General features: G+C 41.2%; 3 protein-coding genes across 4 annotated transcripts; 1 reads left to right on the forward strand and 2 right to left on the reverse strand.

Moving 5' to 3' along the window:
• Positions 1-10777: 10777 nt before the first annotated feature.
• On the reverse strand, positions 10778-24946 carry DHX33 (DEAH-box helicase 33). Its single transcript, XM_072136124.1, has 12 exons — positions 24573-24946; positions 22133-22293; positions 18696-18923; positions 17785-17955; positions 17002-17187; positions 16235-16346; positions 15421-15580; positions 15091-15179; positions 14088-14215; positions 13298-13501; positions 12250-12336; positions 10778-11348 (listed from the first exon to the last, which is right to left on the reverse strand). The coding sequence occupies exons 1-12, from the start codon at positions 24775-24777 to the stop codon at positions 11040-11042; spliced, it is 2040 nt and encodes a 679-aa protein (XP_071992225.1). The 5' UTR covers positions 24778-24946; the 3' UTR covers positions 10778-11039.
• A 13466-nt stretch (positions 24947-38412) lies between these two features.
• Positions 38413-49714, reverse strand: DERL2 (derlin 2). The gene is made up of 7 exons (XM_072136126.1): positions 49409-49714; positions 46478-46543; positions 44788-44861; positions 44175-44268; positions 42322-42517; positions 39469-39559; positions 38413-39198 (listed from the first exon to the last, which is right to left on the reverse strand). Exons 1-7 carry the CDS (start codon positions 49499-49501, stop codon positions 39093-39095), a joined length of 720 nt encoding a protein of 239 aa, XP_071992227.1. The 5' UTR covers positions 49502-49714; the 3' UTR covers positions 38413-39092.
• MIS12 (MIS12 kinetochore complex component) lies at positions 49706-60168 on the forward strand. Of its 2 annotated transcripts, none has more exons than XM_072136128.1 (2): positions 49706-49826; positions 59480-60168. In XM_072136128.1, the coding sequence occupies exon 2, from the start codon at positions 59493-59495 to the stop codon at positions 60132-60134; it is 642 nt and encodes a 213-aa protein (XP_071992229.1). In that variant the 5' UTR covers positions 49706-49826; positions 59480-59492; the 3' UTR covers positions 60135-60168. The 2 variants fall into 2 exon arrangements, with proteins under 2 accessions (XP_071992229.1, XP_071992228.1); XM_072136127.1 differs by lacking the exon at positions 49706-49826 and adding an exon at positions 49834-50004.
• Positions 60169-72089: the final 11921 nt, after the last annotated feature.

Raw genomic sequence — 72089 nt, forward strand, 5'->3', positions numbered from 1 at the left:
CTCTGCCCCTCCACTCACCTAGCCCCCGCAGCCATCTCTGCCCCTCCACTCACCTAGCCCCCGCAGCCATCTCTGCCCCCCCACTCACCTAGCCCCCGCAGCCATCTCTGCCCCTCCACTCACCTAGCCCCCGCAGCCATCTCTGCCCCTCCACTCACCTAGCCCCCGCAGCCATCTCTGCCCCTCCACTCACCTAGCCCCCGCAGCCATCTCTGCCCCTCCACTCACCTAGCCCCCGCAGCCATCTCTGCCCCCCCACTCACCTAGCCCCTGCAGCCATCTCTGCCCCCCCACTCACCTAGCCCCCGCAGCCATCTCTGCCCCATCTCACCTAGCCCCCGCAGCCATCTCTGCCCCATCTCACCTAGCCCCTGCAGCCATCTCTGCCCCCCCACTCACCTAGCCCCTGCAGCCATCTCTGCCCCCCCACTCACCTAGCCCCCGCAGCCATCTCTGCCCCCCCACTCACCTAGCCCCCGCAGCCATCTCTGCCCCCCCACTCACCTAGCCCCTGCAGCCATCTCTGCCCCTCCACTCACCTAGTCCCCGCAGCCATCTTCACTCTTCTCATCATCCACACGCTGCTATCGTTTTACCACACACCATAGCTAACTGAACTGTCCCCACCTTTGTATGTGCAGCCAGCATAACCCCACCTCAGCATTCAGGATAAATACCTGCTATAAGGCACAGACTCGATCAGCCATTACACAGCTAAAATGAGGCTGAGAGGGAGAGACACAGCTCCACAGAAGCATTTGGCGCCACCAAGTGGTCACGTGGTTGCAGTACATCACGTGGTTCAGTGACGTCACAGGGTCCCTCTGAGTTATAGGATTTAGCCGCTACCGTGTTATATTGCCAGCCTTGTGTTCATGAAGAAAAGTGATGAAACCAGCGGCAAGACAGAATGTTTTTCCATCGAGTACATGAATTCATGTCTGGGCTTTGACTTGGCCATTCTAACACCTGGATACACTTATTTGTGAACCATTCCATTGTAGATTTTGTTTTCAATAATTTTTATTGAAATTTTTGAAAAATATGAAGCAATTAACACTGTATGTCAAATATTTAGCATTCATAAATAAACTTTTCATAACATACATTGTACGCTCAATCATATACTTTGTTCTTGCAGGATTAATGTGAGTCAGTTATACATATAGTTTTACTAACAACAAAAAGGGGAAGGAGAAAGTGAAATGGGAGGATAAGGAGCCCAGGCCTGGGGGTGAGAGTCAGATGAGAGACAAAAAGAAAAAAACTATTTCACATATTATTCTGTGGAAGAATACGTAACCCAATCCTGCCTTACCTTTGTAAAAAAAATGCTTCCTTTGGCTACATTCACACTACAGTATGGGGGACTTTTATACGGCTGATATACGTCCCCCATAGACGGCAATGGGCGCACGGCGCCCTACGGGAGCGGTATGGTGCAGCACACGTGCGGCACCGTACCGCTCCGTACCCGGGAAAAAGATAGGACCTGTCCTATCTTTACCCGTAATACGGCGCCGTGCGCCATGTATCCCTATGGAGAGGGGCGGGGGTGAGCAAAGCTCACCTCCTCCTCCTCTCCCCGTGCACTGCTGTTGCCCGGTACGGGTGGGCAACGGCAGTGTGAATGTAAAATTATTACCAAAAAAGAAACGGAGTTGTAACGTTCGTTAACCCCTTATCACCGACACTAGTTTTCAGCTCAATGACCAGACTCGATTTTTCAAATCTGACATGTCTCACGATAATTGGTTATAACTTCGGAACGCTTTAACATATCCTGGTGATTTTGAGAATGTTTTCTCGTGACACATTGTACTTCATGTTAGTTATAAAATTTAAGTGATAAGTTTAGCATTTCGTTCTGAAAAAAAGTGAAAATTTGGCAAAAGTTTGTAAAACTTCTTCATTTTCCAAGTTTGAAATGTTCTGGTTTCCAGACAAGATGTAAAACTACCCAAAAAGTTTGATAATTAACATTTACAGAATATCTGCTTTATGTTGGGATGATAATTTATGCTTCCGGTCATTTTTCTAGGATGTTATGAGGCATAGAACTTTAGGTGCGATTTTTCTTATTTTCATGAAAATTGCCAAAACTCACATTTTGAGGGACAACTCTGCTTTCAAGTGACTTTGAGAGGCCTAAATAATAGTAACACCCCATAAATTACCCCACTATAGAAAGTTCACCCCTCAACGTATGTGAAACAACTTCTATTAAGTCTATTAACCCTTTAAGTGTTTCACATGGGTTAAAAAATATGGACCTGCGATTTAGAAACTATTGAATTTTTTTGGAAAATACATTCATTTAGGCTAAAACTGAAATTTTCTGAATAAATTAAATGATGAAACGCACTGCAACGCTTGATGCCCAATTCCTCCCGAGTGTACTGATGCCCCATATGTGGTAGTAAACTGCTGTACGGGCGCACGGCCAAGTATAGAATGAATGGAGGCGCCATTCACAGCAGATTTGTATTGTCACATTGTACGACCTATAAATTTTTATTCTTTTTGGTAATACAAACATATGAGGGCTTATTTTTTATGGGATGAGATACAATGTATAGATAATTTATTTTGGGAGTCTAAAGCTTATTCTTGAGATTTTATTAACTATTTCAAGGGGGACACAAACAAAATCATCAATTTTTATTTTGGATTGTTAGCATTTTTTTCCCCCCGCTCACCGTAATGTAAAAATAATATTTTATCTTTATTCTCTGGTTCACTACGATTGTGGTGATACCTCATTTATATAGTTTTTCTTATTTTTGCTTAATTTTCCCGAGCAAAACCAATATTGGAGAAAATCGCATTGTTTTTACTATTGACAACTTTTCAGGGCCATAACTTCTGTATTTTTATGTTGTCAGACCTGGTTGAGGGCTTATTTTTTGCAAAAAGAGTTGTTCTTTTCAGTCGTATCATATTAGGGAACGTAACTTTTTTTGATCACTTTTTAGAACATTTTTTGTGATGGTGTTTGATGAAAAATTGTATATTATGGGAAGTTTTCCGAGTTTTTTTTTTACGTAGTTCACCGAGCGGGTTCAATATTGATTTAGATTTATTGTACAGATTAATACGGACGCGGTGATACCAAATATGTATGTTTTTGTGTTTTATTTACTGTATATGCATTTTATGTGTTACTGGGGAGATTATCGGACTTATTTAATTATATTATAAAAAGTTTTAATTTTTTTTTTTCTTAACTTTTTTACATTTTCTACTTCTTGGCTTGAATAAGCGATCATCCGATCGCTTATTCAAGCCTTTACAGTGCAATACACTTGTATTGCAGTGTACAGTGTAAGTAACTGAGCATGCTGCGCATGCTCAGTTACTTACAGCCGGGTCCTGCCAGGAAGGCAGGACCCGGCGAGAAGAGGAGCTCGGGACCCGGGGCAGCGGCAGGAGGGATCGGATCCCCCGGTAAGCACACCGGGGGGGTCCGATCCACGGGGGACACACTTGCACGCTGCGGTCATGCTTGACAGCGGCGTGTAAGGGGTTAAACACCCGGGATCTGAGTTTTTCCGATCCCGGGTGTTAGTGCCGGGTCTGGGCTGTGATATCACAGCCCGACACCGGCACTATACTGACCCGATGTCCCGAAATCTTCTTCTGACGCGGCGCCGTAGAAAGGCGTCGCGTCAGAAGAAGTACCCTTAATGACCGCCGTAGAATCCCGATAGGGAGGTCATTAAGGGGTTAAAATCAATACATATAAATCTTTATTCTTCAACAGGAGACAACACAAAATTGTACTGTCATTTAAGATGATATAATTAACAAGTTTTGTGCAAAGGAAATCCAACACAAAAGGTCCAGTGAGACAAAAAACCTCATGACCACATGCCAGGGTACATTCTACAATAAATGCATCAGTAAAAGATAGCAGACAAGTGTCCTACCCATTGTGTGTCGTCTGTGGCTGCCTCCTGGCAGTGTGAATTTAGCCTTATCATGTAACATCCATTGTAGAATTTTCATTATGTTTGGGATCATTGTCTTGTTGGAAGATAAATCTCTGTCCCAGTCTCAGGTCTTTTGAAGACTCCAATATGTTTACTTTCAGAATGGACCTGTATTTGGCTCCATCCATCCTCCCATGAATTTCAACCATCTTCCCTGTCCCTGCTGAAGAAAAGCTGGCCCAATCCATGATGCTGCCACCACCATGTGTAACAGCGGGGACGGTGAGTTAAGGGTGATGAGCAGTGTTGCTTTTACACCAAACATATCGTTTGGCATTGTTTCCAAAAAGTTTTATTTTGGATTCATCTGACCACCTTCTTCCACATGTTTGGAGAGTCTCCCAGGTGGCTTGTGGCAAACTTTAAACAAGACTTTTTATGGATATCTTTGAGACATGGCTTTCTTCTTGCCACTCTTCCATAAAGGCCAGATTTGCGCAGTGTACGACTGATTGTTGTCCTATGGATAGACTCTTCCACCTCAGCTGTAGATCTCTGCAGTTCTTCCAGAATGATCATGTGCCTATTGGCTTCATCTCTGATGAGTCTTCTCCTTGTTTGAGATGAAGGTTTAGAGGGACGGCTGGGTCTTGGTAGATTTCCCAGATGACAAAACAACATCCATCAATATAGACAGTTTTTTTTACCAAAAAATATATTTATTAATTTTTAATAACATATATTTATATACTTAACTAGAATGATCCAAAATTACAACACTTTATACAATTATAAAATATCAATAAACAAATCCTTCCTTTCCGCATCCACCCAATCTGGGATGGGTAGGTGCCCTTTTCCCAACAATCTACCCAATCTCATACCTCAACCACTTCTCCATTTCTTTCCAATTTTATCTCATTTTCCTTGGGCATTATACCAGATATGTCTATCTTAACTATCTATATTAATTATATACAGCCTCTTTACACCCCATAGATTAATTATATACAGGCTCCTCACCCCATGGGCTATATGCAGCCCCCTCACTCCCCATGGATTATATGCAGCCTCCCTCCCCTCATGGATTAATTCTAAACACCCCCCTCCACCCCATGGAATAATTATAAACAGCCCGAGCCCCCCTCACCACCCATAGATAAATTATATGCAGCCCCCTCCTCAGCCCCATGGATTATATGCTTGGCCCAGACAGTTTCCCAGGTATGCAGCCTGCTGGTGCCAGCCCTGTCTCTAACCACATAATTTAACAGGTTAAAACACTCTGTTGGAGCTCGTTCTGACTGTTTGTGTTGCACAGATATCTTACAAGTGACACCCTATGATGTACTATTATGGCATGGAGCTCTCATGCAGCGCAGCCTCTAGTTTTATTATATAAAAACCCTCCACTCATCTCATATCAAACATTTCCCTTATTGAACCGGTCCGTATGCAAACTCACTGTTTTACTCACTTGCTCCAAATCTAACTCCAAGGCTGTATTCTCTGTGCCATGGCTGCCAGTGCCTCCATGCTTCACTAAGTGCTGCCAGTGCCAATTGCGTTTAAAAAAAGCAATAAAAAGCCCCAGTTCTGCTCTGTGTTGGTATCCGCCAAGCAACCTCTCTAGGGCAAAAGAGAATGAGCTGCTCTGTGCATGCTGCACCTCCACCCTTCACAGCAATCTGGCGCAAGTACCCATGGTCGATGTCAGCACACTGAGCCCAGACAAGTGGCTGTGATAAGAGCTAGTGCTGTGGCCCCTCTGGCATCTAGGACCCTGGCACTTGTCCGGGTATGCCAGGACAAACTTTTATTATCCTCTATCCTCAGTTTAGCTAACAAAAAAATTATCCCCAACGTCTACCTGTCCAGAAATTTATATTTTGTCAAAGTAATAATAATTCTTTATTTATATAGCCCCTATAGATTACGCAGCGCTGCACAAAGCATGCCAAATTGGGCCTCACAATCTAAATAACCTAGCAGTATGTTTTTGGAGTGTGGGAGAAATCCTGAGGACCAGGAGGAAACCCACGCAAACACGGAGAGAACATACAAACTCTTTACAGATGTTGACCTGGATGGGATTTCAATTTCCAAAGCGTTCCCCATGACAGCCACCTGGAGATTTACCAAATGAGATGGTAAAATTAGGGTGGGATTACTGCTTGGAGAACTTTTCTGCCGTATAATAAGTCCAAAGAACCTGAAAGGTCCTGACGATAATGCTTGATAAAGGTACAGGAAGAGGAACAGGGGTTAACTTTGCAGATTTGGTCAAGGTTGCACCCCTCTTTTCTGCACATGAGGCTAATATAGCACTGGTTGAATGGGCTGGTTTTCTGGAACCAGCTTTTGTTGGAGAAGGTAACACTCTAATCGCTGATCTTAACCACAGTGATGGTTGCTTTAGAAGCCTTTTCCCCCTTATTCCTCCCCTGGAATTGAAGTAAGAGGTTACGATTTAATCGCCAGGACCCTGTTTTTTTCTAGGCGATAGAGAATGATTCTTCTGACGTCCAAAGAATGCCATTCTTTTTCCTTATTGTTCTTTGGGTTTTGGCAAAAAAGATTGGAAGGACAATATCCTGTGATCTGTGGAAGCTTGTGGACATAAGAGAGGAGCTTGTAGAATATCTAGATTCAAACATTATTTAACCACACTATAGTATGGAGATAAACATTCAATTATTTATTAACATAAAGGTGGTATTCCAATCCACCTGATCGGTATAAGTACAAATAATCGATATATATTTCCACTTCAGCCCTACAACCCTCTGTAAGGCAGGGGAAGATACCTCCCACGGTAACTAAAGACAACTTAATCAGGGTTTCCATCACCAATTTCTCCCGGCACAGATAATGTGCCCACTCAAGTATCCAGAAGTCCACTGATCAGTAATTTGTCCATCAATGGAAACTTACGGTCTCCAGCTCATTTTCTATAGGGCACAGCATTCTCCTTAAGAGGAGTGTCTCCTCCATTCATGCACAGGATCCCATATTTCCAGGAACAATATTGCCGCACGTCCCAAAGCGTTCACCCCCAGTCGCTCCCGTGCACAGGATACCACTTCCTAAGGGCATTGATACTTCCTTGCTTCCCAAAGCTCCCACTCCTGATCAGTCGCTACCATACAAAGTATACCACTTCTCCAAGGGCACCGATAATGCCTGGCTTTTCGAAGCTCTCGCCCCTAGTCAGCTGCTGCCTTCACTCGTGCTACCGTCAGGCACACTACTTCTGCTACCTCCACTTTGGCAGATACCTTTTCTCGTTTCCAGCTCTTCTCTCCCAATCTCTCTCACTTCTGGAGGACATAAAGAGCAGACACCATGCAGCCACATATGGCAAGCCGATGGATGTAAGGGGGCATGGCCACAGCACGTCACATCTGCTATGCTGCTTTCATGCTCCCTTCAGATCTGATCCCACCTGATCAATGTCATTTTAATAGATTACACTGTTATTTAGAAAACACCTGCCCTTTATGGAGTGCACTAGTGGCCAGTGCCTACTCCATAAACACTTAAATAATCATTATGCAAATACAGGCAGTATCCGGGTTATGTACAAGGTTCTGTAGGTTTGTTCTTAAGTTGAGTTTGTATGCAAGTCGGACCCATATATTTTATAATTGTAACCCCAGACAGAATTTTTTGGTCTCTGTGACAAGGCCCAGCGTCAGCACCCGGCTAACCCGGGCAAGTGCCGGGGCCCCAGGGTGCTGGAGGGGCCCACCCTGTGTTGCTTCAAGACACTGGTACAAATGATCACTTTCTGGCTTGTGTACTTATCTGCCTCTATGCGGTCCTCGTTTGGAGCGCAGCATAGAGGCAGAATCCAAAACTCACTTTTCCTCGTTCCCCCGAGGCGGCTCTCCGCACTGTATGCGACGGCTCTGAAGCCGGTGCACATGATGATGTCATCACATGTGCTGGCTTCAGAGCCAGCGCGGATGGCAGGCACATGCCGAAGAAAGCGGTTGTTCGCACGGCTTTGGGGGAACAAGGAAAGGTGAGGTTTTTCTTTCCCGGAGGGGGGGGGGGGGAGGGAGATCCAGTGTGGCTATGGGGAGAGGGGGGGATCCAGTGTGGCTACAGGGGGAGGCGGAGATACAGTGTGGCTACAGGGGGAGGGGGAGATCCAGTGTGGCTACTGGGGAGAGACCCAGAAAGGGGCCCAACTAAGGCTCTGTCGCACAGAGGCCTACCGGGAGCCGGCCCAGTCTGTGACAACTGGATTTTAAAAATGTTGGATTGTCATAAGAACAAGGACTAACAATAAAGCTTGATTGCAGACACATTTGATAACTGTTATAGCTGATCATTAAAGACTAGGCTAAAGTACAGCAAATTACCAATATCCAGAGGTCCGTTTGTAACTAGGGTTCGTCTAAGTCGGGTGTTCTTAAGTAGAGGACCCCCTGCATAGGTTATTCTGCAGTGAGGGGTTAAGCAAAATTTGGTCCATTTATTTATAACGTAAAAAAAAGTATGCCTTGGTAGTAACTGTAGATAAGGCCTTTGAATAAGTAGTAGCATACCATCTTCTCTGTGAGTCTGGATTACATTTTGTTCCTCCACAGTGATATATATGTGTATCAGAAAATATAAAGCAATATAAAACAATGAAATGACAACTTCGTTACATGGGTGTTTATTTTTTTATTTAGGGGAATTACATTGTATCTATACAGATATGTTTTATCTAAACATATAAGTTATCCAAACGAGTATTGTGCTTGTAGTCGGATGTAGTTAAATAGCATTAGAAAATATTCTACAGAGCTGATATGTCCCCGATGATGTTCAAGATGCTAGGTACTTAACAAATGTAAACCTTTGAGGCGGTTTCAAAGTGTATGTGTATATATACACATACATATACAGTCAGTGGATTTGATAAATTGCACACTAAAATCTATACCATAGTCAGTCCTCATTGATATCAATAAAACTGTGGACACAATTCTCTTGCAGCACCAATCTACAAAACATGTATCCATATTTATTATAAAGTTGTCATTACCTAACTTTTAGTTAGGCATGAACCATATTGACCACCTCTAAAATACCACAAAATCCTTTGTATCGTAAGGATTTATAAGTGGAGGTCCAGCAGCTGACCTCAAGAAAAACATGTCCCAGCACTGGTTCTCAAGGAGACGCAAACTGGCACAAGCACTCGCCCCTTCTACTGGCATCAATGGAAACCTATAAATAAAGCTCCTAAGTTTATAGGACCCCAGAGAGGGTTGTGGTAAACATCCCTGAGCAACCTTTGTTAAAATGATCAGTAATAAAAGGCACACATTCTCTCTTTACAAACACTTCCTAAAAATAGTCTATTGTATTGATTTGGTTGTAAAAGTGGCAGTTTAGCTGCTTCTGCCATGTGGGCTGTAGAGCTTTACAGGACAGTCCATTAAACCTGTTGGATACTAAAGAATGTGGAAAATATGTTAAATTATCACTAGGTATGTAATATGATTTCAGTATTGCCTAATCACAGCTTAAATAATATATATTTTCTACCGCAGCAAGGCATGCAGCGATGACCTTACACTAACTGGCATTTAATATAGTTTTCTATTATAAATGCTTATCTTACAGCATCATGGATACAGAGCAATGATGAAGGTCAAAAGCAAATAGGAAAAAGTGGTATAAGGGGAAGTCAACCAAAAGCTGACATTGTAACAATCCTCAGGCCCCTAGTTCTGCCTAACCTATGGATTCAGCTTTTAATATGGAGTTCTCTAAAGGAACAATATAGGGGAAAAAAAATTATATCTGGTGTATGTTGTGCATAGCACATGACATGGTATATGACTTGAGGCTAAGGGAATAGTAAAGCAAGCAATCATGCATCATCTCTTTAAGGCCCTGCATTAGGCAGAACACAGCAGCAGTTTTCCCTCAACAGTTCCTTCAAACATAAGAAAAATGGAACCAAGAAATTGTATCTAACATTAAAATATTTACAAAATATATACATATATAAAAAAAGCACTGATACTGCCTAAGGATCAGGTCACACTGGCAAATTATGGCTCTGTATTGTGGAGGTTTAGATCCTATTCGGAAAATGTTTTACAACCTTCTAGGGAGGATAGCCCCTTTAATATGTGCTGCAAATATTATCTACCATGTAAAAATTGTGTACACATTAATTACTATTTACGAGTAAATTCCCCTAATGATGTAACACTATGTCAACTGACTGGCTTTAAGGCTCACATGCACTCCACATGCTACCCTATAGCATTTGCATCTGTTTATAATTTATCTGTTTGGGATCCGCTTAATACATATGGGTTACAATGGTAACCCATAAAGTTTATCATATGTGTCTAAGGATACAATTTAAGGAACAGAAGATAAGACTGTGGAAATGAAAATTATGTGGAGTGTCTACAAAACTGTTAAAGAAGGCAATTTCACCTGATGTGTTAGTTATTGCCACCATGGATCACATTGATGGGAAAGATAATTGAATGAAGGCTACGTTGTAGTATACCAAAAGGAGACTGTAGATGATAAAGTGGAGCCTTCCTAAAGCTGCTGCCACTGATCAGACACTGGTGGCATACCCTGGGGATATACCACCATTGACTTCAATTACAAAAACCTGTTATAACTGTTACAACTTCAATTTGAAATCATTTTAGTGTATTATACTAATACAATGAGTAAATCATTTGTTTAACTTATGTCCTAGAATTCTCAGACACAAATGAATTCCTACTTATTACAGTATATTATCTAATTTAAGCTTGTTCGGCTTTCCGACTAGTTATCCAAATGAACATTTAAATAAGTAAACAAACTGCTTGCAGTTACATGTAGATTAGATGTAGGCGTAAAGGAAAGGTTTACAAGATGAGTTCAGTTACATCATTTGGGAACATAGAAATAGTAGATGTGCCTGGTTTGTCAGATTTATCCAGCAATCATTAACATAAAAGTCACACAATCGTTTAGAATTATTATGGAAATGCTAATTACCTATAGGAAAAGATACAGAATTTAGTAGTGGAGAGATGACTGTAGCAAAAACCTATTTAGCACACAATGAAATGTAGAAGCTGTTTCTCAGTTCTTTGTACGTTTTAATTTCCTCCTGAAATATTCTGGTGCTGCCTCAAAAAGCCAATCTGCATCTACAACACACAAGTCTCTCATATAGCACTTAGAAGTATGAAGAAGTTCATTGTATATTACACACGCTGGCTTGCAGTGGAAAAGAAAAGATGAGGGGTGTATAGACACAAGTTGGTGCGTTTCCACAGTGGTGTACGTTCCATCCGGTTGCAACTCCGCTGCATTCATAAACATGCCATGAGCTAAGCACTGTCGGATATTGCGGGTATCTGTCCTTGAAGACTCTATTGGCATCGACATCTGTTAAGAAAACATACATTTACTAAGGGACATGTCTTACAGTAGTTTTGTACACAGAAGTCTACCATCGAGTAGTAATTGTCAGCTGTCCATCAGCAGCAAGTTGTAGAGCATGTTACTACTGATATGTGTCACAAAGCACTCCATAAACATTGATTTCAAGCTGGGAAAAGCTTTATGTGATTCCTTTAACCCTTTCAGGACTCAGCCCTTTTTCATTTTTGAGTTTGTTTTTTTTACGCCCCTCTTTAAAAAAAATCTATAACTTGAGGGCTTGTTATTTGCAGGAAAAAATGTACTTTATAGTGGTGCCATTTAATATCCCATACAATGTACTGGAAGCTGGAAAAACATTCCAAGTGCGGCGTTTTATTGAGGGCCCTGTTTTTTTCACGGCTCTCTTTGTGTGCTCCAAATTTATTCTTTGGGCTGGTTCAATGACAGGGATACCAAATTTATATAGGTTTTAGTAGATTTTAAAATGTATTAAATCTTTTGTAAAAAAAAAAAAAACCAAAAAACAATATTGCCATTTTGCCAAATTCTGAGGCCAATAAATGTTTTCATACTTAATAGTAAGGTGTAATTTTTTAGCAGCAATTTTTTTTCATACAAATATTTATGGATGGAAAAAGTGGCGATTCGGACATTTGGGTGTTATTTTCCGTTACGGTGTTCACGGCCAGGAATAATCTTTTTTATATTTTGAAAGAACAGGCATTTTAGGACATGGGAATACCTAACATGTTTAGGATTTTTACAAACACCACTGTTAGGTGTCAGGTAATTTGCTGCGATTGCTGCAAGTACCGACTATAGCAATTAGAGGCTGTGTATGGACCATCCACCCCCATGCAACACCACATTATAGTATAGTAAAAATTATAAATCAGACAAGTACCTTTATACAAATATCTCGGAGCTGAGCACGAACTTCTAAAACCATCATCATATTTCTGGAATTAATAAAATTCTCCCTGCACCACTCCTGCAACAAAACAAGGCAAATTTAAACGTTTGGCATTAACAATTGGCTTTATCGCATTGTGAGCAGTAGCCTTTTTTTATTTTTTTGCAAAAGTTCAATTTTATTGTGTGCTTAACTCCAGAAGAAAAAACGACCATCTCCTATAACATTATCACTACTAAGAGGCTCTGTACCCAGTTTTCTAGTTAAGACCTCAATGTTCTATTATCAATCATCTTCTCCCAAGGACCTAAGAACTGGTATCTAGTCTGCATCCAAACTCCTTCCCATCTTACCATGTGCTACTTTACATGAATCCTACACTGCCCTTTGGGAATGCAAATAAGCAGGATGCTTTTAATTGTGAAAAGGAATCATGGAGACATTCTTTCACCTTTGGCTGTCCATGAATTGGAAACGGCACTGATAAAGCACTACTGTCATTCCATATATACACTATACAATTTGAAGATATCCATGGCAACAACGGTTACAAACAATACATAATACAAATAGTATTTACAAAAGTATTGTAACTATAGTAAGCTTCAAAACTGCATCAGATTGTAATACTTTGTGGTTGCATATACTGTATATCTGAGTTACTGGCATTCTTGAACATTTTACCTATAGTAGGGAGTGATTTGTAGAAATTCTACATTTCTTAGCTAACAGGTTAGTTCAATGGAAAGCTAGGGGTATCTGCTACTCTCTTCTCTTTTGCAAGATAGGACAACTAATAAATGGAAGCCATTCTTTTTACCATAATTTTCCATGGATTTGCATGCATGGAGGGTTCCCTTCCACCATTCTTTCAATATTTCCAACAGAAAAAGTAAGCCAGCATTATTGTTGCTGTTATGAATAAAGAAGTGTAGCTATGAAAACAACTAACGTGTAAAGCACTAGGCCCTAAGTGGTGATTTTATAGGCTAACTTCCAAATATTCAGTTAAATGTAATAAAAAAACAACAGAACTTGCCTTATTTTTACCCAGGTTTTTAAAAGCCCGGTAGATGTTAAGTAAGGTCATATGATCACCCTCACTAGAAATGAACTTCCTGCGTGCTGCTTGTACTTCATCCCGTTTGGCAGGTGGATTATGTAGAACGCTGTCCACAGACAACAATGCCACAATAGTCAGGATCTCCTCCGTACAGTGAAATTTTGAGGAAATGAGAATAGTCTATAAGGAGACAAGTGTAATTAGTGCCTAATGACATTAAATTTGTCCTGATAAAAATGTAACATTTAACCATTGGAACAAGATTAATAAAAGACGTTGCTGAAGACTAAGGACATGCAAGCCCGCCATAAAATGACTGGCAGTCAGGATCAAGTTAACATATTGTTAATTCATCAGGTGACAATTAGGTAAGAAGTACCGTATATATATTTTTAAAATGAATATATTAAGGGGATTGAGGCCCTATATTCAAATAGTACTCCAATTGCTGTGAAGACAAATCAAAGTAACCAGGACAGTGTGGTGTATTTTTCTGAATAAAAGATGCACTTTTTAACAATCAAAAAATCTTGATAACAAGTGCCTGCGTCTATTAATCCGCTGGAGATCTGGTGAAGCGCTGACATAGCATTTCACAAGATCTCTGAGCAGAGCTGTGTGACTAACAGGGAATTTTTATTATGTGTCAAATATAATTTTCTTTTTTTTAGGTATGACTAAATCTGGGGTGCGTTTTATAGTCTGAAATAATATGGTACTTAGAGATTAATCAGTGGTGGATGTAGCAAAACTTTGGAAGACTCACTTTTGAAAACTTAGGCTCCAACGGAAAAGCAGCCATCTTCTTCCCCAACGGAGTTAGAATTAGCTGATCCTCCTTTTTTTCCACTGCACCAAGGAGATCCAACTGCTCAATGGCAGATTGTAAGGAATCTGAAAAAATAAGGCTGCATAAATAACTCTACTTCTAATACATAACCAGCTCTTTATATTATTTTGCATCCCTTAGAAAATTATTTCCTGAATAAGTGTTTCTCCTGTATTTCTATTTCTCCCCTGTAGTAAAGCATATGATGGAGCACAAAATAACTGTAGAATGAAATCCAACACATTTCCATGCATCTCTTATTTTTCGCTCCCTACTTTCAAAAATCCATATATTTTTTTTAGATTTCTGTGTACAGAGCTGTATAAGGGCTTGGTTTTTTGCATAACAAATTGTACTTCCTAGTGATGGTATTTAATATTTCATGTCATGTAATGGGAAACTGTATAAAAATTCTAAATGGAGTAAAATTGACATTAAAGACATTTTGTCTTGGGTCCTGTTCTTACAGCTACAACTGTGTGTTCCAAATGACTCCTCCCCTTTATACTTTACATTCACGGAGATACCAAATTTATATAGGTATTATTACGTTTTAGACTAGACTTCAATGTAAAGAGCTGTGTAAGGTGTCATTTTTTGCAGGATGAGATGACGTTTTCATGGTGCCATTGTGGGGACAGTACAACCTTTTGATCACTTTTTCTTACAAATTTTTAGGGGTTGCAAAATGGCAAAAAAGTGACTTTGCCGGGGGCATTTAAATGAATATCACCTGTGCACGCACTAATCGTAGGCAGGTGTTTGCTGCATTATTATGAATAAGCACATAAACCCTCTTCACGCACTACTTGCCGCACCATGATGTTGGGGAACATCATGGTGGGAGAAGGGTTTAAAAGGCAAAAAATCTGAAACATATACTGTGCTATAGTTAAATTGGCCAATTTTGAATTAAACCTGTTTTAGAGGAAGCCATTACCTTGTGAGGGCTTTGATACAAAATCAAATGTGAGGATATTAGGAACTCTCAGGACAAGCAGCTGCAGCACCACACTGGCCAGATTACACCTGTGGAAAGCAAATGGTTAAGATTTTTAAAACCGGCAATATATATGGATCATTGATCACAAGAACGGGCCCCCCATTCTCACTACTGATGCAGTGACATTATGCTGCTCCATTTAATACTATGCACGTGTCAGAAGTTACAGAGCTAAGCACTCAGCTACCTTCAGCACCATCATGAAGATAGCCAAGTGCTGTGCTCGTCAACTTCCAGTACTTTCATAACGAGAGAACTACAATTTACCTCTGTATCTCCGGTACAGTCATTTTCTCAAGCTTCTCAAACTCATCCTCTGTGTATAGTCTGTAGCATATGCCACTGTCTTCTCGGCCTGCTCTTCCAGTTCTCTGCCAGGCCTGGGCCTTGGATATCCGCTGCACTGCCAGAATCTCAAGACCACTTTCTATGGGAACAAAATCAGTGCACCAACATCAGATAAGGCAGAAACACTTAAACATGGTTGTACCTGGTTTTCTAATGGACAGGTACATGGATACAGATGTAAAACTACAAGTCAGAGGTGAACAATTATTTACTTAAAATGTTTAAATAAAATAGTGTATATTAAAACACATTTAAACACAAAACTCAATTTTGAGAACAAGGCCAATTTGTATTTTACATGCAGTACAACCATAATAACAATTTAGCTGCCTGTTATAAATTTGGAGGCCAAAATTCATGGGCTCCAGTTGCCCCCAGCATCTTGGTTATGCACTTTACAGCACCTGCAAAAACCACATATTACTCCTAAAGCCAGGCTCAAATTAGTCCATATATGAATTATGGATCACATGTTGGAGTGAACAGTGTGCATGGACCTGTGCACTTCGTATTATATTTATCTATAATACTAGGAAGGATTGTCACACTGCAGGGAGGCAGCGACTCCTAGAATTCATTATAACTATGAAGCAGTGAATTCTTGTCAACACACAGTGTGCAGCTGTATACGCTTGTGAGAATCTAAGGTGCAGTATACAGACCAAAACCATGTAAATCCATTTGACTTTTGAGAAAAAAAATTAGCATACTACTTTCAAAAGCAAACACCTACCAGGGTTATACTTCTTTGCCTTAACCATGCCTGTATCTACTACATATTTAATTCCCGTTATGGTGATGGATGTCTCTGCAATATTGGTTGAAATAATAACTTTTCGATGGTCCTGAAAAATAAAAACAATACATTTCTTCTGGTGTTGCTTCTCAGGTTAAGTATCAATAAAGCTTAATAAAAAAAGAACTTATGTTTGTGCATTAACTTTGTAACAGAACATTATTACATAAACACTTTATGAATGAAGAGGGACTTGTAAGCACCTCTTGTACGTAGATATGCTGAATGTTAGCAAGTTGTGTAGATCCCGGGATCTGCCCTTAAAAGGGGTGTTTCCATTTCAACAAGTAATGGATACTGTTTGAATTATGAAAAGTTATACAATTTTTGAATACATTTTCTGTATCAATTACTCACGGTTTTCTAGATTTCTGCTTGCTGTCATTCCTAGAAAGCTTCTTTATTCCCAGTGGATAAAAATCTGACCTTGGTCGCACAGGTGCGCGGCTCATTATATCACACAGCTCTGATTACTCTCTGTGATATAACAAGCCGTGCACCTGTCTGACTAACAAGCTTGTCCACTGGGAATAAACTATAGAAGGACAGCAAGCAGAAATCTAAAAAACCATGAGGATTTGATACAGAAAGTATAATGGAAAATTGTAAAATTTTTCATCATACAACAATAACATTAATTTGCCAAAGTGGGAATAGCCCTTTAATGCTAGCACTACAGAAATAATGCTCTGTGATGCACTAACCTTTGGAGCGTTTTGGAATACACGGAGCTGTTGGGAATGTGGCAGAGAGGCATAAAGTGGCATTACAGTCATCTGAGGACATCCATCTGGGAGATGCTTTGCTATGTCTCTGCAAGTTTTTGTCATTGCTTCAATTTCCTCCTGACCAGTCAGGAACACTAGAATGTCATGCGATGATGGTGCCTCCTACAGGAAAGAAAGTGAAAATACAATCAAAGTTGCGATATGCTTAATGGCCAAATTTAACCTTGGATAAAAAAAAAAATATCTTTGGGGTGTTCATACAGCATAATATACTGACACTTGCTGTACTCGGGTCCACAAGCATTGTATTATGACTGTATCATCATTTTTGGTACCTTTCAAGTATCTGATTACTACTATATCATCACAACTGATCACACTATCCAATAAAAAACTGGGATCACTGGTTTGTGCTGGTGACTGTACTTGTGAGGAAGCTTATAAATGGTCACGGTGGTAATCTTTGTAATTTGAGGGATTTATTATAGATCTCATGACACATAGTAATACCTGGCTGCAGGAAAGGCAAAAAAAAAAAACTAAGTACCTCTGGTAATCTTGAGAATAAAGTATTATCAGCACTTTACTGTTCTAAGATACAGAAGTTTCCTACACAAGTTTCTTTTATTGTTGTAATAAAAAAACATGTTCAAAGTAATATACTACCCAATTCCTGTTTACCACACAGATACTAGCAAAAGATTATCAATTTCTAAGTCAAGCACACAGAGATACCAGCTCTTTGCATCTTTACATTACCTGATGGATCTGAAAAACTGTAACCAGGGCAGCTTGAAGATAATCACTTTGAGGTTGCTTGGTATAGAAAACCTGGATAGGATGCTGTCTGCCTTCCAGGTAAAGAACTGGCGCTCCATTAAAATACTGGGAGAAGAGGTCCACATCCATTGTAGCTGACATGATAATGACCTGTCAGGAGAGAGACAAACTATATGTTTGTTCATATAAACCATATGACCACCCCATGCTACCACTATTTATTTGCATCATGTAAATGAGAATTCTACAAGTGCTTTTTACTAATATAGTCTCAAGTAGAGTTACATGATGCATGCAAGTTTCGATAATTTTTCTGTACTTTTCCCCTCTACACAGTTCGATACCAGGAATTTTAAAATTTCTAAGGAATGTGTTCTGAAATGTGAAAAAAGCACATGGTTCCAAAAAGATAATAAGATATATTGCAGTTTCTTGTGTAGGCAGTCCCCTGGTTCTGTAGTTTTGTTCTTAAGTTAAATTTGTATTTAAGTCTGAACTGTATATTTTATAATTGCAACTCCAACCAAATTTTTTTTGTCTCTGTGACAAGTGGATTTTAAAAATCTTGGGTTGTTACAAGAACCAGGGTTAATAATAAATCTTAATTGCAGACACCTTTGATAATTGTTATAGCTTTATTGTAGCTTTATTGCTACCTAAGGCGAAAGTACAGTAAATTACCAACATCCAGAGGTCCTTTTGTAACTAGGGGTTGTCTGTAAGTCGGATGTTCTTAAGTAGGGGCCCCCCTGTATTCACATGTACTATTCATTCTTGCAAAGCCTGTGACCATTTAAGTGTAGTTTGCAGTCAGCTTTGATTTCATATTGGTAAATTTTATTGGAAATTTGGAAATAGAGATCCAATTGAAAGAATGGTTGTATGGTTACCTTTAATGGTAGCTTTCCAAGCTCCTTTCTCTTTCTTTGGGCTGTTTTGACAACTCCAAACAGTACATCCGTGTGCACAGTCCTCTCATGAGCCTCATCCAGGATGACTACGCTGTATCTGCGCATAAGTGGGTCTCCAATTGCCTCTCGAAGCAACATACCATCAGTGAGGAATTTTATTTTTGTCTCTTCTGATGTCACATCTTCAAAGCGCACACTGTATCCCACCTGCCAATACAAAGACACAAGTATCTAAACTGAAAGCAAGAAAACGGGTGTACACTGCTGTAAAGGGAATACATTTTACTCATATGGCAGTTGATCAGAAAACCAAGAAGCTAAACACTTATAGTTTTCTTTTAAGGCATAAATGATGATACCATATCCAAACATATGGTCATCAATATCAGATTGGCGGGGGTCTAACAACCAACACTGCATCTAATAGAATAGAAAATGAAGTAGACTGCTCACTTCAGAGCTGTCTGGTCCATGTTCAATACTCTGCTTTTCAGTTTCTGAGACTAGCTGATGAGTTTAACACTAATCTGTTCTTGACAATCCATTCCATATTACAAGCTTGGAAAACCCCCAATAAAAATAAGATTCCCGACACTGCCCATTTTTTTAAAATCTGACATGCGTCACTAGAAGTAGTCATAACTTTGGAGAGTTATCATATGTCTGCTTTATGTTTGCTTAACTTTTTCAACTATCCTTTTATCTTATTAGGTTGTTAGGAGGGTTTAAGTCTAACAGCAATTTTCCTCATTTTAAACTATAAAATACATATATAATACTTAATATCACAATACTTAATACATAATAGTGATAAAATTTAAAAAATTCAATATTTTTAAAATGAATATTTCACTTAAAGGTTAAAATAAGAATATGCACACCAAAGTTTGTTACCCAATTTTTCTTGAATATGTCAATACTACATATGTTGCCCTAAACTGCTATAGGGACACACTGCAGGGCTTGAAAGGAATAGAGCACCATTTGCCTTTTAGAAGCATATTTAGCTGGTAATGTTTTCAGGCGCTATGCGGCATTTGGAGAGTCCCTGGAATACCAGGACAGTGGAAACCCTATTGTGACCCTATTTTGCAAAATACACCCCTGAAGAATGGGTTTAATGAGCATTTCCCCTTAAGATTTTTTTGGCGAAGTAGACTAAAACAAGGAAAAATATTTTTTTTCCCCAAAAGAGAAATTTTAACCCCAAATTTTTCATTTTTCCTAAGGTGTTAAAACAGGAATTGCAGACTCAGTTTATTACAAAATTTCTCTCAAATATACATTGCTCCATATATGGTCATAAACTGCTGTATGGGCCCACGGCACTGCTCAGAAGGCAAGGAACATTATTTAGAAGACAGATATGGCTAGAATATTTTTCAGGTACCATGATGCATTTGCAGTGCGCCTGAGGTACTTGAACAGTGGAGATTTACAACAAATGATCCCAGTGTGCAATATCCAGTTTTCTGAAATAAAGGCTCTTTTGCCCTATTTTTTGATTTTCAATAAGTTGATAGGGACAATATAGCAAAAAAATGTGTTAGACAATTTATCATACCGCACATTTGGATGAACCCTTTTGCCTGGAGTTATGATGGGGCTCAGGAGTCTAACAGTACTATGTAAATTTCATACCTACTTTTGGGACTTGCATAGCAATGACTGATAATTGCAGGCTGTGAGATAAAAATTTTTTTTATCAAAGGGAATATGTGCTTTACAAAAATTAATATGAAAGGGATTATGGACATTAAAAACAGCAATTTTTCAGTTTTCATGCCGGGTGCCTCCAATCCATATGGAGGGTGCTGATAGCTAGCAGAAGGAGCGCGCTGGGTCTAAAGGGTTGGTGCCGGAGGCTGGGCTGTGTTAACACAGCTGAACCCAAGCAGAGGCAAGACCCGATGTCCTGCCAACTTCCTCTGATGCGCAGCCATAGAAAGGTGTCGCATCAGAAGTACTCTTAATGACCGCCATAAGAAGCCGTTGCGGTGGTCATTAATGGGTTAAGGTCATGGTCTACAATGGCCTTCTGGACACAGACCTTATTTGTGGTTTTCCCTTCTCAAATTCCAAAAGACTTAACTTTATTTTTTTTATCTGAAATGGGCATAGGAGGGCTTTTTTTTTGTGGCAAGATTCGTATTTTACAATGTGGTTACTTTTGTGGTAAAAATAGCATGATGATTCAAATTTATTAACTTTTTCCTGCAATTGAACAGGTTTAAACCACTGTTTTGCCAATTAAAACTGTTTTGTAATTAAAACTTTTACGCAGTTCACTGTACAGTATAATAAATATAATGATAGGTTACGTTAGTACAATTAAGGAGACTCCAAATGTGCAGGTTTGCTTATGTTTTACTACTTTAGCAAATAAAACAATTTATATGTGTCACCATATTCTGAGAGCTTTAACTTTTCTATTCTTCAATAAAAAGAGGAATATTATGGCTACATCTGACTTGACTTTTTGATCGCATTCTATTCGATTTTTTGGGAAGTAGGAAGCACTAAAATTTTAATTAGTTTTTTTTATACCCGTCACAATACAGACATAATAATGTTATATCTGATTGGCCAAGATCGCTACAGATGCAACAATCCCAATTTTCTGGGGTGGGTTTTTTTTTATTACCACAAAATAGAATTATATATAGGGAATGGGTGATTTGTTTTTTTTTTTTTTTTTTTTAAACCTTTAACTTTTTTTTTTTACTGTCCCACTAGGGGACTTACACTTGAGATACCTTGATCCCTTATACAATACATTTCAGTAACGCTGTACAGCAATGTATTGTATCTGTCAGTGTTTTACTGACAATTTGCCGATAAGACCTAGTCTTGAGCTGGGCATAATAGGCCACCGTAGACAACAGACACAGCGGTCTTTGTCAGACCTCCGGCTGCCATAGCAAACCCCTCCCCCCCCCCAAAGCACCCCGCGATTGTGTTGCAGGGAGTCAGGGGAGTGACAAAAGGAACCCCGTGCTTGATTGTGCCAGTTAGGGGGTTAAACTGCCCAGCAAGGAGAGATCCCCCTGCCGGACAGAAGCGGCAGGGACTGGGCTGTATGCAACAGCTGGTTTACTGCTGCACATCTGAAGGACAAAATAGAGTGCCCAAATGCAGAAACGGCCCATTAATTATGACGATCTATAGCAGTGGTGGCGAACCTATGGCACGGATGCCAGAGGCAGCACTCAGAGCCCTTTCTGGGGGGCACCCAGGCCATCACCCAGCACACCAGACAGGACTCAAAGAATGTTCCTGCAGTTCCAAGCAACTTGAGTTGCAATTTGGGCACTCGGCCGCTAAAAGGTTCCCCATCTCATCCCAGAAAACCCCTTTGAGAAACTAGGAGTTCAATACTGGAATCTACCACAGGGAATGCAAATAAAGTCACCTACTAGTTTACCGAGCTCCGTCTTTCTCTCTTCCGATACTCTTGCTGCCAGAGATATAGCAGCTACTCTGCGAGGTTGGGTCACACCTATGATGCCCTGGCGCCCTATGCTGGCTTCATACAGGTACTGTGGAATCTGAGTTGTCTTGCCAGAACCCGTTTCACCTGTAACATAAAGACAAACAGTTTCCTGAAGATCATGCCAGTAATGAAAAAGTAAATGAAAGAAGCAGTATACAGAATCGTTACAATTCTAACACAAAGACTTCGGGTCAGTAACACTGAGCTGGTGAGAGAATTCTCTCTCTGGATCTGCTCCAATTTTAGGCACAACAAACACTTTATATGATGCAGATTTTCCTGCACAATGTATTATAGTGGCACCATAGTCAATGAGATTTTAAGATGTTTGATATAGATGGTACAGGCATGCTAAAGTGCTGATTTTATACCCATGTCCTCTCTTTACCTGAAGCTTAATCTTTCTAAAACTGAATTACTTCTCAGCATCTGCTAATCAACCTAACCCTGAAACCTTGAATCATAACTCCAAAGAAGCAGCCTGCTGTCTTATGGTCATGCTGGACTTTGACCACTCGTTTAAGCCTTACATACAATCACTTGTATGCTCCTGCCTTTCTTGATCATGGAAACCTCCAAAATCCTAACACACTGATTCACTCTCATCTCGACTACTTTAACTTCCTGCTAATCTTTCCTCAATTTACAGGGGGTTCCCGACTTACAATGACACCTGACTTACAAATGGACCTCTCTGGCCACTGTGGATGCTTTACATTAGTCCCAGGCTGCAATGATCCACTGTCAGTAATGAAGCTTTATTGATAATACTTGTTCCCATGACAGCACAAAATTTAGAAAATCCAATTGTTTTGGAGTTACAAATACCAGTTGCGACAAATTTAGCTTAAGTACAAACTTATCTTGTACTTAATCCGGGGACTGCCTGTACCAAACTCTCTGCTGGAACAATATATTCTTAATGCAGCAGCCAGAATAGTCTATCAATCTTGACACTACACGGATGCCTCCACTCTGTGTCAGTCACTGCACTGGCTGCCCATCACCTTCTGTTTTCAATTCAAATGAATCACCCTCACCCACAAAGCTCTGCACAGTTCTGCGCCACCCTACCTCTCTGCCCTCATCTCAGTCTATTGCACCGCCTGTGCTCTTCAATCTTCCAGTGATCCTTTTCTCCTTAATTCGAACCTTTAACTTGAGTCTCCAGGACTTCCCCCGAGTTGCACCTATTCTCTGGAATGCACTACCTCGATCCATCAGGCTAATACCCAGCTACCACATTGTTAAACATGCCCTAAAACCCATCTTTCGAGGCAGGCCTATCACATTCCCTAACTGCATGTAACTTTTACTTATTTTCTCCTCCACTGGTTTCTCTGCAGATTGATGCACCCTGGTTTCAGTGCATATCAATAATGACTGGTCCATTCAGCATTATTTATCTATTTAATTATCTCCTGGACCACAGTGCAAGTCACCTTCTGTGTCACCCCTTCATCCTCATAGATTGCAATCTCTGATGAGCATTTGTTTAATCTCATTATATTAATACTCTGTAATATCTTGTTTACTTTGTACCCCATGATCTGTACAGGGCTGCAGAATATGATGGCACTATATTAATAAAGATGTATTATTATTAATTCCTTCCTAGATTTTTGCACCTTGCAATGTATGGAAATATCAGCTGGGAAACATGGAGCTAAATTGGCAGTTCTTTCTACAGATATAAGTAGTGAGGTAACAATATAAAACATGCAGCAGTATAACTCATGGGAGTATGTACCCTCACAGTCAGAGGATTTATCCACATAGGACCATGGGTACATTCTAATATTTGGACAGCTTTAGATTATCTCCACCACTGTACATTTTCATTCAGGCTGATGTTTAAACATCATTTAATTTCTAGAAATTTCTATTTATGATACACAAAGCTCTAAGGGCTTTTTCACATGGTACATGAAATACGTATTTCTCAGATTATCTACTGTCATCTTTATTTTAGTATTGGACATTAGTCCTGCTGGGAGGAGATGACTTAGCCTAAGCTGATCTGACGGTGTCACTTTATATAATTATGAGCCATACTGTACTATCAAATATCAGGGATGTAACCAGTTCATAAATATGGAGGAGATGAGGAATCCATTTGTCTCCCATGTATGTAGTGGACCTGCAGCCTCAATGATCACACTATATTATAAGAGTGTATTTACTACCTGATACAGATACACAGGCACTTCCTACTGTGAATGTAACCCTGATGCACACAAGCACTAGAGGTGCCCATCACTAAGCAAAACCGCAGCTGCCATCAGAGAGCAGTAGCTGCAGGCAGAGCTGTGCGGGCACAGGCAGGCGGTACTCGCAGTAAACAAGGCCCTCGGACAACTCACCGATGATCACCGCGCTCTCCAGCTGCCGGAGCTGCCCTATGAGCTGTGCCCGCGCCTGGTAGATGGGCAGACCGCGGCGCTGCTGGTCTATGGGCACCGGCTGCTTCCTGGGCCCAGGCTGCATGGCTCCTCTCCAGTTGGGATTGGAATGAGGGGAGCCCGGCTTAAACTTCTTAGCCGGCGGATGATAGGAGTCCTGAGACATAGTATATGTGGCTCCGGTATAGCTGCTGCTTAATCTGTGCGACACCAGGAGCGCCCCTGATACATGCAGCGACTACCCGGGGAGACCATTCCGAGCCTCCGCTGGCCAGCACACGTGCTTCCGCCTTCCGCTGCCTAGCCCTGCACTGCCAGAAGGAGGACGATAGAGGGCGCGCCGCTCCCCATGCTATTACTGCAGAGGGATGAACCAGGCTGAAGTCACTTTACATGTCCAATATTTCTTTATTCAGCCCTGAAGGTATTTCCTGTACTTAAGTTTGTTTTTGTATTAAAGGGGTATTCCCACGACAAGATTCTTAAATATACTTAGGATACTAAAAAAAATATTCGTTAATTCACTGGTATTACACAAAAATATAGCATATCACAGATATAATTCAAACCTGTCTTCATCAGTCCTGGGGTTTAGAATTTTTGTTGTCCCTGGATACGACCATAAATCTAATGACTATGGTCAGATTCTTCTCATGAGTAGCTTCTCTTGTCTGCACACTGCAGTGCTCTCTGCCTCCTGTCCTTTCCCCTGCATTACAAGTCCAGCTCAGACACAGGCACTTCCTGCCAGCAAGGAAAAGAGTGTAACAAGCAGGATAAGGCTTTATCCGGGAGCGAGGCATATAAGAGATCTGACTGTGTGTATTTTAGGTGAGTTCATATCCATCTCGTGGATCTCATTTATGATCTGTCTCGTATCTCTTTTTATATTTGTCATATAGTAGTAGAATGTTTAGAAGCTAAATAAAAATGTAAAAAAACCTATACCCTTATAATCTAAGCAGATGGTGAGCACACGGCTTAGAGTGTCTGCTTATATAGTCCCCATCCTCACATTTTATACGGACCATCACTAAGTGATAGGAGCCAATACAGCAATAAAAAGAAATTTTTAAGGACAAAATAACGTAGCAGCAATCTATCAAAATACTTAAAATCACAGTGAAACAGGACAAATAGCTACAAAATGGCATCAAAGTGTGATTTAAAGGGTAACATTAGTTTGGCAATATGTCACTGAGGGTGATGATGCTCCATGTCAAATTCAGTTGCGTTCAATTGGCACATATTTTTGGCACAAAAGCTGGCAGCTAAGTCAGATGATGTGCAATTTATACCAAGCTGAAAATCACATAGGGCAGTGGTGGCGAACCTATGGCACTGGTGCCAGAGGCGGCACTCTGAGCCCTCTCTGTGGGTACCCAGGCCATCACCCCAGAATGAAGTTCACCAGACAGAACTCAAAGAATCTGCCTGCAGAACCTTCCTACAATGACAGATGAATTTGCCCTCCTTCTTTCAACTGGGTTGGTATCTTTAGAAGGCTGAAGGATTGAAAGTTGTCAATGAACAAGGAGAAATACATTACTGCTTAAAGTGCTGCGCTGGCACTTTGCAATAAATAAGTGGCTTTTGGTTGAAGTTTAGGCACTCAGGCTCTAAAAGGTTCGCCATCACTGACATAGGGTGTTATGCATAGGGTGTTAAATTCAGGTTACTTCAACGTGGCCCAAACAGCTTCTTGGTATAAAATTAGGTATTAAAGTTGGCAGATAGGCACTTTCTAAAAGAAAAACAGGCATAAAAGGGGGGGGGGGTGTGATGATCCTGTTTGCCCACTGTGATACCAGCCATTATGCCACCAACCTGTTCAGGCCAGGCTGAACTCAACTGCTTTTGCCACAGTGCAACAGGCTTTACATGATGGATTTGTCAGATTAGTGCCCGGAACTCATTAAATTACACTTTCTGGTGCCCACTTTGATGGTAATTTTATGGAGCTTGGGTCAATTTAATATGCTTTTCAACTGAAACACATTTGATCATTAACAAGCATAACATATTGTGCAAATATCATTTGAAACGCATATGCCAAGCCCCGTTGCAGTTGGATTGCGCCAGACTGAGGTAGGGAGGGAGAGAATTTCCTCTGCTGTCAGAGTGAGGCTACATTCACACAAAAGTATGGAGAGGAGGAGGGTTGACCCCTCCCCTCTTCATAGCGAGTTACAGTCCACGGCGCCATAACACAAGGACCAATAGGACATGGGCTATCTTTTCCCCCTGTATGGAGCGGTACGGGGCCATACGTGTACTGCACTATATCGCTCCGCGTGCCCATTGCCGTCTATGGGGGATGCAAGCTTGTGGCCGTACATACGTCCTCCTAACGGTCGTGTGAATACAGCCTAAATCTTCCTACCTAGAATTAAAAAGAAAAAATTCAACTAAAGTTTTCCTTTCAGGTTAACATATTTGGTGATCTTTGGTGATATATATTATAGGGATGTTTAAGTCAAAGAGGTACAGGTCTAATAACCTTATAACTTACTACAACCATAATTTGGTAAAGTAAAGATTTATGTTTGCAGTGTTTATTTCACAGCTATGGATACACCAATAATGGTAGCAGGATAAACAACAAAAATGCTTCCAATATGTGTATGGAACATATAGTCCTACAGATGTCCAATCAGTTTAACTTTGGTATATCTGTACAGGACTCTTTTAGGTGGCCAGGTGCTATCCAGGAATGGATCCCGGGTGAGCACATGGCGGGGAGGAGGAGGGGTGAGTGTTCTTAACCCTTCGCCCTTCATAGGCAGATGAGTGGCCATGTAACTAGGTGACGGTGTGGTAGCGCACCATCACCAGGAGCCATAGAAGTCGATGAGACAGCGATCTGGTCGCAAATCATGCAACCAGATCACGGACCACATAACAGTTCTTAAGTGGCCTTTATATAAAAGAAAAAAAATTTTGCCAGTGTGTCAGTGTCCCAACTCTCTACTTTTTTCTAAACAAATAAAAACCAAGCATGTTGGACAGTAAAATGCCTTGCTCCGGCAGGAGACTCAGTTTTGTCAGAGAAACAGCTTTCTAATATGCATGGTGCTTAATGATAAGACTGTACTTGTGCCTAGGAATGGCCTTGTGCCGTGTTTGTTGGAGATAATTTCATGAGAAAAACAGATGTCCAGAGGATGATAAGATGTGGAATAAATCAAATAGTGTTCCCTTAAAACCTATTTCTCATTATTTTGTGTGTAATAACCTTTTTTAGGCATTTTTGAAGATTTGTTGTCCATGTCACTATTTCTAATGAATGAATGAATTACTTTATCCTGCAATTTTCATCATACCCAAAACTCCTACAGGACACAGACAGTTTGGTGATTTTTTTTCTTGGTGTCTCTAATGTTGAATTCTAAAGTATGTAACTTTTCTGACAATGTCACAGCTTTGTTTTTTTGCAAGAAGAGTTGTACATTTTGATGATTTCCATTTGGGGTGAATAGGATTTTTTTTTACTAATGCTCCTTAGCAAGCAACATGATTAAAGCTTAAGTCATGGTGAAGTAAGACACTGTCCTCCATAGGTCATGTACAATTATGTTGTGCTCAGTATGGGAAAAGAGCCAACACACAGAGGGACTTAATACAGCTTTGTGAGACGGCCTTATGCCTCTTTCACATAGAGGGGGAAAAAAGGTTTGTTGCAAGCAGTATTACTTTCTCTCATTTATTTGGGTCTTAATTTCTCCTAAGCAAGTCTACAAAGTTTTTTTCTAGAAGTTATGGGGGAAAAGGGGGGGGGGGCAACCAGACTTAGGCCTATTACCCACAATCTAGTTTTCAAGATTTACCAGACTTATCCTTGATTAAATTCTAACAACTTCTGCAATGCTTGTTTTAAAGGGTACTCAGGCAAAGGCATCAGTGTAGTGAAACACATCCTCCACAATTTTTTTGGTTGTACCTTAAGGCTGCTTTTAGATAAGTACAGAAAGAGTTTCATCAGTTAGTTCAGAAAAAAATTACTGGCTACATTTTCAGTTAGCTTTTCATGTGTGATTTTGGTTTGTTTCCAATGCATTTTTCACATGCATAACAAAAGAAAAAACCTCATGAATGTGGTCAAAGTTTTCTATACTAGAACACACAGCATTTTTCTTAGACCAGCCTTATTCATGGGCAACCAACCTTAATTTAACCATAGACTAAATTTGTGCAAGTGAAACTGACCTCAGGACAGATGCAGAAAAAAAATCATCTGTGTGCCCTGCCCTTTAAAGGATAAGTGCCCACTGCTGTTATTTAAACGTACCATGTGACTAATCTGTTAAGTTGCGCATTTCCCAGTCAGAAAAGTTTTATTGGATCACTCAAGAGTAGTTTATGAGGATTTGTGAAAAATAACTGTCAAACTCTACAAATCTTTGCAATATTCATGTTTATGTACCCTCAAAGAGGACCATTCACCACCTCACACGTGAGATTAGCCTATCATTCTGTAGGGCCTACTAACAGATTCAGGGGCACATTTTTTCTTTCTAGCTCTTGCGGTTGCGGAGATATCAGTCCCAGTATCTGAACATTCTAATCTGTGTTCTGTCAGAGAGGAGGTGCTGGAGGCATGTGTTATGCTAATCTTCTTTCATATTGTTCAATAAGCAGCAAGTAATGTCAGAGAAGCTATTACGAACTGTAGCGAGTTGTTATTTCTCTCTTCTCATCTAGAGGCTGTGTTCACGCATATTCTGCCAAAACTCTGTTCACATTGTGTTTATGTAAACACAGTGTAACCACAATGTTACGAAATGTAAACAGAATGTGAAGGCAAACACGTTGTGGAAACACTTATGATAGCATAATGTTAACGTGATGTAAATGCAGACACAATGGGGGTCATTTACTAAGGGCCCGAGTCGCGTTTTCCCGACGTGTTACCCGAATATTTCCGATTTGCGCCGATTGTACCTGAATTGCCCCGGGATTGTGGCGCACGCGATTGGATTGTGGCGCATCGGCGCCGGCATGCGCGCGACGGAAATCGGGGGGCGTGGCCGAACGAAAACCCGACGTATTCGGAAAAACCGCCGCATTTAAAAACCGAAAAAGTGTCGCTTGGGGAGCGCTTACCTTCACCTGGTCCGAGGTGGTGCATTCCGGCGCGATGAGATGACTTTCAGCGCAGCAGCGCCACCTGGTGGACGGCGGAAGAACTACATTCATAAATCCCGGCCGGACCCGAATCCAGAGCAGAGAACGCGCCGCTGGATCGCGACTGGACCGGGTAAGTAAATGTGCCCCAATGTTACCATTAAATTGATATGAACACAAAAATAAGGTAAAAGTATTTACATTACATTTACATGGGGGGGGCACATTTACTTACCTGGTCCGCGGAGTTCACTGAAAGTGCATTGTCTGATGATAATGCACTCTGCTGAGATTCACCAAGCTTGTGCACCCGATATCCTGCACGTGTCGCTTCCCCGCTCAGGTCCGGAGTTTACCATCTTCTTTCTGGCGTATGTAAGTGCATTGTCTTGCGACACAATTTTAATCTTAAATCGACCAATTTCTGTCACATGAAAGCCAACGCAGCTACCCCAAAAACCAATTGCTTGCGACACAATCCCAGCGCAGACACCTGTTAAGATACCTGCCGAAGCTGCGCAAATCCCGTAGCTTACACTGCATTTGTGGTTTTTGTGGCATTTGCATAGTATTTGTGTTTATGTGGCATTTGCGTTGTTTTCGTTAACATTGCGCTTTAGTCACATTTGCACATTGCGCATTAGTCACATCGTGCCGTTTGCATCACGTTTACACTTATGTTTACGTTTCATTTGCGTTTGTCGCACTTGTGTGGTTACAAGGCATCTGCATAATGTTTGCTTCACGTTTATGTGGCGTTGGCAATGTGTTTATGGCTTAAGTTTTTTTTTTTTTTTTTTTTTTTTAATAATTTTTTTATTATAAGAATAGCAATAAATTTACATTGATATCGTGGGTTACAAAGCATTATATATTAAAATTTTCATTTTGCGGTCATAGAATAACAAAATAAAGAGCTTGCGACCCAATTGACCACCCCGAAATCCCCACATCCATCCCTCCCACCCACCTACCCATCCCCCCTGCCGTGAGGAAAGAAGGAAGTGACATACTCTGATGTCCCTACACCTGATCTTTTACTATCTTACTGTCTTCCTCTAGTTCTTAGTCTCTATACACCAGATCTTTTTCCATTTCTCCAAGTGTCCTCCCTTAACTGCCATCAATCTTTCGAATTTTTTGCACTTCTCCACTTCTCCTAAAAATTCTTCCGGGGACGGGGCAGTCGGACTCCCCCACTTTCGTGCAATAACCACTCTTGCCAACAGGAGAACCTTGTTAATTACCAACTTTTTCCCCCTTTCCCTATTACCAAGCTGGTGAAGGCTAAGCAGAGCAACCCGGACAGTACGGGGTAATTTTACTTTAAACATTTCTTCTAAATACAAGAATACCCGAGACCAGTAGACATATACTTTATTACATAAAAAGGACACATGAACGAAATCCGCATTCTCCAGGTTGCACCGTAGACAGCACCCATTGTCTCTAAGTTTCATTCTTAATAAACTATACGGGGAATAATACAGTTGGTGCACGAAGTTAAATTGTATCATTCTATGATTCCAGGAGAGGGAGGACAGCCCAATACTCCTATAGCATTTTTCCCAATCCGCCTCCGATAGAGCACCCACATGTTCCTGCCACTTTCTTTTACAAGGATGGATAACTCCCTCTGCGAGACCTTGAATCAAATATCTATACACATGTGCTACCACCTTATTCCCAGTGGAAGATCCCAATAAAAATTCTACCCCTGCATCTGTGCATACTTTAAACCTGTTTTTGTCCTCAACCGAGTTATATGCGTGCTGTAGTTAAAAAAATATTAAAAAACATATATCAACTCTTCTGTTTAATGTGCAAAAGTCTGATAAATTCCGTGAATTATCTAAATTCGTGCATTGTGTGAAAAATTTTACCCCCCTTATCATCCAATATCTGCTATCCGGAATGGACCTAAACTCTTCAAAATAATAATTCCCCCATATTGGTGTGAAATTAAATATCCCTCGAATACCTCTAATTTTCTTGAACGCAATCCAACTCTTATCCAACAATTTCCCCATATACGTGCCTCTATATCTATCGTGCCCAAGTTCCCCACTATCCAAAAGACTAAAAATTGAATCCCTAGTAACCTCGCTTATTTGTAATAATTTCGCAAAGGCGCTACACTCCCTCCTTGTAATCAAGAATGCAAGTTGGGCTGCGATAAAATACCCGAAAAAATATGGCACCCCCAGCCCCCCTTTTTCTGTTGGGCAATAGAGAGACGCCAGCGCAATCCTGGGGCATTTTTCCCCCCAAATTAAATCCCTAATTAATCCTTCCATTAATCTGAATAGTCTATTGGGTAGCCAGACCGGGGAGACCGAAAGAGGGTAAAATAGCTGCGGGAGTAGAATCATTTTTACAATCCCTACCCTGTCTGCTCTGGAAAGGGGCATTTTAAGCCAGCCATTAATACTGTGTCTAATTTTAGTGATAAGCGGGATAATATTTAACTCAGCGAAGCGTCCCAGATCCGCTGAGACATAAATCCCCAGGTATTTAAATGATTCATCTCTCCTGAGGACCTTAACCAGAACCCCTCTCTCCTGAACAATACTATCTAAAGGGAGGAGAATGGATTTTTCCCAGTTGATACTCAGACCTGAGAAAGAGCCAAATTCGTTTACCAAGTGTATCACGTCATGTATTGAGCTACCTGTATTCTGAATAGTCAGCAGGATATCGTCGGCGTAAAGTGATATTTTTTCTGCTACCCCTCCACAACCCCATCCCTTAATCCATTCTGCTTCGCGGATTTTAATTGCTAAAGGCTCTACGAAGAGGGCAAATAGAAGGGGGGAGAGGGGGCAGCCTTGTCTGGTACCTCTATATAACCGAAATGGCTCTGAGTAAATTCCATTTATGCACATTCGTGCACTTGGGGAATGGTACATTGTTTTTATCCAATCTATAAATTCCCTTCCGATCCCAAATCTTTCTAGCACCCTCCATAGGAAGGGCCACTCCACCCTGTCGAACGCTTTAGTAGCGTCTAAAGACAGAATGGAGCGGTCCTCCCCTACCCCCAATTGCATATCGGAGAACAGTCTATGAAGATTGTAGGCTGTCCCCCGGGCCGGAATAAAACCATTTTGATCAGGATGGATAATAAAAGAGATAACCTTCTTAAGCCTCGTCGCAAGGATCTTGGCCAGGATCTTGACATCCGAGTTCAACAGAGAGATGGGTCTATAAGAACCCATCTCTGACTCGTTTTTATCCTTTTTGAGGAACAGCACTATAGCGGCTTCCGTCATTGATCCATAGACTGTCCCTGCAGTGAGAGCTGCTGAATAAACCGTTTCTAAAATAGGAGAAAGCATCTTACTATAATGTTTATAAAATGCCATTGGCAGGCCATCTAACCCTGGAGCAGAATCCCCCGAGGAGTTGTTTATCGCCTCCATAATCTCCTTGGCCCTTATGGGGTGGTTCAAAGTGGCACTTTGCTCCGCTGACAAAGAGGGAAACGAGACTGATTCCAGATAATTCTCCAATTGAGTATCTGAAAACACTACTTCTGAGTTATATAGCGACTGATAAAAAAGCCGAAAGTTCTCCAAAATTGCCCCCTGACCTTGTATCTTCTCTCCTGTCGCATTTATAATCAAATGAATCCCGTTATGATTATTTCTCTTTTTGAGAAGATTCGCGAGTATTTTACCTGGTCTCCCTCTCTCGGCATAATTTTTTTGCCCAGCAAAAAAAATTTTGTGTTGCGCCCTCTCGGACGCATAAGAGTTGTATGCAGTCTGTGCTTCGAGAAATCTTTCCCTATCTTCCATTGTAGCTGACACCGCCCACGCCTCTTGTGTAGTGGCCAAATTTTTCTTTAAAATATTTTCTCTCAATCTAAACTTCTTTTTGGCCCACTCGATTTCCGAAAAGAGCAGGCCTCGGAGAAAGGCCTTGAGCGCATCCCAAGCTAAGCCCGGGTCCCTCTCGGGAGCATTATTCCTCCAGAATTCCTCAACCAAATTTATAACCTTTTCATCATTATCCAAGACTGAAAGCCAATGAGGATTGAGCCTAAAAAAGCTCTTCTTATCTAGATATGGGCCCCGCTCTGTCCTTATCTGAAGGGAGATGGGTCCATGATCAGAAACTACAATAGATTCATATTTAATCTTCACTATGAATCCCAAGAAAGCATCATTGGCCAAACACATATCGATCCTGGATAATGTGGAATGAGTGCGGTTAAAGCAGGAGAAGGCAGGTCTATCTAAACATTTAATCCTCCAGGCATCCCTCAGGCCCAAGTTCTCACAAAAAGATCTCAATCCAGAGGATCCCCGTTGATTCTGAGGGCCAGAGCCTCGCATATTGCGTCTGTCCTGCGCGGGATCCAGCACTGTATTGAAGTCCCCTATGATCATCATTGGGCTGTCCTCCCTATCGATAACAAAATTAACTAAGGCATTCAATACCTGAAACGAAAATGGGGGAGGAAGATATACAAATGCGAGAATGCACTGTACCTGATTTAATACACAATACAAAAAAATATACCTTCCCTGCCGGTCAATCTTTTGTGATAAAATCTTAATATCAACCTTCTGATGAATAATGACCGAGACCCCCCTGGAAAATGCGGACCCGTATGAGTGAAATGACATAGAAGCCCAGCGTCTATCTAGCCAACCAATCGTATCGTGAGTTAAATGTGTCTCTGTTAAACAAATAATCCCCGGAAGATGTCGAGTCACCACATCGTTAACCATGCACCGCTTTCGGCGGTCATTCAGCCCCCTTACGTTCCAGCAAAAAATTTGCGTAACCATTTTTTAGCGAAGCAGAAGCAGAAATCGAGGATGGTAACAAATAAAACAATAATATATTCCCCACGGCAGTTGCCCTCCCCCACCACCCCCCCATCCCCCCCTCCCCCTACCTTGACCCCTTCTTGGCCCATCACTTTGAACAGGCCTCTAACCTCCTACATCCCCGTCCCCCCTGCCCGTCCCACGTCCGCGTGCTCTAAATTATAAACTTCCAGAAAATCTAAGCTACCCCCACCTACCAATGCACCACCTAGAAACCCTTAGATTCCAGCCACTCAGAGGCGTCTATGGAATTATCAAAGAAAACAGTTTGTTCATTATGAATCACTCTCAGTCTTGCTGGATATAACAGTGAAAATTTTAGGCCTGCCTCCTTCAGGCGCGACTTTACATCTTTAAATTTGGTTCGCTTTTGTTGCGTAGCCTGTGAATAGTCCGGAAAAATAAAGATTTTTACCCCATTATACATCATGTCCTGCCTAGAGCGGGAGCATCTAATAATAGCATCACGGTCTTGTGAGCAGAGTACTTTAGCAAGTATGGCCCTGGGTAAGGCCCCTGGAATAGGAGGTTTACTGGGGACACGGTGGGCTCTTTCTATCATAAAGACAGATGATAAGGACTCTGTGCCCACCTGCTCTATTAACCAACCCTGGATCCATTTTGAAAGGGAATTCTCCCCTACTTCTTCTGGAAGGCCTATAATACGGAGGTTGGAGCGTCTAGATCGATCCTCCAAATCCGTTACTTTGTCCCGAAGGGACATTTGAGCCTTAGACAGTGCGCCAACCTCCTTCCTTAAACTCTTGGTCTCTCCCTCAAGGCTTTTTACCTGAGCGACCACCATGGAGACCTTTTCCCTAGTTTTAGAGATATCCTCCTTAACCAGGGCTATATCGGAGGAAAGGGCCGCCACCTGTTTATCTAACCCCTCCACTGTCACACTGGTCTTTTGGACAGTCGCCAGTATCTCTATCCAAATTGGTGTATTAGAGTCCTCAGAGTGTTCCGACTCGCCCTCCTGCGGGGGCCTTTCATGTATATCGGAAGGCACAGTGGGGAGGGGATTACCTGCCTTACCAGTTTGGCGAGTTTTAACTATAGGGGAGCTCCATAGTTTCTCCAGCTTCCCAGTAGAGTCATTTTTACTGCCACCACGTTCTTTCCCCTCCTTAGGAGAGCCTCCTCCCCCGCCGGATTTCCGGCCCGAATTTTTCGGTGGCATTTCAACAAAACCTTAAAAGATACCTCACAAAACTCCAATAGCACAATACTCTCTAAATGACCAGACAAAGAATTATGAACATACTAGACAAGCCCGCAAAAACCCCAAGATAATGTTGGACAGTAATGTTATAAATTTCAGAGATGATACCACTGACAAGCGGGGAAGCAAAAGATAGTTCATGCAATTAGTCCAAAAAGCAGAGCGTAGGGCAAACAGTTCGGAGAAAAAATGTCGGACAATAATGTTAGTAATTTCAGAGATGATACCACTGACAAGCGGGGAAGCAAAAGTTAATTCATGCAATTGGTCCAGCGACCAGAGCGTTAGGGCAAACGGCGCAGAGAGTAAATCAGGCAGATAGGTCAATAAATAAATAAACACCATGGCATCATTAAATAGGTTAATACAATGTAGCCGAATTGCACTTCTATCACCCAAAGCAGAATTGTTAGTTGGTTATACACTGTCCGATAATGTTGGACAGTAATGTTAGTTATTTTAAAGATGATACCGCTGGCAGGCGGGGGAGCAACAGATAGTTCATGCAATTAGTCCCAAGTCCGAAGCGTTAGGGCAAAAGATTCAAAGAGTTAATCAGGCAGATAAATCAATAAATAAGCACCATGGCATCACTAGAAGGGTTAATGCAGTGTAACCGAATTGCAGTTCTATCACCCAGCGCAGAGATGTTAGTTGGTTAAAGACAAGCAAATTACCATAGCCAGCAAGCTATAGAGTGCCACCTTCTGGGAGCAGTGTCCCTGCGATACACAGATACCTTTAGCACCCCCGGCAGGGGGTTGCTGACTGCAAAAAGGACCATCCAGGTATGCATAGTTGAAACATGGTGCCTGCTTAAGCGTGTGGAGTTCAGCGGGGCGATGTCACATCCAGTTCAGCGGTCCACACTCAGGTCCGTCTCCGGCCACGACACCCTCATATTCGCCTTCCTGTTCGCCTACCTCCGGTTCCAAAAATGTGATCAGCGACGATCGTCTCCGCCTCTGCTTGAGTGCATGTGTCCCCTCGGCTGCACAGGACCGACCAGCGGCAGGAACGTTCTGGCGCACCGATGCGGCGCTCACCACGCGGGAGGGCTGATCCCCTCCTGCTCTCAATACACCCTGGTTGCGGATCAGAGAGGTCGGCCCCCCTGTAACGGCAGGGGACATTCAGTGTACGAGGTGGGATAGTGGCGACAGGGGCAGCAGCATTCGCGGCATCTGGCACACGGACGCGGCGGGGGGGGGGGGGGGGGGGGGGAGTCAGGTCCGGACTCTACGTGGCTCCTCCTCTTCCTCCACGCGTCATGCCGGCCGGATGTTCCAGTCCGTTTATGGCTTAAGTTTACGTGCCGTTTGCGTAACAGTAGTGTTTGTGCCGTTTGCTTTTATGTTGCGTTTACATTTTACTTGACGTTCCATCCTATACATTATATTGCGTTAATCTAGAAGAAGGCAAAAACCTTGCAAGGCTGATGCCAATTAGCCCAATGCAGTGAAAAATTACTTCCTGACCCCTAATATGGCGATCAGCATAACTCCTTGGATCAACAGAAACTACTAAAAAAAAAAAAAAAAGTTTTATTCCCATACAATGTGATTTTATTGCTCTCCGCTAAGGCATCCATGCCCCTCCTGAACATGTTCAAATTATCAGCCATTACAGTATCTTGTGGCAGAGAGTTCCATTGTCTGTGTTTGCATTTTTATTACGTTTACATAGCATTTGCGCTTTACTTGCGTTTATGTGCCGATTAGATGGCATTTGCATCAGGTTTATTTGACATTTGCATTTACGCACCGTTTTTATTTACGTGGTGCTTGCATTGTGTTTATGTGTTGTAACGCAAACGCAATGTTAACTAAATATTAGCAGGATGTTAAAGGGAAGCCGTCGCCACATTTTTTGGAAATATAGCTAGTGGCAGGTTCCCATAGAGCTATTAACTAACTGATAGCCTTCTTTTAGCTAAAAATTGTTGCCCTCAGATTCCCATATACTTTTACCTGGTATTCAGTGATATCTATAGGGAGTCGATCGGGCATGGCCTCATCAGGCTGAATCCAGCAACTCATGCCTTCTCAGCGTGCAGCAGTAACACCATCCATAGATATAAATATCAGGTAAAATTATAATAATATAACCTGATATAATTAGAATTATATCAGGTTTTATGGGAAAACAATTTTAAGGGAAACAATATTTTTTTTTTTAGCCAAAAGAAGGAAGACTTAATAGGGCTTTAGGAACCTGCCACGAACCCTTTAACACGATGTATGAACACAGTATCTAGATGAGCATTGCAAGATCATACACTCTGCCACTGTTCGGATAGTACAGAGATTACAATGGTTAAATACAGAGATTGATATATCTGCAGTCGTGGGAGCTAGAAACAAAATGCCCCTGAATCTCTGTAGCAGCCCCTACAGATTGCTATGGTAATAGAACTGTGGATGTGCACGCTGTTCTTTTTACACCAAGAAAATAAATTTCATGCAGCTTTTGTTGCATCGGAATTTAGACAAATCCACCATTGCTTTCCTTGGACAGGAAGAACAGAAACAAAGCTGCTCTGTGTGAATTTGTTACCATATCCCCAAATATCACACACACCTAAAAGATCATTAAAAAAAAAAAAAAGTAGTTTAAAAGCACAACTTCTGTGGATTTATTGTGCATATAAAATATTTTATAATACACCAGCTATTGTCTCCAATTCCTTATAGTTTCATCATCCTAATGAAAATGCAATAATAATGGAAGTGTCAGCTTGTTAAACTAAGAAATCAAGTTTGTGTCGACATTTCAAACCATGAAGTCTCAGGTTTTAGTATATTCATATAAAATGATAAGCATTGTACATTATGTCACACAGAAGAGTAATGGTTGTTGTTTGTATGACCTTCTATTTTGTGAATTCATTGCATGGAGTCCTTGGCATTTGCACAGGCTTCTCTACACCAGTCTGTTTGCAAACTGCCAATTTTAAGTGTCCATAAAGACCGTTATTTCTTTTCTGTATCAAAAATAAAGAAATAACACACAACACCCTTAAAAAGCAGTAAGCAAGTCTGTGTGGACTGGTTGAACAATATCGGTTTCCAGAATTCCAGTTTAGGTTCCAAGAGCTTCAAGTACCATTGCAAACAAATCCTCGGCTGGGAGGCACTGGTGGGAAAATGAAAATGTCTCCTTCTGTCTGGATTATAAAGTGCTACCTGTTCTGGAGAACTGTAAAGTATCTCTGTACAGGGCAATGTGCATTCAAGACGATATTACACAAGTTCAGCTCCTGTGTGCCACTTTCTCTTGTTGGCATCATCTTTAGCCTCCGAGTCGTTGTCCTTCTCCCCAAGCAAATCCACCAGGACGATCTTCTGGTAGTGGATTGTAGTTTGGGTCTTCATCTTGGGTATCAAAAATTGCCTTCCTACAAATCAAATTTAAATACAAGTAATCATGAAAATGCAATTCATAAAGATGATGATGCAAATTAGTTACAAAAAGCTGCTCAGGTAGACAGGACCAAGCTGGGATGTAAGGTTAGGACTCAAACCTCATAGCATACATCCCAGATACAAGCAAGAATCTGGCACATAATGCAATATGTGGCCCAATGAGAATGCTTGCTGAAGACTATGGAAGCCTAGTGTATGGGAGCATGCACAGATCATGCTCCCTAAACAAGCCTTTTACTTACAAAATGTATGGAGTCTTTAAAATTCTTCCTCCTCCAGGCTGGTTAGGAAATACATCCTCTAAAAAGAAATAGATGTGTCCAACAGCAATGCCTAAAACATGTGAAAAAAAAAATTAAGACACTACTATAGTTGAAAGTATACAGTATATTTGGAACATAACAAGTGTTCCTTGTAAATGAAATCTATTTCCACTGAAAGTCTGACCATACATTTTAGATATTGTATATACTCAAGTATAAGCTGACCCGAGCATAAGATGAGGCACCTAATTATACCACCAAAAACTGGGAAAACCTATTCACTCAAGTATAAGGGTGGGGAATGCATTGGTCGCAGCATCCCAGTATATAGCCAGCCATTCCCCTGTAGTATATATAGCCAGCCAGCTCCCTTTATGGTACCCAACAATTGGGCCATGACCCCAAACCACAGGCTTTAATGGCATAGGAAAAGAGGGGGTCTATGCCGCTATGTATAGAGAAGTCAGTGAAGTTTGCCCCTGAGAATAAATATACTAAGAAGATTGTAATTTAAAAGGACATCTACCACCAGGATAAGGGATTGTAAACCAAGCACGTACTGACATACTGGTGTGTGTCCCATCTGGCAGGATCCACTCTTTTTTAAGCTTCCTATGCCTTTGTTTTTTAGCAAAAAGGCTTGAAAAAAATTATGTAAATGATCATGAGGGGCTCCAGGCTCCATTAACACCTAAGGAGCCTTGAGCCCTTCAGGCTCTTTTGCATAATTTAAAAATATATATAATTTAAAACCAGGGTAGAAGAAGCTAATACAAGAGCAGATTCGACCAGAGGAGGACACACACCAGCATGTACGTTGCCAAACTTTTCACATAGTAAAATTTTTGTTTCTACCAGTACATGCCATAGCTAGCTGAAAGCACACGATTGCCAACATGAAATGGCAATGAGGCATCTGTATCCAGTTAACCTGCCAGGTTCCCAATACCTTGAGTAAACTTGAACTCAAAAAATAAATAAGGCAGAACAATAGCTAAGACAAGTTCACTGCCAAGTCATAAAGGATTAAGTGAAGCAACAGTTTTAGGAAACTTTACACTGTGTACTAGATTACTTGACAAGAAAAATGTGTCATTGGAATATTGTAATGTTACCATTTATTTTCTCATGCATGTAATGAGTGCATTTTGGGTCCAAATGGGTGTGCAGAGAGCTGGGTGAATTATAGAAAAGACACATTGGGGCACATTTACTTAGAAAGTCGGAAACTGCACTTTCCGTGTATAATGCTGGGTGCGGTGATTCACTAAGATTATGCACCAGAAATCATGAATCTGTCACTTCCCCGCACTGGCCCGACAAAGGTCACTAAATTTTTTGTGGTGCACCTTTAACATAGGGCGTGACACAATTTGCAAGTTAAACAAGGCGCTCAGTCCGAATCATTTGGACCGACCAACGGCACGGCCCTAATTTGTGTTGCAATGGAGGCCAGCGCAGCTGTGCCACAAAAAGGGTCGAGTGCGACACAATAGCAGTGCAAGCCGTTATCTCCTATAACAGTGATGGCGAACCTTTTTGAGACAGAGTGCCCAAACTAGAAACAAAATCCACTTATTTATTGTGAAGTGCCAACATGGCGTTTTAACTAGTAACTTATTGCTACTTCTTCCACATCTTTCAATTGTATGGCCCCCTGAGGCAACCAACACAGTTGAAAGAAGGGAAAATTCAGACGTTCAGACGGTGTAGCTTCTCTCCAGGGTCTCTCTGTAGAGGAAGAATGGTGGGTCCAACAGGAGAACACACAGAGATAATGCGGTTCTGTCATCACATTCTCACTTTTCCCACAGTTCCAAACTGCTTTAAAATAGCGCTGATTTGGTGGATTTGGTTCTATTAGGTTAACTCTGTCCTCTTGCAATGGTCTGAGTGCCCATATAAATGGCTCTGAGGTTCGCCACCACTGTCCTATAAGAACGTGCAAAGTCTGACAAAAGTGAGGGGCAAAGTCCTTAGTACAACTTAAAATTGAAAATAAAGGGGACCTGTCACTAGGAATGTCACTTTTAGCTGGTGACAGGCTCCAATACCCCGATTTTAAAAATGCCTTTGTCAGCATTGTGAATAACATCAGTAGTTTATTGGGTGGGGCAGCTGCGGCAGTCTATGTTTGTGTGCCTGTGTCTCCTCATGTATTCTTCCACTCCTCCACACTATCCTTTTTGCTCCCCTGCCTTCTAAATGCACATGACAGGAAGTGTGGAGGGGTGAGAGCTGCAGGTGTGTGAAGGAGAGGAGACTGACATAGGCACACAGGCTGCAGCTGCCACCTCCCCAGGACTCACCACATGCTACTGTTGTGAGCCAGGTAATGTTAAAAAAAAAAAAAAAAACTATTATAAACTACTGAAATGATTCAGAATGACGACAACTAGCATAGGCTATTGGAGACTGTCACCGGCTAAAATCACATTTCTGGTGACAGATTCACTTTAAAAACCAGACTGTGATAGATTTTACAGCAGTCTTGTGGCCTTACATAATAATAGTCTGGTGTTGACCCATTAAGGTATAGGAATTTTCTAAGCATTATCTATGAAGATGAAAAATAAGAGAAGGATCTCCTGTCTAGTGAATAACAACTATCCATCCTTATTTATGGTGGCTCATCCCTAAAGAAGACACATTATTTGGATGGTGAAACCTGTGGTCTTCTGGCTCCTTCAATAAAATCAAAGGGGTAAACCTAGCTGTGCTATTACTTTAGCACAGAGACTGAGCCATTCTGGACACAGGCTCATCCTTTGACAATGTGAATGACCTGCTTTTATTTTACTCCACTTGTAAACCAGGCTGCATTTCTCTTACCCAAGAGATCCACAATAATGGAGTTCCCCAGCAACAATGAAAAGCCCATGAGGACCCACGGAAGGAATGGAGCCTGGAAATTCAGAAGCCCAAAGAAATTCATTCGAACATAAGGATTTCTTCTGCTCCATACATAAACAAGCATTATTGTAAATGCTTGGCCAAGGAAAACTAAATTGACAAAAAGTCCAAAGATCTTTAGTTTTTTAAGGAAAACTAAAATATGGATGTTCAAACTGCATACATACTGCACATTTTCTGCTTAGATCTGAAGACACATTTCACTCCGATTCTGACGTTTGAACTATAACTTAGCTATCCTGTGGGTAATACATTAGTATGGTGGGACAACCTCTAAAGGAAATCTACCATCAAAATAAAGAATGATAAACCAGGGGCATTTGCTCAAAGATCCAGACACTGATGGTGGTAATTTTCATATAAGGACAACCAACCCCCCTAGTTACAGAGGGACCTCTCGTGAAGAAGCTCTTTGGATGTTACTTTAGTCCCATGCTGTAATGATCAGCTGTAAGGCGTCTGGAATGAAGCTTCATTGATAACCCTTGTTCCCATGAAAGTACAATACTTTGAAAATCCAACGATTGCCATTCGGACAAAAAACATTTGTCTGGAGGTACAATTATAAAATATACCGGTTCTGACTTGCATACAAATTCAACTTAGAAGGTTGCAGAAGCCCATGACATCTGCAGTGCAAATCTGCCTTTTCTATGCATTTGCATTACAATATAATTGTGAGTTATAACTTACTCTTGCTCCATTACAAAATCCTGGGGTAGTCACAGGGGCTGGACTTTGGTTTAGATGCATTTCAAAAAACAACATGTGCCTTGTCTGTGTCACTCCTCAGATCTTAGCCCCCACCTTTGTGCTCCTGTACAGCTCCACCTCCTGCTCCTTCTTTGAGGTCACAGCCTGGTGAGATGACATCAGTGGAAGAAGAACAGAGCTGTACAGGAGCACAAACATGGAGACAGTCTGCAGCTCAGACAAGTCACATGTTTTTTGAAATGCATCCAAACCAAAGTCCAGCCCCTGTGACTACCCCAGGATTTTGTCAGGATGCAAGAGAAAGTTATAACACACAATTATATTGTAATACAAATGCTTAGAAAAGGCACAGAGGCACGTTTGCACTGCAGGTGTCATGGGCTTTTAGAATCTGTGTTTAGTGAAAAATGGGGTCCCTGGTGACAGGTTCCCTTTAAGAACACACCTAAAGAACCTATCATGCACATAACATTACATTGCTCACCGCTTCTGAGATTGCAGTATGTGCAGGAGAGAGGGTGAGACAGATGTAATGCTGTAAAACCAAAAGTGTTGAGGGGCTAGGATAGCCATTATTCCTCATTAGCATAATTTTGATAAGTTGTTTTGAAGGAAGAAGGTTGTTTCAGGTGATTCGAGACAACCAGGAAGTGTAAGCAAAGGAGAAGACAGGCTTGTTAAGGCTAAAAAGAGCAAGAGTAACCTTATAATAAGCTGTGTGTTACAATTTTCATGGAACTAGACAATCCCTATTCGTAAGATACTAAAATATCCTACCAGATTGTACTAATGTTTCTTAAAGGTGACAATTATAGGCACCCTTATCCCACATTGTCCGGCAATAGAAATTGTGTTTCTGCACAGGAACACAATGTAATATTTTTTCCTCCTGAATACCTGGTGTGTGTATAATATATATATATATATATATATATATATATATATATATATATATATATATATATATATATATATATATATATATATATATATATATATATATATAGTAGACATTCAGTCATTTATATATTCCTAAAGCAATGCCATAAAAAGGATACAGTCATTAAAAGGCCACCGAAAAGGAACATAAATACAAAATCTGCAGTACGACCCCGAAACGATCCTTCTTCAAGCATCCGGCAGTATCTATATCTGAAGCAAACATTTTGTCAAGGAACTGTCCCATTCAGTGAGCGACAAATGATTTCTTTATTAAGTAAAGCAGACCTTTGCTTGAGTAAGGGTAGCGTGCAAAACCTCACAGTATGGAGAAGTATATGCAGAGCTTGGGATCCAATTCTAATATTTAAATATTTTCAAAATACAGCTAATGACTGGTTCACATACAGGACTATTTACTTATTTTAGCTAAAAATAGTTTCCCTTAGATCCCCATAAAATCAACTTTATACATTCAAGCATATATTCAGAACTAGAAGGTGTGGCATTCTGCAAACTCCGTCAGCTCCATAGAGATGACTGGAGCAGAACGGACATGCATTGCCCTCTGCTCCATTCAGCTCAGGGAGCGACAAGGGGTCTGACGACGGTGCCTCGGACCCCATGTTCTCGTGATCTCTAAGGATAGGGCCTAACTTGTTTGGTGAGAAAAACCCCTCTCACACAACCCCTTTAAATAATTCCAACAATATAATCACTTAAAAAGGATACAGAAAAATCATATTAAATAGAAAATTGAATCCAACTGGTCCAAAAAACAAAAAGTTTGTGATTAGTCGCCATACCTGGAGGAAAAAAGGAAATGCAGAAACATCCAATTATTAAACATCATTTCGTTTGTTAACCCCCTTTAGTCCTGGTGGACATGTGACCGCTCAGTCTATAGAGCGGCTCTGCTTCTCTCTGCATCACACTACTCCTTGCAACCGTATCTCCCTTCTCAATAAGGCCCGCCAACCCTCAGATTGCGGCTCCCGCCCTGCTGTCTGCAGCTTCTAGTGCAGCAGCAGGGCCGCAACATTATTCTGTTTTTGCCACAATTTGCGGCAAAAACAGAACAAACCAAGTGTGCAGTAAGCACGCGGTGTTGCAGGACCTTCCCTGCTGTATAGAGGAGAAGCTCAAGGACCCGTGATGATGTCATCATTACTTGACCATCCGGCGTGATTGTCTTGTTTGTGCACTGCATTGTAATCTGCTCTGAAGTCTATGTTACTTATTATACAATTGCAGTATTATGCAGTCGTGGTTTCTGGGGGTATTTTACTATGGTTTTTGGCACATTTAGGGTTTGGGTTAATAGCACGCCCCCTGAATGGTAGCGGTATAACAATGCAGTGCTTGGGATGAAAAAAAGGTTGTGCACCCCTGCACTAAGGTCTTTGACACCCGCAAACCTTGCTTCCGTGACTGGTGCGGGAGCAGAAGAAAACTGCAGTGACGTCTAAAGACATCACTGCATATCCCAGACCTGCAGCGAGGAGTTAAAAGAAATTTACCATTTGTTTTTATGCATTGTGAACCAAACATACATTGAGAATGCGGTAGCGACACCAATGCAGAAACATATCTTGTTTAATCCCTGAACTGAGTGGTTTTGCTCATAAAACAATTATAGAATTTAGGATCTTTGGAAAACAGGAGCTGCTTGAACTGTCCAGACAGGACTAATCAACCTGAGCTGGATTACTCATACCCAGCAAGCTTGGGAATGGTGCAACTATTGATTACTTCTGTCTGTCAGGGAAAACACAATGATGACTTATTCTTAGCTTATGATGGGCAGGACAAGGCTGAAGCAGTGCATAATTAGGGTGAGCACAGCCACAGGAGTGGCAGGTCCTCATTTTATAATTACACCAAAACCACTCAGTTCATGGATTAAACAAGATAGGTTTCTGTATAAAAGTAGAAACAGAATTCTCAAGGTATGTTTGGGTCATAATGCATAAAAAAAAAAAAATGGTAGATTTCCTTTAAAAATATGCATAAATATAATACGGACAGAATAGCTATGGGCCTAACAGAGATATCCAAGAACAACGCTTGGGTAACAGTCTATCACTCGATGTAAGAGGTAACAAGGGAAGAAAGAAGTCCCCTGCATGCCAGACACAGGGGCAATTACAATGGAAGTGGTGGCAAATGGAATTATTATCAGATTAATGAGAAACCCTTTAAAACGAAGTACCGTGTTCATATCACATGTCTACATATTAAATATCTGCCTGCAGCTGTTTACCCGGACAGATGTCATACACATTCTCATTTCCTGCACATGCAAATATTATCCTCAGCACAGGAGACAAAGCTGGCAGGTTATTACTTCCTGTATCTGTTGCCTGAGTCTACAACTTTATAGCATTCAGTTGTCAACAACTATAGCGAGGAAAACACGTACCTGATAATTTCTAAATATCAGTTCTGGGTTGAAATATAGCTGAAATGGCGTGATGATTTCTAATTGCTGGTGGAAAAACAGAGAATAATAAAGGTAAAACTTTCCAAACAAAAGTAGTAAATTAATAATGTATTTAAAAATCATAATTAAAGTATTCCATGTGTTATTATATGGTAAAGATGTACTGTATTATGATTTCCACAGACTTAAAGGAAACCGACCACTTGTAGTGGCAGGTTTCTGATGGAAATACCGTGCACCAGCTCAGGGTGAGCTGGTGCCGGAGCTTATTTTCGTTAGTGTTTTAAACCGCGGTATCGCGGTTTAAAACACTTTTTAAACTTTATAGCCAGCGCAGGCAGGTACGCGCTCGGCGCTTACCGTGCGCGCGGCTACATAGGAAGTGAATGAGAGCCGCGCGTACCTGCCTGCACCGGCTATAAATTTTAAAAAGTGTTTTAAACCGCGATACCGCGGTTTAAAACACTAACGAAAATAAGCTCCGGCACCAGCTCACCCTGAGCTGGTGCCCGGTATTTCTATCAGAAACCTGCCACTACAAGTGGTAGGTTTCCTTTAAGGGATTCTTCTTACATGAGACGTTTGCAATAGATTCCTTATTGCTTGTGGTTTTACTAAACCTTGGCAATTTCTCATCCTATAATGTTCATGATAATTTGACACATTCATGAAAGAAAGGTCTTATCTTTCGACTTTTGTTTGATGTCATTAATGGCATCTGTTTCCGGAAGTGTAATATAACATGTCTCCTTGGTGAGCAACCATATACTACACTCACCGGCCACTTTATTAGGTACACCTGTCCAACTGCTCGTTAACACTTAATTTCTAATCAGCCAATCACATGGCGGCAACTCAGTGCATTTAGGCATGTAGACATGGTCAAGACAATCTCCTGCAGTTCAAACCGAGCATCAGTATGGGGAAGAAAGGTGATTTGAGTGCCTTTGAACGTGGCATGGTTGTTGGTGCCAGAAGGGCTGGTCTGAGTATTTCAGAAACTGCTGATCTACTGGGATTTTCACGCACAACCATCTCTAGGGTTTTCAGAGAATGGTCCAAAAAAGAAAAAACATCCAGTGAGCGGCACTTCTGTGGGCGGAAATGCCTTGTTGATGCCAGAGGTCAGAGGAGAATGGGCAGACTGGTTCGAGCTGATAGAAAGGCAACAGTGACTCAAATCGCCACCCGTTACAACCAAGGTAGGCAGAAGAGCATCTCTGAACGCACAGTATGTTGAACTTTGAGGCAGATGGGCTACAGCAGCAGAAGACCACACCGGGTGCCACTCCTTTCAGCTAAGAACAGGAAACTGAGGCTACAATTTGCACAAGCTCATCGAAATTGGACAGTAGAAGATTGGAAAAACGGTGCCTGGTCTGATGAGTCTCGATTTCTGCTGCGACATTCGGATGGTAGGGTCAGAATTTGGCGTCAACAACATGAAAGCATGGATCCATCCTGCCTTGTATCAACGGTTCAGGCTGGTGGTGGTGGTGTCATGGTGTGGGGAATATTTTCTTGGCACTCTTTGGGCCCCTTGGTACCAATTGAGCATCTTTGCAACGCCACAGCCTACCTGAGTATTGTTGCTGACCATGTCCATCCCTTTATGACCACAATGTACCCAACATCTGATGGCTACTTTCAGCAGGATAATGCGCCATGTCATAAAGCTGGAATCATCTCAGACTGGTTTCTTGAACATGACAATGAGTTCACTGTACTCAAATGGCCTCCACAGTCACCAGATCTCAATCCAATAGAGCATCTTTGGGATGTGGTGGAATGGGAGATTCGCATCATGGATGTGCAGCCGACAAATCTGCGGCAACTGTGTGATGCCATCATGTCAATATGGACCGAAATCTCTGAGGAATGCTTCCAGCACCTTGTTGAATCTATGCCACGAAGAATTGAGGCAGTTCTGAAGGCAAAAGGGGGGTCCAACCCGTTACTAGCATGGTGTACCTAATAAAGTGGCCGGCGAGTGTAGATTTCCACAAAGCTTGCTAAATTCCACTTCACAGCCTTTTAGCTTTTCTGCACCCCATGTCCCAACTGTTTCCACCCACATCCCAGGTTCACTGTATCCTCTGCAGCACCAATAAATCAACTCTTTTTGGTTCAAAATGTATCTTATTTAGTGAACCAGAATTCAGATACCAAACTAGGAATATTAGATACATAGGATCTTTATATTCAAGGGAGTGTGACTTGAGTCACAGAAAGTCCTTTACAACTATGGCATGAATTCCTGATAAGAAAATACCCCCCGTAACTGAGAACACAAACAACCAAAGGGCTCAGAATGGGGATGGGAAAGTTTTGTGATTCCCCAACACCCAGTGCCCATGGAAGATTGGTCTTTAAATGAGGTTCCAGGAATTATTTAGGATGAGCTTATACCTAGGAAAATCACTTTAGTGCCCACTGTAATGGCCATGACACATAAGTAACCTCTAATAGGTGTCACTTCTACAAATTCATCACTCGGAACACATGGTCCCAAATATACAGACCCTACAGTAGTCTTTTGGAGACTCTTCTTCTGCAGGACAAGGGTCACCGGGCATTGCCTATCCAAGCATCAATATTTACAATAGAAGAAACATTAGGAGTATATACGTTTTCTAAACACTTACAGGAAAGTGTATAGTAATGGTAGAAGCTGGTTGTCATCACCAATACATAGCCTTACACAGAGTCCACCTATATGTCACAGGTGGGACATCCTGGACTGACGTGTCCCTACGGTCATGGCTGCACAGTGTCGCCCCCTATGAGTATGGTGAGAATAACACCAGGCTGTGGTGTCAGCAATCCCACTCATTGTCAGAAAGGCGCTGCACACCACGCATCCAGGTGAGAGCGCTGCCCTCTACCTGCCAGTACGGTGCCGGTTCTTACCACTACAGCGGTGGTGAGCACACAAGCCGTGGTGTACGCTCTGGTCACTGGCGGGATCTGCATATACTCCTGCCGGAAAGTCTGGTACGCCATCTTGCTGCCTCCCACCGCTCCTCCGCTCTCATCTCCGCCTCGTCCAGACCTAGCACATCATCCAGACACATTCAAATGCCTGCACATCCGCTAACCAATAGCATCGCGACCACCACCTTCTGCTCCTCCTGAATGGCTGTCTGTTCTGTCTCTCCCGCCCACAGCGTGTAGTAATGTCACGTCCGCATCCCATTGGTCCGCGTAGTGAATGTTTGTAAAACACCATTGGTGGAGGAGGTGAGGCGCCGTTATCAGCGGGATTGCGCAGTGACCTAGTCATGGGGCCTGTACGATCCGTGTGTCACTGTAGCAGAAAAGACCTATGGTAGGAGTCTCTTTGCCCGAATCCAAAATGGCCGCGTTTACCATACACGTTGGCGCATGCTTAAGTGCAACATAATGTTCAGCATTGGTTGGCTAGTGTGACGTAAGGTATTTTGGCGCTGAAGCCGGCGGGAACTGGGGACGAAGCGGAGAAGTCTGTGTGCTGCCTAGGGTCACAGGTAAGGCTACTGTGGTGTCATTCATATGTTATTATGCTGTTACCTGTACACACACGTGCAAAGTAAAGGGGGTGATGAAGTTTTATCATTTGTCTTACATTAAAATGAACCTGTTACTGGGTTGTACGCCTCTAAACTAGCAGTCCTCTCAGCATTTTTAGTATTTCCTCTTCTATCTGAACTCTCACCCATTTACCAATAAAATATCCCTAAAGTCTGGAAAATATGACTTGTCTTATCCCATTTTCACATGCTTGACTTTTTTTTACATTTTTTGAATTTTCTTTTAAAAATTAGATTTTGTATAAAATCGGGTATTCTTACAATTCTCGCATCCCCCTACCTGTGAGGACTAGTAGTTTAGTGGGGTTAAACCTGGTGACAGGTTACCGTTAACTCTTTAACAGAGATCTTCCATTTGAGTTGATGCATTATAAACCAAATGTACCTTGAGAATGCTGTAGAAGCTTATCTTGTTTAACCCCTTAAGGACGCAGCCATTTTACAGCTTAAGGGCGCTTTCACACATTGCATTTTGATTGCGTTTGAAACGCATATACAACAGCTGATGTGAGGTAATTTGCCTAATTACATTACCGTTTACGTTTGTAAATGCAATGTTAACGCATGCGTTAACAAAATGCAAACATCGCGTTTTCGATGCGTTTTGTAAACCGAAACGTTAACAGTGATGTAATTAGGCAAATAACCTCTCCTCAGCTGTTGTATATGCGTTTCTAACGCAATGAAAACGCAGGTCAAAACTCAACGTGTGAACGCGCCCTAAGGCTCAGTCCCATTTTTTAGATTCTGACCTGGTCTATTTATATGGTTATAACTTTTGAACACTGTTACTTATCAAAGCGATTCTGAGATTGTTTTTTTTTTTTTCCCCCCACATGTTGTACTTCAATTTAGTGGTAAATTTTGGCTGATAAGTTTTGCGTTAATTTACCAAAAAAAGAAAAAAATGATGAATTTTTAGAAAAATTTGCCATTTTCAAAATCACAGCGTTTTCAGGCAGATAGATTTACCACCTAAATAACTTGCAGAATAACATTTCCCATTTGTCTACTTTACATTTTCATAATTTTTGAAATGTTTGGATAATTTATTTTGACGTCACGCGGCCTACAAATCGAATAGCTATTTTCAGAATTGACTATTTTGGGGATAAATACTGTTTGAAATCAAATTTTACATATTTAGCAACAAAAACCCCCTATATAACAACCCATTTTCAAATCTGCACCCCTCAAACTATCAGAAACAGCTTTTACAAAGATTCTTGAGATCTTCATAGTAATTGAAATTTAGAATGGTCAAATTCTAGAATGGTCGGTTATACGTTCATTTAGCACCAAAATTTACACATTTCCAAAAGATAAAAAGAGAAAACTCACCATAAAATTTGTTCTACAATTTCTCCTGAGTGCAGCGACCCCCCCCCACATGTGGCCGTTACTTGTTTTATGGGCGCACAGCGAGGCGCAGGAGGGAAGGAGCACCCTGCAGCTGCCAGGATTTTAGTTTTCTCGTTGCCCCCTTTTGAAGGCTATAAAATTTTCGCTTTTCCGTTATTTGGGCCATGTGACGGCATTTTTTTTGCGGGACGAGATGCTTTTTCCAGTGTTAACATTTTGGGTTTGGTATCACCTATTGTTGAAAATTTAGGAACTTTTTTTGAGGTCATGAGTAGAAAAGCATCAATTCTGTACTGGATTTTTTACTTTTTTTTTTTTTTTTTCGTGTTCGCCGTATAGCCTAATAATCCTGTTATCTTTATTCTTTGGGTCGATACGATTACGGGGATACCAGACATGAATATTTTTTCTTATGTTTTACTAAATTTGCCAAATAAAACCCTAATGTGGGGAAAAATCTATCATTTTTGCATCGCCGTCTTCCAAGTGGCATAACATTGTTACGTTTTTGGCTACAGAGCTGGTTGATGGCTTGTTTTTTTGCGGGACATGTTGTTCTTTGCAACAGTATCATTCTGGAGTACATATGTTTTGTTGATCACTTTTTATTGCATTTTTAGTGGGATATAATAGGTAAAAATCATAATTTTTGGCGGGTTTTTGACGTTTTTTTTTTACGGCGTTCATCATATGGGTTCAATAGTTATTTAGTTTTATTCTATGGATTGTTACGGACGCGGTGATACTATATATGTGGGGTTTGTGTTATGATTTAGACTTTTTTTTGAGCGTTATATGTCTCTTTATATGTTTTGGGGCTTATGGGCATTTTTAGTGATTTATAAAGTAATTTTTTATTGAAAAACATTTTTTTTACATTTTTTTTACATGATCCACCATGAGATATGAACAAGCAATCATCTGATTGCTTGTTATTGATAATACTCTGCAATACTAATGTATTGCAGGGTATTAGCAGTGCCAGCCTATGCAGATGCATAGGCTGACACTTTGCCTTTAAGATGACGCCATCTTAAAGGCAATCCCTCCAGACTTCTCTGGGGTCCCGATCGGACCCCAGAGGTGCCAAAACAGCGATGCCCCCCCCCCCCCTCCGAAAACAGAAAGCATGTTAAATGCCGCGGTCGCGTTGACCGCGGCATTTAACGGGTTTATCGGAGCCCACTTTATCATTTATCGGAGCCCACTCCGACCGCGGGTGTTAGCCGGGCATGTCAGCGGTAAATTACCGCTGAAATCCCGCGGCTAACGATGCCGGTTCGGCTGCTGTGCAGCGCTGAACCGGCATAGTCTCTGCGCAGTAGCTGTACTGCGCTGAGCGCTATTCGCGGGACGCAGCGCAGTACAGCTACGGCGCAGAGCGCTAAGGGGTTAAAGGGAACCTACTACCACAAATCTACCTATAAAGGTAGATCGGGTGGTAGGTGGATCAAAGGGACGTGAGGATAGCCCTTTTAAGGGCTAATCCTCACATCCCAGCACTTTTTAGTAACTTATCAAACTTTTATGCTAATTTTATTATGCGGCTACTGGGGCGTGGAGTAGCCGCATCTGAGGTTACATGAGGCGGCTGCTCCACGCCCCAGTAGCCTCTTTTCTCCTCCTACTCACCATCTTCAGCTCGTAGCTGCGCGCTCTCGTCCGACGATCCTGCAGTCTGCACATGCGCAGAACAGCAGGCCCGTGCCTGCGCAGCACCGGCTTCGGAGCAATGACCACGCAGGCGCGGGCCTGCTGTTCTGCACATGCGCAGACTGCAGGATCGTCGGACGAAGATGGTGAGTAGGAGGAGAAAAGAGGCTACTGGGGCGTGGAGTAGCCGCTTCATGTAACCTCAGATGCGGCTACTCCACGCCCCAGTAGCCGCATAATAAAATTAGCATAAAAGTTGCTAAAAAAGTGCGGGGACCTCACGTCCCATTGATCCACCTACCACCCGATCTACCTTTATAGGTAGATTTGTGGTGGTAGGTTCCCTTTAATCCCTGAACTGAGTGGTTTTGGTGAAAAACAATTATAAAATTCTAATGAAGCTCTGTAGCTTCTGTGCCTGGCTCTGCGCTTTTCCTCTCACGTTAGTTATCCACTGCTCAAGAGAATGCAAAAAAACCACTGCGTTGTGCATGACAGGCAGAAGTAAACAATCTCTGCACCATCCCCCAGCTGCTGTGTATGAATCAACCATCATATGGGTTCAATAGTTATTTAGTTTTATTCTATGGATTGTTACGGACGCGGTGATACTATATATGTGGGGTTTGTGTTATGATTTAGACTTTTTTTTGAGCGTTATATGTCTCTTTATATGTTTTGGGGCTTATGGGCATTTTTAGTGATTTATAAAGTAATTTTTTATTGAAAAACATTTTTTTTACATTTTTTTTACATGATCCACCATGAGATATGAACAAGCAATCATCTGATTGCTTGTTATTGATAATACTCTGCAATACTAATGTATTGCAGGGTATTAGCAGTGCCAGCCTATGCAGATGCATAGGCTGACACTTTGCCTTTAAGATGACGCCATCTTAAAGGCAATCCCTCCAGACTTCTCTGGGGTCCCGATCGGACCCCAGAGGTGCCAAAACAGCGATGCCCCCCCCCCCCTCCGAAAACAGAAAGCATGTTAAATGCCGCGGTCGCGTTGACCGCGGCATTTAACGGGTTTATCGGAGCCCACTTTATCATTTATCGGAGCCCACTCCGACCGCGGGTGTTAGCCGGGCATGTCAGCGGTAAATTACCGCTGAAATCCCGCGGCTAACGATGCCGGTTCGGCTGCTGTGCAGCGCTGAACCGGCATAGTCTCTGCGCAGTGGCTGTACTGCGCTGAGCGCTATTCGCGGGACGCAGCGCAGTACAGCTACGGCGCAGAGCGCTAAGGGGTTAAAGGGAACCTACTACCACAAATCTACCTATAAAGGTAGATCGGGTGGTAGGTGGATCAAAGGGACGTGAGGATAGCCCTTTTAAGGGCTAATCCTCACATCCCAGCACTTTTTAGTAACTTATCAAACTTTTATGCTAATTTTATTATGCGGCTACTGGGGCGTGGAGTAGCCGCATCTGAGGTTACATGAGGCGGCTGCTCCACGCCCCAGTAGCCTCTTTTCTCCTCCTACTCACCATCTTCAGCTCAGGTTGATTAGTCCTGTCTGGACTATTCAGAATGCTCTCAGCTCTGGGATTAAACAAGATATGTGCCAGCATCAGTTTATCCGCAGCATTCTCGAGGTATGTTTGGTTCATAATGCATCAAATCAAATGGTAGATTTCCTTAAATAGCAAGTTCTTTTTCAGATCCTCTAGGGCTGGTCCCACTTACAGCAATCCAAGAGACATTCAGGTCACTACACACTAGATACATATACTGAGAGAGAGAGAGCAAAGGTCAACAGAGATTAAAAAAAAAAAACCTAGCAAATACCATTGCATAAAACCACTCTCCTGTTCCCTTGCAATGGGTCCAGCATAAAGATCATAAGCAGCCAACTTGTACTCTGTCCCTCCTAAAGCAATATCTGCATGGCCTGACGTGAGTGAGAGCTCTCAGACAGCACCAGGCACAACATAAGTGCATGCATCCAGTAGTCGAGTCAGCTGGAGATAATGTGCTTGGTGATGAAATGACACACATTACACCTGTGCAGAAATGTAGTGAGGTGGCGCTGGGGGCAGTGCTGAGGGGCATACTTTTACCAGACATGGTGGTACTGAGGAGGCAGGGCAGCCCAACTTGACCAAAGAGCTCTCCTGCCTTCTTGAGTGGATGTCATAATAAATGTTCTCCCCACTCTGAACCTCTACGCATCTTCCTGTTTCTATCTCCTTCAGTCGTATTTAGTGGCAGCCGTGTGTGCGTGTGGTGTGTTTTTTTTTTGTTTTTTTTTTTTCCTTTTTTTCCTTCGTCTCCATGACACACTGGGAGAGGCGATGGGGGGAGCAGGATGAATCATAATCGCCTGCTGCCGGTCCCTCCTATTTATCAGTGCAGAAACATGTAAACAAAGATCCAAAGTTTAAATACCGCACTAATGGAAACATCAGGAATTATGGGTCAATTGGTGGAAATTTTACACATACACAATTCTGCACAGAATTTATATTGGTGGCCAGCTATTTTAAGGTATTTTGTGGATAAGGCTAAAAAACCATCCCTGCTTCGTTTTTGAGTATCCTCCCAAAGCCAGACCATAAAGAATTGCAGCTGGAATATTTCCAGTGTCAGTGGGATCTATAGCTTGGTATAATATGGTATTTTAGTGTTCCTTTTTTTTTTTTTTTTTTTTTTGAGCAGCTTAGTATGGAATTATCTACATCTGTAGCTTTCTTTCCCAACTATGACTTTTGTAAGCTACACAACTAGAGAAACGTTATAAAGCCACAAACCATCTGAAAGATGCAATTTCCTTCCTTCCTTCTTTAATCCAATACCAGAAACCTGGTTATAGCTGTTTTAGAACCCAACATGTAGGCATCTAAATTGATGCCCCTCCTTCAGCCTATGAGCCTGACATATTGGTGGATTGGTGGAAAAAGATGACCATATTATGCTTGTTTTCACTCGTCTCCTGATATATTTTTTTTTTTTTTTTTTTAATAGGTAAATGGGCAGCACTAAAAAAGATGCGTCCTATCCTAGAAACCGTTCTGGTTTCATTTTAAAGTAGAGAATCTCCCTTTTAATATTACACAAGGAATGTGTTTCTAGGTGACACAGAGCCAGAGAAATTCATTGTTAAAGTTACAATTGTAATTTTCATATACCGTATATTCCGGCGTATAAGACGACTTTTGAAGACAGAAAAATCTTCTGTCTTCTCAGGGGTCGTCTTATACGCCGGTAATCGCGCCCGCCCGCCGTGTATTCACGGCGGCGGTCGGGTCGCGCTGCATGGAGAGGGCTCACGGCCTGAGCCCTCTCCATAGCCGGTAAGTCTTTGCTGCATACCTGGGATCGCCGCTCCCCGATCCGTCTCCATGGTAGCCTCGGGTCTGATAGCACATTGTAATGAATGAGGAAAATCCCCATATACTGCCATACTGTAGTATGGCAGTATATGATAGGATCGATCAGACAACCTAGGGTTAAAGTACCCTAGGGAGTCTGAAAAATATTATAAATAAAAAAAGTTAAAATAAAAATTATAATAAAAAAACCTAAAATTTCAAATCGCCCCCCTTTCCCTAGAACTGACATAAATTTAAATAAACAGTAAAAATCAAACACATCAGGTATCGACGCGTCCAAAATGCCCGATCTATCAAAATATGATGACGGTTTTTCAATGTGTTTAACCCCGTAACGGAAAATAGCGCCCTAAGTCGAAAATGGCACTTTTTTGCCATTTTGAAAAATATTTTAAAAATCTATAAAAAATGATATCATTGAAAATATTATCAAATTTTGCAAAAAATGACACCACCCACAGCTCCGTACACCAAAGTATAAAAAAGTTATTAGCGCCAGAAAAAAAATAATTTTTGTACAGGAGGTTTTCATTTTTGTAAATGTATGAAAACATTATAAAACCTATACAAATTTGGTATCCCCTTAATCGTACCGACCCAAAGAATAAAGTAGACATGTCATTTGGGGCGCTCAGTGAAAGACGTAATATCCAAGCCTACAAGAAAATGGCGCAAATGCGTTTTTTCACCATTTTCATTGCATTTGGAATTTTTTTTTTCCCGCTTCTGAGTACATGGCATGGAATATTTAATAAAATTTAAGGTACAGTATGGTAACATTTACAGTAAAATGGATGATGCTAATGTTGTATGCCTTATGTTTATGAGCGACAGGTTTCCTGCTATATACCTGCATGTCATAAGAATTTAAAAAAATTTTTAAAGTTTTTTTTAACCGGTGTTTTGTATGCGTTGGAAAAGGGGTAGTCTTATACGGCGAATACCGTATATACTCGAGTATAAGCCGAGTTTTTCAGCACAAAAAATGTGCTGAAAAGCCCAAAGCCTTATACTCGAGGGAAAAAAAAAACAAAGAACAAACCCTCACCTCTCCGGCGCCCCGGCAGGTCCCTGTGACGTCGCAGGCTCTGTTGTCAGCGGCAGCCGCTGGAATAGTATTGTGTGTGCCGGCTACCGGCACACACATTGATGTCAACGGCGGCCGCTGGAATAGTATCTTGTGTGATGTCGGAGGTGTGCGCTGCACGGGATTGCCGCTGACTGATGCATCAGAAGACCTGAAGACCTGCCGGGGCGCCGGTGAGGTGTTTTTTTTTTTTTTTTTTTTTTTTCAATCTAATGTCTGTATAACGGGGCGGGGTAGGGGCTACATAACGCGGTCTTTTAGGTATAACAGATCGGGGGGGGGGGCGCCTGCATTATGGGGTAGGTGATGGTTATATACTGGTGCACAGGGGCTGGCAGGCTATACAAAGGTAGGGCACGGGCTAGATGGCTATGTACTGGGGCACGGACTGGCTTGGTATGTACTGGGGCACGGACTGGCTGGCACCAATGCATTTCCCACCCTCGGCTTATATTCGAGTCAATAGATTTTCCCAATTTTTGGTGGTAGAATTAGGGTCCTCGGCTTATACTCGGGTCGGCTTATAATCAAGTATATACGGTATATCTTAAACTCTATATTTTAAACAGGAAAGTAGGGGGTTCGTCTTATACACCTGGTCGTCTTATACGCGGGGAATATACAGTACCGCTCCCACTCCTGACTAACTTTAACTGAGGATATCTCTGAGAAACACAGTTCTTATGTGATTTTAAAGGAGAGTTTATTTACCAGGTCCTACAGTTATCTCAATATTGCTACCATGGTGCATCAAGGGTGCTGGTTCCTTTTGCAGCCCCTTTAAGTTTAGAAGTATGGCCCATGGACAAATACATTTTGCTCACCCCTGGCCTAAACCCTTAGATCAGGAATAGAAAAGATTTAAAGTAAATTTCATATTTTTTGTAATTCATTATGTTTGAGTTTCTATGTTGGGGGAGTTGGAGTTGCTCCATTTGCTACATGGACAAGATGGGCTCATCAAGGGAAATGCCTAGTGTGATAAATATGGTCAGTGGGAGGGGGGGAGGTTATACTACGAAAATCCCCCACTTCCCTCCAGCCTCATCCCAATCAGCCTAATGGAGCTATTGAACTCTACAAAGGCTGCAGAGGAACTCTGGCTCGGTAGGGGGTTGAGCTTCAAAGCATTTCCCCAGTCACAGCAACTCCAAAGGCTTGAGCTGATTTTCCCTCACATTTTCATCCAGGAGTCAGTCATAAGCACAATACGTTCATTAGGGACAGTTATCGAGTTGTGGTCCATCTCAGCCAAGGGCAAATACATTTTTGGAAACCTCTATCCCCAGAGTAGCATCTCTATCCCCAGAGAGACCTTGTGATGGGACCGTAGCAAATGGGTCAGATTTGGTAATAATGGGATTCAGGGATTCACCTGGATCCATTGATACCATAAGCCTGACGCTATGACTTCTCCAAGGTACTGGATGTCACCAATAGGAACTAGTCCATAATACTGTAGCTCTATGGGAAAAGCTAAATGGAAGTGAAACCACTTTTCCCCCTTTGTCGGTATATTTGCAGTGGGACCTACATGATGAAATTGTAATGATCTAGTGTGAATACACTAGCCTGCCTTCCCTGTAAGACTTTTTCCATGACTGGGTTCTATTTACCAGTCCACCCTTGTAAATATCAAAATATAACACCAGGTGGCAGTAGAGGTCAAAATATTGTCTTTCTGGTTCTAAAAATGTTATGTTCCAGAAAATCTATACTTTTTTATTTTTTTTTTTCCCCCTTCAACCAGTGATAAACTAAATTCAAGCAGACTTTCTGGACCAGATACAAAGCCGGAGGGGAAGAGCGATTCTGACCTAGGATAGGCTGTGTCAAGTGTATCTAGTTAAATGTATATGTTGAAATGTGTGTGTGTGTGTGTATGTATATGAATATATATAATATATTAGTATTGATGCTTGTCATAAATGTTTGTAATCATTTTGGATTTTTTTTTTCTTCCCACAGATCTTTGACAAACATGTCTTTTGTCCCAATGTGTTATGAAACCCAATTTTTTGGGTTTACACCCCAAACATGCATTCTGCGACTGTACATTTCATTTCAAGACTACTTATTTGACATGTTGTTGGTTGTGGAAAGTGTTATTCTGAAGAAAATAGAGAAGGTTCCGAACTGTGGGATTAGCCGATCAGAAGTTCGGCAGAGCACGGAGAAGTATTTGACTTTTGTAAATGACCGCTTCAATCAGCTGTTTCAGAGGATGGAGCAATGTCTTCTGAAAATGGTACTGAAAATCCCCCGAAATGTCCTGCTCCCGGAAGACAAGGTGCATATAGAATTCCTGTACAGCAAAGAGAAATTTGACACTCTGCAGAACGATACAAAGTCTCTGCAGACACAGTACAAAGCAGAATCGTTGGCTACTCAGGCACTACTAGCTGAACTGGAGGAACAGAAAGCCATACAAGCCGAGCTGGGAAAGATACTGGTCTGGTTTGATGGTATGGACAAAATCTGCAGAGAGCATGGAAACATTGACCTGTTGGAGAGCTTTGCTTTTATGGTCCAGACATCAAAGAAACTGCAGAGCACAGTAAAGACAATTGATAAAAAACATAAGAAATTGAAACTTGATACAACATCCAAGAAACTTTTGTGATGCGTTCTGTTAAGTAAAGTAGAGGGACACAGAGCGCAAGTGTTGTTTTTTTTTTTTTTTTTTTTTTTTTGTGCTTACTGACATTTTGTTTGTCAAATGCTCTTCAAGGCAAAATGGTGGTAATGCTGTTTTACCATCTAATTGCTACAGAAGTTGGTATATACTATATATACATACAATGGAAAATGGGTGCCTATAGAAGAGATACAAATTACATGTCTTCTAGAGCACAATCTTGGACCTGAAGTTGAGCTTTCAGTTTTTAACTTTAAACAAGTAATTTCATAATATACTAAAAAAGTGCCCGAACTCCTTTTACTTCCCACCTACTAAGCACCATAAAAAAAATTAATAAAAAAGTTTAGTTTGCATAACTATATGAAGGACAAATTGTTCATGCTAGTGTTGCCATTTTAATATTCTGTGTAAATCTGGAAAAGTTTTTGCTGTGTCCCTATACACTTGTATAACTTGTTTTTATACATTCATGGACCCCTTACACAGCTCAGTACATGTCAGACATTTGAGGTTTATTTCCTGCTATTGGAATAACCATATGTGATAGATGTAGTTTTTGTTATTTCAAGGTGCCCAATACTGTATAGCTTATATAATGTTAATATTTATATGTAAATATCTATAGTATATGTTTTATATATGCTTTAATTTAAAACTTTGGTCTTGTAACTTTTTGAGGGTCTTCTGGCTATCATGGTCTCATTTAAATGGGCATCTAACTGGCCAGCAGCAAGTACTGAACATTGTATCTTGCTGTCTATGGGGAGAACTTGGCTCTCCATAACTAGACACTGAGCTAAAATGGTACAGCATAGGCTGTATTCTATTTCTATCAATAAATGTTCATGCTATGCAGGTTCCACCTCCAGGGCCCTTCATTCATCCACTTCCTTCTTTCTTGCAGCCACATGTAAAGGAGAGGTAGTTGCGCTTGTTTCACCACTCTAAAATCGGGTCCAAGATTGAGCACTAAAGAAATGTATAAAATTATATATAGGCAGTAACACCCTGAGAGTAGAGAAAATGCAAGACCACATAAAAGCCAGTAATATGTATGCAGATACCTTCTATTCAATTGTTGAGCTTCAGAGAAAGGGTGAACAATATGTGACCTAAATGTACAATATGGGAAAACTGCTTTAAAGAGTAAAATACTTGAAATGTTGTAGGGCATGCAATTAAAAGCCCCTTTGCAATTGAATTAGTTACCCAAATCTTGCTTCTTTCACTGCTATTCAGTAATCTTCCCCCTGTTATCAGCCTCTTTCAGTGATGCCTCATATTGCCATTGCTAGGCATATTCCTCCGTCTCTGTGCTGAAGACTGAGTGAGAATTTACTTGACACACCTCCTATCTCCTGCACTGCTCTCAGCTGATTTCCTCATGGCTGCTGCCAGGATCCCTAACTAATATAACCACAAAACACCTACACTCGTATCTCTCCATGTACACCCTCAGCTTTTTCTACAACACTATATAAACAAATAGTCCACCAGAAGCTGCAGCTCATACACCAGTAGGTAGACAGAGGAGATAAAAAAAGCAGATATAATGTGCTATATGTCCTCTTCTCCAATCTGTCAAATGTTCTGTGCTGCAGTTTTAGGGTTTTCCATTAGGTTTTTTTTTTTTCCTTCCCTATTCCCCCACATACACTTGATTTTTCACTGAACCCATTTTGGCATATGGACACATACAGATTAGTTTTCTCTTCCAGGTTTCAGTGATTTCCCCCCCCCCCCCCCCCCCACAACCCCACACACACAATTTATAAGATCAGTACAACATACACAGATAAAGTCCAATAATAACAGGCGGTTCCGTACTTAAGAACACACAACTTACAGACGACCCCTAGTTACAAACTGCCCTCTAGATGTTAGTAATTACTGTACTTTAGCCCCAGGTGACAATAAGCAGCTGTAACAGTTATACAAGGTGTCTGCAATGAAGCTTTACTGTTAATCCTGGTTCTTATGACAACCCAATATTTTTAAAATCCAATTGTTACAGAAACAAAAAAAATTTGGCTGGAACTACAATTATAAAATATACAGTTCCGACTTGCATACAAATTCAACTTAAGAACAAATCTACAGAACCCAGAACTTGGTATTTCCTTAAGCAACCTTGACTTGTGCTGAGGTCTAGACCTTGTACAGAGCCTCTTCCTCTTCAGATAACTGATCTATCTTATAATACTGAAACTTCCTGTCACTGAATAAACCTTCACGTTTTCACTTATGTAAATTATTCAGCCTCTTCGCTACAAGTTGCACACTTTTGTGTGGGTGTTTCTAAGATGCGCAAGCTATGATCTCATTGGTCAGTGGCGCATGCTTGCGATGTCACTGGATGCAGGTTCAGCCTCTCCATCTTGCTGATATTTAGTTCTTTATAGAGCTGGAAAACAGGGTTGGGACACCTGGAGCAGATTTTTTTTTTTTGTATGACTGTTACACTTTAAGCTAAGTTGTCAGCAAATTACTGTTGTCCTAAGCACCTTCAACTTATATCAACCAATAAACCCTGCAATATTTTAACAAAAAATTGTGGGATTTTCCAAGATTGATGTTTTATTTTGCTAGTCATGTAAAAGTACACAGTAATGCAATCCTGCACATTTTATTAAGAGTTTCATGTGTCATTAAAATGTGATGCATCATTGGGTTCCTTATGCATCTGGGTCTAGTTTTGTGCCTTGATCTACTGGATCACTAGTGTTTTCCTGTGCAAAATGTTCAGACTTAATTAAATGCTGGAAAATTGGTGTAAATGGATAAGTAAATCACCTGCCTCCCCTCCCCCAAAGATTCAAAATTGTGAATGAATAATGAATTTTCAGTAAAGCAGAGCTGGGTAGGGAAAAGTTGAAGATCCCTGGATCATGCTGAATGATAAATCTGGCACATATTTATTTATATATCACTAAACCCCTTAACAACCAGGCCATTTTGCACCTTCCTGACATAATGCTCCAGGTGTCCCTGGGAATCATTCCTCAAAGTATTTTGCCGCTCGGTGATCAATTAGTACCTTTTTTGGACCATAGCAAAAACTACAATGAGCAAGATGGAGGGCGGGACCTGCCTCCTGTCACCTCATCACAAGCACCTGCTGCTGACCAATGACACCATATCTATCTATCTCATATCTATCTATGTACCTACCTAAGGTTTAGGAAGAGGCAGCACTCCAAAAGGTAATTTCAAAAAAGTGGGGTGTCTTTATTCCATAAGCGACGTTTCAGCTCCTTACGAGCCTTTTTCAAGCATGGTGAAAAGGAGGCCAGCAATCAAACATATAAAGGCCTGCTATGCATTTCATTAGTCCACATGGACCGTGTGTGCATACATAATAATACAAGTGTTACATCATATGATATATACTAGTGTTAACATAAGATCAATATCACAGTTAAACAGTGAAAATACATAGTGAAGAGTGAGATAATTCATTGTGAAATCTTACACCTAAGTAAATGACAACCAATCGGCTACCGGATCCTCCCCATCTAGGCACGTTCATTCATAAATTCCTCATTGATTGTATCTCCAGCTGAGTGAGGGCGCGGAGTTTGTCTCCCACTACCAGAGAGAGGGAGTGTTCTGGACTTAATTCCCCAGAGTGGGCGGAAGAGCAATGTGTGCTGTAAACATGCCCGAATGATACAAGAATTGGCGCATGTGCGCTAGACCTCTGTGCATCGGCGGCCATCTTGGAAGAGGGTAAATAGTGCTTAGGACCAAGTCCGGTGCCCATGTGTCAAATTAGTGAAGCAAAGGGAACCGTGGTTCCCATGGAAACCGAGGTAAACAGCATTCTGCCTCTCCTGGATCCCGGTGCATGTGGGTGGACCTGGGTAGTTAAATCACCGCCCTGGTACCCTTGCACGGACTCACGGGCCTTGAGATGGCGCAGTCGGTGAGACTGTCGCCTTCCTTACTCGGTGTCCTCCCGGTCCCTACGGAGATGTGGCATCGCTGTACAAACCACCTCAGATCCGATGACTGGGTTATCATACGAGGTCCTGTATAGCACATGTGGACAAAAAGTAAAAAAATGTCAGAGAATTGGCATGTGGCACAGTATAAAAAAATGAAATCAAATAGTGCACGAGACTTGAGGGGATCTTGATCCTGGCCGATAAAGGTTGTCTGTTCATTTTCATTCTAAGAAGCAAGAGAACAGAGAGAGTAAAAAAATAAATCAAACAAATACATAACGAAAAAAATGTTGTTATATAGCTTGCCACAGGAGTATTAACTCCTTACCAGCATCACACTATAGGTCGGAATGCAGTAAAGTTATGCAGAGAAGAACAACTGACACCTTCTATTGGACCACCATTAATAAACATATAATTACAAGATACTTCCCAGATTGTACTCGATGTTCAGGCCATTGGGTTGTAAAGTACCCAACGTCTGAATCCATCGAAGTTCTTTCTTGCGCAATAGTGTTTCCCTATTGCCTCCTCGTCTAAGCGGGGGAATATGGTCAATGATCCTAAATTTAAGGTCACTTTCCTTATGTCCAGCCTCGTGAAAGTGTCTGCTGACAGGTAAGTCATTCCTTTTCTTTCTCACGGTGTACCTATGTTGTGTGAATCTCGTTTTAAAGTCTAACGTTGTCTCTCCAACGTATTTTAAGTCACACGGGCATGTCAGCAAATAAATAACAAAGGTACTATTGCAGTCAAGAAAAAAATTAATTCTGTATTGGGTACCATTGTGGGTGAATATATCACCTTTAATGGCATAGGAGCAGTTGACGCAGGATCGGCATGGGTAACACCCTTTGCGTCTAAGTCCAGTAATACCTCTTTGTATAGAGGTTTTTGTTGGACCTATATCAGTTTTGACTAGCCGGTCTCTGATGTTCCTAGCTCTCCTATAAGATAAAATTGGGGGGTTGTCAAATTCAGGTACCCCTGTGGGGTCACTCGTGAGGATCCTCCAGTGTTTCTTAATTATCGTGGATATTCTATTGCTAGTGTCACAGAAGGTGGAAATAAAGGGAATCCTGTGTTGTTTGTCAGGTCGGGGGTTAGACATTAAAAGTTCTTCTCTGTCTTTAGCATCTAACGTCTGCTTATTCTTCCTAAGGACTCGTGACGGATATCCTCTGTGTTTAAATTTTAGCAGCATTTGATTAGTGTTCTTTTCTAGTTTGTCTTGGTCACTTGAGATGCGTTTGACCCTGTACAGTTGACTGAGTGGAAGTGAGTTTATCATGGGTCGTGGATGACTACTGTTAAAATGTAGTATTGTGTTTCTGTCGGTAGTTTTAACAAAAACGTCAGTGGAAATTCCCTGGGGTGTATTCTCCACTGATACATCCAGGAATTGTAAGACATGTTTTGACTGGACCATGGTAAACTTTATATCCTGGTCGATCGTGTTCAGATATTCATGAAAGATCATCAATTGTTCAAGACTGCCTGTCCACAAGAGGAAGACGTCGTCTATGTATCGCCACCACCTCATGACGTGCTGGAAGTGGTGGGACACATAGACGAAGTCCTCCTCAAGTGTGGCCATGACGATGTTGGCGTATGTGGGGGCCATGTTGGCCCCCATTGCCACACCCCTCAATTGCATAAAAAAGTCATTACCGAACAGAAAGTAATTGTTATGTAAAATCAGCCCTAAGAGTTCAAGAATGAAAGCTGTTTCCTGTGTGTTGAAACTAGAATTTTGAAGTTGTTTCTCAACACACTTGAGACCCATCTGGTGGTTGATTGACGTATATAAGGAGACTACGTCAAACGAGACGAGTGTTATTTGAGAAGTATCAGTGACATGAAGTTGGCGTAATTTGCACAGAAAATCAGTGGTGTCTCGAATGTGTGATTGTCCCCTCGTCGAGAGCTCTCTAGCACGTGCCGAGATGGGGAGGATCCGGTAGCCGATTGGTTGTCATTTACTTAGGTGTAAGATTTCACAATGAATTATCTCACTCTTCACTATGTATTTTCACTGTTTAACTGTGATATTGATCTTATGTTAACACTAGTATATATCATATGATGTAACACTTGTATTATTATGTATGCACACGGTCCATGTGGACCAATGAAATGCATAGCAGGCCTTTATATGTTTGATTGCTGGCCTCCTTTTCACCATGCTTGAAAAAGGCTCGTAAGGAGCTGAAACGTCGCTTATGGAATAAAGACACCCCACTTTTTTGAAATTACCTTTTGGAGTGCTGCCTCTTCCTAAACCTTACATTGCAGTCCCCCTGCCTGGGGACTTACGGACTTGCACCCACCGGAGTTGCTGTGCTGCTCTAAACTTTCCTTTTTCTTCTATGTACCTACCTATCTATGTAAAACTCCAGCACAGCACATGAGGAGACAGCTTGGAGAGTCTCTCTCTCCTGCCATTTCCTACTGTGGAGTGTGAGGGAATGGGGGAGGGTCGGAGCTGCAGTTTCTGTCTGTGTGGATTATTTGTTTATATACAAGTGTAGGGGAAGCTGAGGAAGAGATAAGGTTAGTTGTTTTGTTACTGTATTAGTTAGGGCTTCTCCCTGCACATGACTGCTGGAGCACTGAGCTATGAGGTGTTCATCTCTGAGAGATCTTTGACATCTAGGGGAAGTCTGCAGAATACAAAAGAAAGGAGCAAGATTCGGGTAACTAATCCAATTGCAAAAGGGCTTAAAATTACCTGCCCTACAACATATCAAAAGTTTTTTTAAATGACCGTTACACTTTAACGCATTAGAATTCCTCTAGGAAGATTTTTAATTCTTTCAGCACTGCATAGAAATTGAAACAAAATGGAGATGTAATTTACAATGTTCTAATTTAGTCTGAAATGCATACATTTATCCCTATAACTTACACATTTTCAAAAGATAAAAAAAAGAAAACCCATCTTAAAAATTGTGAAAAAGGAGCAAAAAACACACAAGGTGTCGAGTCGGCTCACCCCTTCCAGTTGCTCCGTTTCTGATACTGTGCAGGTGCTCGTGGATCAGTGTGAAGGCTGGAACACTACATCTTAAAATATGTTACGCATTTGTTCCCAAGTACAGAGACACCCCACATGTGGGCGTACAGCGAGTCGCAGAAGGGAAGGAGCGCCCTGCAGATGCCAGTTTTAACCTGTAGGACTTGGTGGATTTAAGTTTCCTCATTGGCGCCCTTTTGTAGGCTATAACATTTTTTCCATTAGTGGGGCCATGTGTGGGCAATTGTTTTTTGGGATTATATGCGTTTTCCAGTGATACCATTTTGGTATTGTTTTGTTGGGAATGGAGGAATAGAAAAGCATCAATTATTTAATTGATTTTTTACTTCACAGTAAAATGAAGTAGATATGGTTTTTTGATCACTTTTCATTGCATTTTTTGTGGGACGAAATAGGTAAAAATCATTTTGGTGTTTTTTTTTTTTTTTTTTTTCTCCCTGTTTTTTTTTTTTTTTTCTTTTTTTACGGCTTTCAGCGTGCTGGTTCAATAATGATTTATTTTTATTCTACCGGTTGTTATGCAAGCGGTGATCCTACATGTGTGGGTATTGTTTTATGATTTTGACCCTTTTCACATTATGATGTCATTTTATTTTTTTTTATGATTTTTTTTTTCAATTACTTCCACTATGGGGCATGAGATTGCTTGTTCATAATACCCTGCAATGCTGATATATTGCAGGGTATTAGCTCAATCGGCCAATGCACATGCATAGGCTGACACTGTGCCTTAACCCCTTAATGACCGCCCTATCAGCTTTTTACGGCGGTCATTAAGGGTACTTCTTCTGATGCGACGCCTTTCTACGGTGGCGCGTCAGAAGAAGATTTCGGGACACTGGGTCTCGCTGGTGCTGGTGTCGGGCTGTGATCTTACAGCCCAGTCCCGGCACTAACACCCGGGATCGGAAAAACTCTGATCCCGGGTGTTTAACCCCTTACACGCCGCAGTCAAGCATGACCGCGGCGTGTAAGCGTGTCCCGCGTGGATCGGAACCCCCCGGTGTGCTTACCGGGGGATCCGATCCCTCCTGCCGCTGCCCCGGGTCCCGACGAGTGACCCGAGGCTGTCGGCTCCTCTTCTCGCCGGGTTCTGCCTTCCTTCAAGTGTATTGCAGTGTAAAGGCTTGAATAAGCGATCGGACGATCGTTTGTTCAAGCCAAGAAGTAGAAAATGTAAAAAACTAAAAAACTAAAAAAAAAATTAAATCATTTTATTATATAATTAAATAAATAAAATAAAAGTCCCATAATCTCCCCAGTTACACATAAAATGCAAATAAAGTATTTAAAACACAAAAACGCGTACATACTTGGTATCACCGCGTCCGTATCAATCTGTACAATAAATCTAAATCAATATTGAATCCGCTTGGTGAAAGACATAAAAAAACCACTCGAAAAACTTCCCGTAATATATAATTTTTCATCAAACACCATCACAAAAAATGTTCTAAAAAGTGATCAAAAAAAGTTACGTTCCCTATGATACGACTGAAAAGAACAACTCTTTTCGCAAAAAATAAGCCCTCAACCAGATCTGACAACAGAAAAATACAGAAGTTATGGCCCTAAAGAGTTGTCAATAGTAAAAACAATGCAATATTCTCCAATATTGGTTTTGCTTAGGAAAATTGAGCAAAGATAAGAAAAACTATATAAATGAGGTAACACCGCAATCGTAGTGAACCAGAGAATAAACATATAATATTATTTTTATGTTACGGTGAGCGGGGGAAAAAATGCTAAAAATCCAAAATAAAAATTGATTTTGTTTGTGTCCCCGCTGAAATAGTTAATAAAATCTCATGAATAAGCTATAGACCCCTAAAATGAATTATCTATACATTGTATCTCATTCCGTAAAAAATAAGCCCTCATATGTTTGCATTACCAAAAAAAATAAAAATTTATAGGTCGTACAATGTGACAATACAAATCTGCTGTGAATGGCGCCTCCATTCATTCTATGCTCGGCCGTGCGCCCGTATAGAAGTTAACCACCACATATGGGGTATCAGTACACTCGGGAAGAATTGGGCATCAAACGTTGCAGTGCGTTTCATCATTTAATTTATTCTGAAACTGTCAGTTTGGCCTAAATGAATGTATTTTCCCAAAAAATTCCATAGTTTCTAAATCGCAGGTCCATATTGTTTTAACCCATGTGAAACACTTAAAGGGTTAATGGACTTAATAGAAGTTGTTTTACATACGTTGAGGGGTGAAGTTTCTATAGTGGGGTCATTTATGGGGTTTTACTATTATTTAGGCCTTTCATAGTCACTTGGAAGCTGAGTTGTCCCTCAAAATGTGAGTTTTGGCAATTTTCATGAAAATGAGAAAAATTTCACCTAAAGTTCTGCGCCTCATAACATCCTAGAAAAATAGCAGGACGCATAAAATATCATCCCAACATAAAGAAGACATTCCGTAAATGTTAATTATCAAGCTTTTTGGGTAGTTTTACTTCCTGTCTGGAAAGCAGAACATTTCAAACTTGGAAAATGAAGAATTTTTACTAACTTTTGCCAAATTTTCACTTTTTTTCAGAACAAATCGCAAAACGTCTCACTTAAATTTTATAACTAACATGAAGTACAATGTATCACGAGAAAACATTCTCAAAATCACCAGGATATGTTAAAGCGTTCCGAAGTTATAACCAATTATCGTGAGACATGTCAGATTTGAAAAATCGAGTCTGGTTATTGAGCTGAAAACTAGTGTCGGTGATAAGGGGTTAAACAACCTGTCACAGATGGAATCTTACAGGCACTGGCTATGAACAGCCCTTGGGTTCTTATGGGCCATAGAAACGATCAGCGCCCCCCATAGACGGCACAGGGGAGAACCCCCGAGCAGGCAAGTTAAATGCCGGTGTTGCACAATCCGACCTCGGGTGTTACACTAGGGTGTCCGTTACAACGGACACCCCTTGTTTTATGATGCCGTCGATATATCAGATGTTGAGTACTAAGGTGCAAAAACTATTTTTTTACTTTTTGATGTGTAGTGTAACTGTTAGCAGACAATTAAAGGCACTTGTTGTGGACAGCCCGAGGTCATGGATCAGAACCCTGGGCTGCCATAGCAACAATTGACAGCATGCAGGCTGTAGGGGGACAACCCTGTGATCAGAGCTGTCTCTGACTGTGGGTGTTACAGCAGTGTCAAATATTTGGAATTAAAGGAATTAAAGAAGACTTTTCCCTGTTATATAACAGTTCTATAACTCTTTTCCATCTAGCTCTGTGTTGTGTATTTCACTATTATTCCTCCTAGAAATTTAGGAATAAACTTGGTTTTCAGGGGTATGTCCCGCTTCATTGTCCAACCAGTGCTAGCAGTATCAGGTTGTATAGAGACACAAGAGGAAGGATAATGGCCCAACACAACTATAATAAAGATGCTCCAGATTTATTGTCTCATGGTGAATGCAAGTATTTACTGTATCAGACACGGTAGGCTAAGTGACTGGTCATCTGTAGTACATATGAGTATATCTGTGTCTTATTTTTGTGGTGGTAGGCATAATGTTATAAGGCACTTCAGGTCCCATGCGTTTTGTAGTATGCGGAAAGCTTTCCTGCCAGATGAGTGTTCCTACTTACAGTGTTGGATGAGTCACCATGCTTGAATCAAAGTAAGAGTTTGGTACTGTAAATGGATTCTTCATGGGAGCCGCCTTCCAGAACCTTGACATCCATATCACTATGGAAACACAGGTTCAACGCTTAGACCCTCTTTAAACAGGAGGAATAACTCTTCAGTGATTTTCTCTAGTAGCGGAGTGCTAGGTGTTCATAATGACCTTGTGATGTCTAAGGGAAGAAGTGGAAGACTTTTAATAGTGATTTTCTTTATTTTCTTTGATTCTGCTTTGAGAAACTTGTCATCTATGTTCCTGTTTGCAGAAGGCTCTGAGCAGGCAGTGCCGCTTACATGCTCCAGTCACCATTGCTGCTAGCCCAAAAGTTTTTATTTTACCAATAGCTAAAATATTTTTGATGCTCTTTTTCTTTCTTTGCATAGGAAAGGGGGGGGGGGGGGGTTCTTTTCTAAATCTTCACTTTATAGTGGATTAACTATAACATGTACAATGCCAGGACTACTTCAGATGCCAGTATGAAGATTTTGCAATGAGAGGACAACACGTTTATTTTCCTTTAAATATTGCCAATGGGAATTGGGTAAAGAGAATAAGAACCCTTGTCATTTCAAGTATTTTATTCTACTGCTATTTTATCATATTTTTTTTTTGTTCATACTTCTTTTTTGCTGCAAATACTGCATCAGAATGCTTTACATGTTATTGATTAATATTATAATAGAATAAAGGTTTATGAGCAGCAAAGATGTGCTGTAAGGCCAAACCAACACTGTAGCTGCACACATGGCACAAGCATGGCATTACAAATGTCTCTAGATTTTCCCCTTCTGTGCAATGTAATACTAATTATTGTCTGTATGTTAACTCACTCTGGTAGTAAATGTAGGCAACTGTCATACAAGACCAATAAATCCCCCGATATCTTGTACAGGGAACTGCTTGATAGGTCAAAATTCTCAATTAATGCTTTTTCTCTCCACCCATATAAATTTAAATGAAACATTATCAAAAGATTAATCAGTTTCCAAAATGGTATCAATGAAAACATCAGCTGATCCCACACCATGATATACCAAAGTATTTAAAGTTATTGGGGTTTTCTTCAAAAGATTAAAATATTTTATGGGTACCTTTGGCTTCTATTAGAGAGTTTTCCTGGATGGAAAAATCCTGTGCACAGAGTCTTTTTCATCTGAGATTTTTTTTTGTTTAATTTGCTAAGGAAGCACCTCACCTGGCTTCTACATAAATGCTCATAAAAGCACTATAAAATGCTCATCCAAGAAATATTGTGCTAGTACAACACTTGTACCATAAATACAGCACCAGGAAAGTGTTCT

Source organism: Engystomops pustulosus, chromosome 2 (assembly GCF_040894005.1).
Source record: "Engystomops pustulosus chromosome 2, aEngPut4.maternal, whole genome shotgun sequence".
Classification (NCBI taxonomy): Eukaryota; Metazoa; Chordata; class Amphibia; order Anura; family Leptodactylidae; genus Engystomops; species Engystomops pustulosus.

What these genes read in the sequence shown, in the direction of transcription:
- DHX33 (XM_072136124.1), bottom strand. Translation starts at nt 24,777, where the DNA reads ATGTCTCAGGACTCCTATCATCCGCCGGCTAAGAAGTTTAAGCCGGGC. An exon ending in TGGAGCCTAAGTTTTCAAAA is followed by an intron (nt 13,502 to 14,087) that starts GTGAGTCTTCCA and finishes GTCTCCTTATAG; the next exon opens with ACTATTCTCATTTCCTCAAA. An exon ending in TCCGAGATATTTGTATAAAG is followed by an intron (nt 11,349 to 12,249) that starts GTACTTGTCTGA and finishes TTTTCTTAACAG; the next exon opens with ATGTCGATGCCAATAGAGTC.
- DERL2 (XM_072136126.1), bottom strand. Translation starts at nt 49,501, where the DNA reads ATGGCGTACCAGACTTTCCGGCAGGAGTATATGCAGATCCCGCCAGTG. An exon ending in TGATATTTAGAAATTATCAG is followed by an intron (nt 44,862 to 46,477) that starts GTACGTGTTTTC and finishes TTTTTCCTCCAG; the next exon opens with GTATGGCGACTAATCACAAA. An exon ending in CATTATTGTGGATCTCTTGG is followed by an intron (nt 39,560 to 42,321) that starts GTAAGAGAAATG and finishes CACATGTTTTAG; the next exon opens with GCATTGCTGTTGGACACATC.
- MIS12 (XM_072136128.1), top strand. Translation starts at nt 59,493, where the DNA reads ATGTCTTTTGTCCCAATGTGTTATGAAACCCAATTTTTTGGGTTTACA.